General features: G+C 39.2%; 3 protein-coding genes across 8 annotated transcripts; all 3 read left to right on the forward strand.

The window, feature by feature from the left end:
• Positions 1 to 11179: 11179 nt before the first annotated feature.
• phb (prohibitin) lies at positions 11180 to 16934 on the forward strand. Its single transcript, XM_027139187.2, has 7 exons — positions 11180 to 11328; positions 13972 to 14076; positions 14248 to 14409; positions 14699 to 14841; positions 14938 to 15054; positions 15138 to 15233; positions 16164 to 16934. Exons 2-7 carry the CDS (start codon positions 13992 to 13994, stop codon positions 16374 to 16376), a joined length of 816 nt encoding a protein of 271 aa, XP_026994988.1. The 5' UTR covers positions 11180 to 11328; positions 13972 to 13991; the 3' UTR covers positions 16377 to 16934.
• Positions 16935 to 21830: 4896 nt separating this feature from the next.
• Positions 21831 to 41410, forward strand: znf652 (zinc finger protein 652). Of its 4 annotated transcripts, XM_027139108.2 has the most exons (7): positions 21831 to 22138; positions 22256 to 22285; positions 33440 to 34811; positions 35731 to 35878; positions 36711 to 36826; positions 38257 to 38401; positions 40451 to 41410. In XM_027139108.2, the coding sequence occupies exons 3-7, from the start codon at positions 33846 to 33848 to the stop codon at positions 41005 to 41007; spliced, it is 1932 nt and encodes a 643-aa protein (XP_026994909.2). In that variant the 5' UTR covers positions 21831 to 22138; positions 22256 to 22285; positions 33440 to 33845; the 3' UTR covers positions 41008 to 41410. The 4 variants fall into 4 exon arrangements, with proteins under 4 accessions (XP_026994909.2, XP_026994908.2, XP_026994906.2 ...); XM_027139107.2 differs by lacking the exon at positions 22256 to 22285; XM_027139105.2 differs by lacking the exon at positions 21831 to 22138 and having other exon boundaries at positions 22145 to 22285.
• Positions 41411 to 50051: 8641 nt separating this feature from the next.
• On the forward strand, positions 50052 to 52902 carry phospho1 (phosphoethanolamine/phosphocholine phosphatase 1). Of its 3 annotated transcripts, none has more exons than XM_027138957.2 (3): positions 50052 to 50207; positions 50863 to 50903; positions 51598 to 52902. In XM_027138957.2, the coding sequence occupies exon 3, from the start codon at positions 51629 to 51631 to the stop codon at positions 52478 to 52480; it is 852 nt and encodes a 283-aa protein (XP_026994758.2). In that variant the 5' UTR covers positions 50052 to 50207; positions 50863 to 50903; positions 51598 to 51628; the 3' UTR covers positions 52481 to 52902. The 3 variants fall into 3 exon arrangements, with proteins under 3 accessions (XP_026994758.2, XP_026994760.2, XP_026994759.2); XM_027138958.2 differs by having other exon boundaries at positions 50070 to 50239; XM_027138959.2 differs by lacking the exon at positions 50863 to 50903 and having other exon boundaries at positions 50062 to 50207.
• The last annotated feature ends 1313 nt before the right edge of the window (positions 52903 to 54215 follow it).

The raw sequence follows: 54215 nt of genomic DNA on the forward strand, positions 1-54215 counted from the left end.
AAGAAAGGGCAAAGCTTGGTAAAAGGTGAATTTGGGAAGCCCTAGTTTTTAGATTATCTATGTACAACTATACACAGCACAATACAGTGCAGTACAGGATGTCAGGATATATATATATATATATATATATATATATATATATATATATATATATATATATATATATATATATGGGATCAATTATATAGACCTCCTGACTGCCTATTGATGCGTCTACACTGATAAACAATGATTCCGTTAGCAATATACATGTACAATGTACAATAACAAATGACTTTAACACCCTCAGTGGCTGTAGATTGTTCTTGAAGAATTTATCAGTCACTTTCTTCATGTCGCTAATCTGCTTGTTTTGGGTTAGGTTGGCGATATGCCATCTGGCGATTGTGATTCATGTGGCACTACATGGGTCTTAGTCACTATGTCAACAGAATCTGCTTCAGGTTGAGTCTGACCTCCTGCTGTGTATTTTTTCAGCGAACCAGGATTGGAGGATGGCTTGTTTGGAACAGTGTACATATCGGTTTAAAAAGAAGCACAGATTGAATTACTGTTGTTCTTTTCTGATGTTTTGTATAAATGATTTGCCTCAAGCTTGTTTAGTTTGTTACCGAATTTGTGGTTCTTTTTTGGTATTTCTTAAATTCAATTTGTTTTGTTTGATATTGAAAGTTTATACAAATGGAGAACTTTTTGAATGTGTACAAATGTGTCCATAGTTAAAAACATTAAAGCTCCAAGCATAAAAGAGGATTTCCCTCCACAGCTTCTTCAAACAACAAACATCTTTAAGTTGGATTGAGTGCAGAGTGACTCTTCCATCAAAGCTTGTGTGGTGTTTTTTTTTACAGTCTGTTCTGTTAACATTTTTTTAGTAAGTATTAACCCCCTGTGATTGTTCCACATTTTGTATACTTAAAACCCAAATTGAAATGAACATAATTCGTAGTGTTAGAACTAGGATCAGACAATATGTCTAACATAAGATTCATCATGTGTCACAATCAATTTTTCTTGCTGTTGTTTTGTTTTGTTTAGTTTTTTTATGAGAAAGGACAAAACGTTTGGAGATATTGAGTTGAGATTTGAGAGACATGCAAAATGTATTTATTAAAGATCCAAAAGATTCAAATATTCGTCTTTTTTCTTAAAAAAAAAAGTGACCGATGATTATTATCTCAAATAAAATGAAGCTTAATAGTATTAATAAAAGAACTGCACTTTGAAAACAATTTAGCAAACTCCACAGAAGCAGAGAACGGTGGATGAAAGAGAACTTGGGTGCTATTTTGAGGGGCATCTTCAGCCACTAGCACATTGTCTTAATGAGCAACAAGGTGTCAAAACAGCTCAGACTCTCCTGTGTGTTTTCTCATTGTTTATCTCACAGAACTTTAAGCACTGACACAACCAACCCATCTCTTGTTCACTTACCGGAGCCGATGAGCCGTGTAGGTTTAAAGTCACGCCGGGCTGTTTTTGTGATGGAACACTTTGTTAATTACTTTAACGTTTCTCCTTTACCCTGCTCAGTTTAAATCAGAGAAGAGTGTGCTGTTAACCTCGCTGACTGATGAGAAACAAAGCATACAGAGGCTAGAGGTACATTTGTAAACAGAGCCTCCAAGCTGTACATGTGCAAATGCAGGCAAGGAGAAAATGTCTGTTTAATTAATGCATTTAATTTTTCTTCTCTATTTATTTACAATTAGACTTTTTTTTTTAGAACGGTTTCACTGCTTCAACACAATTAGCAATTTATTAGATGTGTGCCTGGCTAATTGTACAAAATCCTTAGCTTTTTACTTACTTTACTTTATCCGTCAAAATAGAATAACAGAATAAGAATAATCCTGCACTAATACAGGAATTAACACTTAGTTATACAATATATAACTAATGATGAGTTAAGGTATGTACTTATCACAAACTGAGAAGTCTCATGAAGTTCATGCAGGATACTTGTTTGGTAGTTTATGTATTATATAATACATTGTGCGTACACTTAAACACTCTCGATAAGAAAGAATATGAATTAAAAATACATTATTTCAGATTGTTCATAGAATTTGCTTTCCTAAACATCATTGCATTTCACTGGATTACTTCCATAGAACTTCTTCTTTCAGCTTTTCCTGTTAGGGGACAACACAGCGAATCATTTGTTTCCACCTAAGTCTATCCTCAACATCCTCTACATCCTCTATCTCCTCTTTGGCCTTCCTCTTGACCTCTTACCTGCAGCTCCATCTCCAACATCCTTCTACCAATATAACCATCTCCCTCGTCTGTATATGTCCAAACCATCTCAATCTAGCTTCTCTGTCCTTGTCCCCAAATCAGCCAACCTGAGCTGTCCCACTGAAGTGCTCGTTCTTAATCCTGTCCATCCTTGTCACTCCTAAAGACAACCTAAACATCCTCATCTCTGCTACCTCCATCTCCGCCTCATGTCATTTCCTCACTGCTACAGTCACTAACCCATACAGCAGAGCTGCTCTCACTGCTGTCTTGTACACCTTTCCTCTCCTGACACTTTTCTCAGTACACTAGTTTTAAATCTTAATACATTTCCAATATGGGAATAACTGTTCTTATATATATTTTTTTATATTTTTTCATAAATTTTCATTCCTTTCCCACCTGTAAGAAATTCTATTTTATTCTCATTTTATTGAAATGATATCCTTCGTATATATTCCCTCTAATCGAGTCTATATTTTTGATGTGAACAGTCAATAAAGCATTTCGCTACATGTCATTCTCTGCATAGTTGTTATTTGACAAATAAAACTGAACTTTGTGGTACTCCATTGTGGCCATTCTGAGATGCTTCTGAAAGATTCTCAAGCGTGACTTTACTATAACAAATCAATAATATCAGTATGGCTTCCTTTTATATTTGTGAGCTTCCATAAGAAGAATTCAGGTGTTTTAACATGTTGTTTGTTGTCTTTCTCTGTGCTTTACTGACTCAATAATACAAACTGGTGAAAAACTTGCCTAGACTGCTCAAAAAACCTCAACCCCTACATTTTGTGTGTTAGGGCTGATATTCTTCCTAGTTTTCCTTTTGCACCAAGCATTATTTTATTGGTCAAATACAGACTAGGTTTATATTCCATATTCCATTTTGTTATTCTGCCAAGAAAACGGACGACAAGAAGAATGAGACAAACAACTGTGAAAATGACAAGAGGGTCGAATGGGAGTGAGTATGACGCAGCCACGGTGGGAAAATTAGCACTGCACGATAAAACTGAAAATGCAAAGTAACGAACATCAACAGCGGCTTCATCCTACCCTTTGTTTAGTGTTTTATCAAATCTCAGTAATCAGTCCTATTTCCTGGATAAGTTCTCAATCTCAATACACATCACAATGCACCCTAAATCAAGCATACAATCAACTCACACTAGCCCCAACGCATCATGGTTAGCCTCACCGTTATGACATGAGAACATGTATATATTTTACATTTTAAATAACAAACAAAAATTACCTTATATTCACATTTTGGGGGTGGGGTGTGTGGGGTGTCTACTGGTGTTGTGATCATCTTATTTCTCTTATGTTGCTACTGGAACATTGAATTTCCTCCAGGATTAATAAAGTGTTTATCTATCTATCTATCTGTCTATCTATCTATCTATCTATCTATCTATCTATCTATCTATCTATCTATCTATCTATCTATCTATCTATCTATCTATCTATCTATCTATCTGCTCTTTGTGGTTATTCTGAATTCTGAATTCGCTGAATTCTTTAAAACAGAAATTTTCCTCTGTATTTTAAGGATATTAATTCACACCAATGTAAACATCATTAAACTGACTTACGGTGATATATTAATATTGTTGATGTTCTGTTTACGAGAAATAATTAAATGATACTGGCAGATTGTCCAGAATTCTCTCCGCCCATAAAGAACAGACTATATAACATTTAATAGTGAATGAATAAGTCAGAGGGAAAGAGTTCAGGAAGAGCTACGGGAAATTTTTGTGCGGTGCAGTTGACATATTTTTGTTACCAATGATAATTCAGAACATGTTGTACTGCAGGATGCTATGCTATATAATAATCCCCGCTTTGTTTTTTTGTTTTTTCACAATTACAATGTTGTCTTTCACTACAGTATGTAGCTGTGGTTTGATGAACACTGGATAACCTGTAATGAGCATCACCACACATAGTGACCTGCTTGTATACCATTGGCAAGGATGATAATGTCTTCCACAAGCAGGGGTGACAGAAAAGTCTAGCGTTCTCAATGACTCTAGTTTCACTTCGATGAACTGTGTGGTGTGTCACAGTACTAAGCAGTCCAAGTTCTTCATCACATCTAGTGCCATAATGTGATCGAGGACGCTGGACGTGTCTCAGGTGACCTTCATAGTGCTCATGCTGTAGCATCCAGTCCTCAGAGGTGACAGAGATGCTTGCATTCATCTAAAATAAAATGCCCATAGTGCTTGTGAGTCTTGTAAGTTTAGAGACTGGAATGCACTTCCTTAGAAGGAAAACCCGTTCTCTGACATGATGGGATCATATGTGCATATACGCATTGCACAGCTCCTCTGACCTGAGCCATTTTTGTAGCTGTTGGACATGAAATAATAGCATTTGATAGCCAAGCTCTAAACTTTCATACTTACCATTCCATCATTATCACAATCCTATTTTTTTGTTATTTTATTTGTACGCATCCTGCAAATCATGAAGCTGCATTTAGAGATTATTCAGTAACCCTTAGCTTGAGGTTGGTGCTTTAACAGCCCTCCATAAAGACTGCTTTTGCACATAACACATTTCTAACACCTTTATAAGCACTTAATAATGTGTATGTAGGTTTATGTGAGGTTCATGCTCTTATACAGGCCACTTTAAGAGGAGTATTATGCATGACGTCTAGAGTTAAAGCTCAAATTCATACACAGAGGAATAAAGACTCATGTGGGCGAGAAATCTCTTGTAAAACCTACGAGGAATAAAAAAAAAGGTTCCAACAAGCAAAGATGTTAGAAATGTGGAGTGGCTTTAAAATTGCTTTATGCCATAATACAATAAATTAAAGATCAAGATAGATGGTGATTGTTTTTTATTATAAGCAGTAAAGCTTCACAGAAATCTTTATAGCTCAGAGCCTAAAGAACCGTTTGCTTAATTGTCCTTCGGGTTTATTGAGCTGACCCGAGCAATTGATCAGTAACATGAGGTTTGGAAAAAGATTGATTTCATTAAATATAAAATGTCAATGTGAGATATGTGAGGGATACGATTAGTATGTACAGGGAACCTAGTATGTACAGTGAACCTAGTATGTACAGGGTTTTATTTTTCAGATTTCCATGAATGAATTGATTTGAAATCATCAGTGAAGTGTAATTACATTCTTTGATGCATTAAAATGTAGTCAGACCGTTCTTGTTAGCATTTAATCTTCTAGCAGATGTAGCCCTGAGGGTCCGTGGTATAATAAGCTGTCCAAAATGATTAGGTTAAACTGGGGAATTTTATTTATTTATTTTTTTCTTTTTTTTTTTTTTTTCTTTTTTTTTTTTAATCTCTAATCCTTAACCATTTGTTCATTTTATTGGGATTGATTTCCAATATGGATTTTCAAGCAATCTAGTCCTTATTGAAGAACATATAGATGAGAAAATATTTTTTAAAAATAAATAAATAAACTACTACAATTTCAGATAAGAGTTTTTTCAAATGCTTAGGGTCCCAAAGAGCTGAGAATGAGGCTACTGTGTATGTGTTTTTTTACTGAACTACCTCAAGCTTGTGGTTAAGACTAAAGCATGACTAATCTGTCCAGTGCCTTGGACTCACTGTGTTGGCTGCACAAGAGACCACATCGTGGGAAGAACCAAGGCTGGTTTTTATTGCCCTCTGAAATAGCCAACAGCATATGGATTTGAGATTAATAACTCTTTCCCATGTAAGGTTGCCAATCCAGTTCACATAGCAAATCTGCTAAAAATAAATAAATGTAATATTGTCCTAGGGTACATGTTTTTAAAAAAACCTGCTGCCTTGTAACCGAAGTCATTTAGTAGGACATAATAGGATAAGTGCTTGTGTTTCCTCCTTGCATTATTCTCCATTCCCAATTGAGTTACATTTCTTCTAACGGGCTTTATTCACATCTCTGTGTGAATAAAGTGCACACGTGACAGGCGAAAGAATAAAAGGAACAATAAAAGAAAAGAATAAAAGCGGTACAAAAAAAACAAAAGATTGAAGATACTGAAGAAAGTCGATTCTTCTATTTTTCTTAAACCTACAATCAAGCTGACATTGCAATATTTGAATTTATTAAACACAGGCATTGAAGTTAAGAACTACAAAATCTTAAATTGCACAGCTCCAAATACAAAGTACTGAACAGGAAATGGTAGAACTTGGCAATTTCCTCCAGCCTGTTCATGCTGTCGGACAGGAAGGAAACCATGCAGATAACATGGGGTGAAACTCTTCATATTAAAACTCTTCAATATTATCCTGTGATCAGGGTCGAAGCAGGGATCCTAAAGCTGTGAGTCAGCTACCCACTACACTTTTTCACATTTATTAGTAAGCACTGAAAGTAGTTCAATACCAATATATGAATACATTTACAGCATTTGGGGGGCACGGTTTGCCTCACACCTCCAGGACTGGGGGTTCGATTCCTGCCTCCGCCTTGTGTGTGAAGGTTGCATGTTCTCCCCGTGCCTCGGGGGTTTCCTCCGGGTACTCCGGTTTCCTTCCCCCGGTCCAAAGACATGCATGGTAGGTTGATTGCCATCTCTGGAAAATTGACTGTAGTGTGTGATTGGGTGAGTGAATGAGAGTGTGTGTGTGCCCTGTGATGGGTTGGCACTCCGTCCAGGGTGTATTCTGCCTTGATGCCCAAAGACGCTTGAGATAGGCACAGGCTCCCCGTGACCCGAGAAGTTCGGATATGCGGTAGAAAATGAATGAAGGAATGGAAATGAATTTACAGCTTATCCATAGCAACCAATTGAGGGTTAAGGGCCTTGCTCCTGGGATCAAACTCACAACCTCCCGATTCGTAGCCCAACACCTTAACCACTTGGCTACCATATGCCCACATGCGTAGACATGTCATAATGAACAGTGCAAGTGGGATATAGGAATTCTGGTATAGTGACTTCATAAGGAATATAAATATATGCATAGTAGTATATGTACTGTACATATGTAGAATCATGGGAAATGCAATACCAAGAATGTGCACAAAGAGGAATCATCACAATGAATGGTTTATTCTGGTTCTGCAGTGCCATCTATTGCCATCAGTCTGAAACGAACATATACATGCTGACGGACACGACACACTAAAACTAAATTGCATATTGACCCAGATCCCTTGCTATCAGACAATCAGACCAAAACCTCAACATTACGGTTCAGATCTCGCCGTACACATGGTAGGAGAGGGAGAACCTCAGAAATGAAGCATGAGTACATAAAAAGCACAGGAAGATCTTGAACTTTGAATTACATCTGCTTTAAAAATAAAATGTAAGTGTATATTGTTCCTTTTCTGTTATACTCGATGTTCACTTTGTTTAGAGTGCTGAGATAATTATGTTGTATATGTTGTTGTCCAGGGGCACGGTGGCTTAGTGGTTTGCCTCACACCTCCAGGGTCGGGGTTCGATTCCTGCCTCCGCCTTGTGTGTGTGGAGTTTGCATGTTCTCCCCGTGCCTCGGGGGTTTCCTCCGGGTACAAAGACATGCATGGTAGGTTCATTGGCATCTCTGGAAAATTGTCTGTAGTGTGTGATTGCATGTGTGAATGAGAGTGTGTGTGTGCCCTGCGATGGGTTGGCACTCCGTCCAGGGTGTATCCTGCCTTGATGCCCAATGACGCCTGAGATAGGCACAGGCTCCCCGTGACCCGAGTAGTTCGGATAAGCGGTAGAAAATGAATGAATGAATGAATGAATGAATGAATGTTGTTGTCCATGCTACCATTGGGTAGGGTGACCAAAAGTAAGGAGAAAGGGGATTTTGTAAACGGGAGGAAAAAAAATAATCAGGGACCATCAACATTCAACTAATCAGGACAGGGAAGTGTCTCTATTTAACCGTTAGTTTAACATTCTTTTACATTAATTCTAGGCCATTGGAACACCTGTAATTTATTTCATCTCATGTCTAATTCAAAGCAAAAAAATAATATTTGGTGTTTGGTTTCACACTAAAACAAACCTAAATGCAAAGGAAATCCCTGGCTAAGGGATTGTTCAAGTTTGTTCCTTTGGGAGAAAGATTTACTGAAGACTCCAAAGCCTTCAGAGCAAAAAAAAAAAAACCCCCGTTCAGCCAATCTTTATAAGATCAAGTTCAAATCCTGATGATGCCACAGTGATCCAAGAATTGGTTGTGGATACCAGGTGGGAGGGACAGCATTCTCTTACTCCCCTGTCAATCACAGTGACACTGGCCAATCCGGGGCATTTGTGAGCCCATGTCTGCAGATTTAAGGGCAGGGTAGGGTGGAGAACAATGAAAGAACTGCACTGCTGCCATCTTGTGACACTAAATGCAAAAGGTTGCTTTAAATAAAGATTATACATTACAGCAAAGTTTGTCCCTGGTGGTCTAGCTGCAGGATCCCATGCTCTTACTGCCATGGCCCTGATTCAATTCCCATGTAGGGAACCAACCCAGACACTGAGAGGTTAACTCACAGTCTCGGTCCCAAGCCTGGATAAAACGGGAGAGTTGCTTCAGGAAGGACATCCACCATAAAATCTGTGCCAAAATCAGATAAGAGGATTGGATGGTCCGTTTGTATCGACCCAAAACATTGGCTGAAGGACAGCAACAACATTACAGCAAAGTGAAAATGTTCTGCAGAGGGTGAGCCATGTTACAGCACTCCTGGAGCAGAAAGTGTTATGAGTCTTTTCTCAAGGACTCAACAGTGGCAGCACTAAAGCTTAAACCATCTTGAACTTTCTGATTAGTAACCCAGAACTTTAACAGTTAAGGCACTACGACCCCAGCAATAAGTAGTGCATTATGTAAATGTCTAAAAAGTGTAATATGATTCAACACACTGGGCAGAAATGCCAGAAATATCAGAAATACACTCTGGGCACCATACACACATTTACACCTGGGGCAATTTATCATAGCTAATCTGGGTGGAATATACTGGTCCAAAAAGAACAAAAAAAAATATTTATTTAAAAAAGTAAATGAATATAATAAACACATGAATTATTTTCAGTATGGTCTGTATATGGATTCCATGAATTGTATCATGTAGGTTTTTTTAAATACACATATTATATAAGTATATTCTGTATGAAAAAATAAACATAAAGAACAAAAGCTAGAAACTCGGCTCCAGATTTCTCCGATACTGCCAAACTTTCTGACACATCCTCCAGGATATTTCTCTACAAGGATAAATGGTGTGGCTTAACAGGATTGCAAAAGATAAGCTTTACTTTTGAGATATGTCCCTACAAGATATCTGGCTCTGCAAGAGTACAGAGGGTTTTTCTTTTTTTAACGTAAAATGGAAAACAAAACCTGCCATCGATTATTCATCGATTAGAGGTGAAGTGTTGTCTGTTTTTTAATCGGATTACCGTCTGTCTTGAGAGCTAGGACTTTTCTTCCAGGATAGAATTCATTCTCAGCCTGTCACTTTGTGCTTTAAATCTATACAATTAACAGTTTTATACAGAATCCCAGTGCAGATTTTTGATCAACAACCTTAAGGCATAATGTGTCTGAACATGTTTTTGGTATCATAAAGCACTTCTGTATAATCGTCTACAAAAGAATATTGAGGCATCTTAAAAATCTGTGTTAAAATTTGTATTTGTCTTAAAACCTACAGCATTTTCCCGTTCCCTTTTTGTTCCCTTGATCTTACTTGAAATCGTTCCATAAGCGAAGAAGAAAGAAAATTAATTAGAATTGTTCTTTTTTTTTTTTTTGCCTAATACAGGAATAGATATGAAATTTTAATGTTACCCTCAAAACTTTCTGAGGACATAAAACACATTTTGACCAAAGACAACCAAAAGCATATAGCAGTTTTTGATAGAACTAATTCTATATTTCTTATTCCGGGGGAGGAAACCGGTGTACCCGGAGGAAACCCCCGAGGCACGGGGAGAACGTGCAAACTCCACACACACAAGGCGGAGGTGGGAATCGAACCCCCAACCCTGGAGGTGTGAGGCAAACGTGCTAACCCCTAAGCCACCGTGCCCCACTAATGATTATTTTTTATTTATTTATTTTATTTTATTGTTTAGGCAAAAGTAGGTCACAATGTAAAACTCCCTGAGATGACATCAGGAAGAAAACTTGAGAGGAACAGGATTTAAGAGGGAACTCATCCTCTTTTAAGTGACATCAGATACTTGACAGATCAGAGTGTAGTGATCATCTCAAAACCACTTCCTAGTAACCCATAGGTAAGTCGGTTCCTCATTCTTCATGGGGCTTAATTGTCTGAATACCTGAAGATATTCTTTTAGGGAGGGGGGGGCTGTGATCTATTAAACTCAGATCCATTGATCCAGTAGTGATCCGATTTTATTTATATCTGTATTTTACAGTTTTTCTTTGGATATATTTTCTTCTTTATGGTTAGCATAACAAAGTGCTAAAAATCTGATCTTTTGTATGTCATAGTCGTGTCAACCCTTGACCCTGACCTTGATAATTCCATGGCTTTAGCTGGTCAGGTTGATCGAAATGAAGATGAAGATGAAGATGAAGATCTCCTGGAGATGATGCACTCCTTGTGATGCAATGCTCACACAGCCTACCATTATTGCTTTACAACAATTAGCAGAAATTAAGAAACATCCTGTCCATCATGTGCATCAAACATCATGTATCTGTGTGTTCCTGGATGAAGAATTCAACAATAGGCCCCCTGACATCTTAGATTTCTACCTGCACTGCCCATTTTGACCAGCAGATGCCACTAGCGTGCACTGTGCTGAATAGTCTCAAGAAACGTCGTTACTCCACTTTTTCCTCTTTATCAGCTGAAAACAAAGCTTCGTTACTTCAAAAACCATATTATTATATTATTAAAACCATAAAATCAATCCTATTACTTCGATTTCAAAGAGTATTTACGCATCGAGTTCAGAATAACCGACAGCGTTCAGGCGAACCAATACCTTCTTTCCGTACTCATAGGTCGAGCTGCGCTGTATCCAATCAGAATGCTTGTTATTTCTCAGTCTTGCGCATGCTCACAAAGCACACGCGTTCATGTGTTCGCTACAGTGGAGGTCACAGTGAGCCGTCAGAAGCTTGGTAAGTTATCACGTTGTGTCAGAATAGAAAGCTTTCCGTCCGGATTTAACCGGTTTTATTATTATTATTATTAATTCCATGTGGGATAGAATAATAACAATAAGCTCTGCTGACGTGAATAAAAAGGTTTAGAGATGTTTTGTTATGCTAGTGGTGTAATGTTAGCTAACACTAAGTTCGGCTAGTTACATGGCAGGCAGGTTAGCTTCAGATGGCGCATTAGAGAAATTAGCTTCTTGTTTGTTTGTTTGTTTGTTTGTTTTATTATTATTATTATTATTTATCTTTAGTTTGTTTGGCTGAACATGTGCTTTGTCTTCAGTAGAATAAGCCTCTTAATAGTGCTCACGTTCTTCTCCACAAACCTACATTTCGTTTTCATTTACATCAGTCACGACTCTAAATGCACTTGTCTAGTCCTCCCAGTGAATCAGAAGCTTTATTGCCAGGTATGTTTTCACATGCGAGGGATTTTTTTTATAGTGACAGAAGCTCCACAGTGTAACAGAATGACATACAATATAGACAAATTGTATGTACAAGTGTAAAATGTGCAATTGAAATATACATTTATGTTTTAATAGTGTGTGTGAGAATAGAGTTGAGTGTTCCGTGTATGTTAAGTGTTCATCAGATGGATTGTCTGAGGGAAGAAACTGTTCCTATGTCTGGTCGTTCTGGAGCTCAGAGCTCTGTAACGTCGACCAGATGGCAACAGTTCAAAGAGGGAGTGTGGGGATGTGAGGGGTCCAGGGTGATTGTCTTTGCCCTTTTGCTCACTTTGGAGAAGTACAGGTCTTGGAGAGTGTGGAGAGTTGTGCCAATGGTTTGCTCAGCAGTCCGGACTACTCTGTGTAGTCTTCTGAGGTCAGATTTGGAAGCTGAGCTGAACCCAACAGTAATTGAGGTGCAGATCCTGTGGCAGGTTGAACTTCCTCAGCTGGCGAAGGAAGTGCAACCTCTGCTGGGCCTTTTTCACAGTGGAGTCTATGTGAATGTCCCACGTCAGGTCCTGGGAGATTGTGGTTCCCAGGAATCTTAATGACTGCACTGCTGTCACAATGCTGTCCATGAGGGTGAGTGGGGGGAGAGCAGGGGGGGTTTCTCCTGAAGTCCACGATCATCTACACTGTCTTGAACGTGTTCAGCTCCAGGTTGTTAAGACTGCACCAGACAGCCAGTCGTTTAACCTCCAGTCTGTAAGCAGACTCGTCACTGTCCTGGATGAGGCCGATCAGTGTGGTGTCGTCTGCAAACTTCAGTAGCTTGACAGAGGGGTCCATAGAGGTGCAGTCGTTTGTGTACAGGGAGAAGAGCAGTGGGGAGAGGACAAAACCCTGAGGGGCGCCAGTGCTGATGGTGCGGGTGCTGGATTTGAGTTTTGCCAGTCGCACTAGCTGCTGCCTGTCTGTCAGAAAGCTGCTGATCCACTGACAGACAGAGGAGGGCACGGAGAGCTGGGTTAATTTGGGCTGTAGGAGTGATGGGTTGATGGTGTTAAAGCAGAGCTGAAGTCCACAAACAGGATCCTCCAGATGCACAACTTTGTTGTGTGTCCAGATGCTGCAGAACATACTGCAGTCCCATATTGACTGCATCATTCACAGACCTGTTTGCTCAGTAGGCAAACCGCAGAGGGTCCAATGATGTCCTTCAGATAAGCCAAAACCAGTCTTTCAGATGATTTCATGACCACAGACATTAGAGCCACAGGTCTGTAGTCATTAAGTCTGGTAATTTTGGATTTCTTTGGGACGGGGATGATAGTGGAGCTTTTGAAGCATGAGAGGACTTCACTCAGCTCCAGTGATCTGTTGAAGATCCATGTGAAGATGGGGGCCAGTTGATCAGCACAGGATTTCAGACAGGTTGGTGAAATGCTGTCTGGGCCTGGTGCCTTTCTTCTCTTGATCTTCTTGAAGACCTGGCACACGTCATCTTCACTGAACTGAATTCTAGGTGTGGCGGTGTCGGGGTTTCAGGAGGTTTGTATTGGGCTTTTTCAAACCTGCAATAGAACTCGTTCAGGTCGTCTGCCAGTTGTTGATTCATCACAGTGCAGGTGGATGGTGTCATGTAGTCAAGTAGGACCTTTCCACACTGAAGCTGAGTCAATAGATGAAAACTGAATCCATAGCTTTATGTGTCACAATAATCACAAACCGGTAAAAGATCTTGTGGTGTGTACTGCCAAATGTTCAGCAGTTCATCCCTGGTGAAACTGATCAAATTTTCCTGACACAGAACAGGAAAAACTAACAAAAACAGAGGAAACACTGAGGAGCTAAGACTGAGCCTGCAATCCTGAAATATATATCTGCATAGATGGATGGATACACAGACAGATGGTTGGATAGACAGACAGACGGACGGATGGCTGGATGGACGGATGGATAGATAGATGGATAGATAGACAGGCGGATGGATAGATAGGCTTTGAGTAGAGTGATTATCTTGTAGGTCAATACATACAATGCATAATATTTGTAAATATTTATGTACTTAAACCTTATATAATTTTATTTTTTAGTTTATTTTTTTCCTCCTGGGTCTGCACTAGGACTTTGAGAAACTCAATTTCAAACCTCTGTGTATCCTGTAATAGAAGAATTGACACTAAAGCTGATCCTGACTTCTTTACAGGACCTTGATTCTCTGTTGCCATGGCAAAGCTTTTTGAGTCCATTGGGAAGTTGGGATTGGCCTTGGCCATCGGAGGAGGTGTGGTTAACTCTGCCCTCTACAATGGTAAGGACATTGCGAGGTCTAAATAGTTCTCGATTGTATATAATTTTATCAATTTATTTGTTATTATCTGAAGCTTAGTATTGGATATAAGTGTATATATCCAAAATATCTTCATTCTTTTTAGAGGAGTGTTGTTTAAAACCATATCTGTGCTCGTTGTCTGTCCTGCAGTTGATGCCGGCCACAGGGCGGTCATCTTTGATCGCTTTAGGGGAGTTCAGGACACCGTGGTTGGAGAAGGAACACACTTCCTGATTCCTTGGGTACAGAAACCCATCATCTATGACTGCAGGGCCAGACCACGCAATGTTCCTGTTGTCACTGGGAGCAAAGGTAAGTGCTGTCAGGAAGAGGAACTGATTCTTATGATCCTGATTGGAAAGAATTTGGTTATGGTCATAATTTTCTTACAGAGGAGTAAATTGCATATTGTCTGTAAGTTGAGAATGTGAGGATGTTTAAAACACAATGAACTCTGTAATTATAAATGTTCATGAATACAACGGTTACTCTGACAATGGCCTGTGTGTGAAGGTAAATTAAGAAGGTTGTTACAGTAATGATGTTTACCATGCCAGTCATCAAACACTCATTCTATCATATCTCTCATTCTCTTTGTCAGATCTGCAGAATGTGAACATCACTCTAAGAATATTGTTTAGGCCTGTAGCAGCTCAGCTCCCAAAGATCTTCACCAGCATTGGTGAGGACTATGATGAAAGAGTGCTTCCTTCCATCACTACTGAAGTGCTGAAGGCTGTTGTGGTGGGTAGCATGACGAGTATAGGTGAATCGATATGTATATAATGTTCAGGTGTAGGCTTCACTGATTGGAGTGTGTGTGTGTGTGTGTGTGTTTAGGCCAGGTTTGATGCAGGAGAACTGATCACTCAAAGAGAGCATGTGTCCAGGCAAGTCAATGAAGATCTGACCGAGAGAGCATCCACTTTTGGCCTCATCCTCGATGATGTCTCACTGGTAACTTGCCCCTATAATTACTTGTCTTGTTTTTCTTCTTCTTCTCTGTACTTCCATGTATAACTCTTCTACCATGTTTGCAGACTCATCTGACGTTCGGCAAAGAGTTCACAGAGGCTGTGGAAATGAAGCAGGTGGCCCAACAGGATGCTGAAAGAGCAAGATTTGTTGTAGAGAAAGTAAGTGACTGACTTAAAGAAGTGTTCTTTAATTTAACACCAACTTGAGAAGTGTTTAAGCTGTTGGCAGTTTAAGTGAAGGAAATTGTAAGGAAGGAACTTGGTTGAGTTCAAGTGGTGTTAATTAATAGTAGAATTTATTCAAACTCACATGTACGTGATAAGTCCGATTTTCCAGTAGGGCACACTGTTAGCTTGAGGCCATCCTTAAAAATGTTTTGGTTTGCAGTAACAAAAAAAGGGTTAGTAGGAAGGTCTTTTTTTTTCTTTTTTCTTTTCCAAGTTTCAGTATTAAAAAAAAGTACAATTTATGTGATGGTGCTTACGTAGGTATGACTTTAAACAAATTAGCATATCGTGACGTCACTGTCTGGGTCCTCAACCCGTGCCTTCGGGCGCATCATTGCAAACCTTATTTTGATGCTGGGCAAGGTTTTTCCAGAACTTCATGCCAAGTTAAAGTGGTGTCGAGTGTTTTTAATAAACTTTTTAGATGTATTATGGTGCCCGAGCCCGTTAATATTATTTTATTGCTTTTCTATTAGTTGTTTGAAGAGTAAAAAAAAAAAATTTGGTCGGTCTCAACGCAAATTTACAACCAGCAAGTCGGTCGGACTTAAAGCAAAAATAAATAATTGAGTCGGTCCTAAATTGACAGGGTCGGTTGGGTTATAGCAAACAAGAATATTTATAAGGATGGCCTGAGTATGCATTCATTCTTTTTGTATTAGTAATCAGGTGCCAGAGCTAAACATCATGAACTATCAAGAGATATTATGCTGGTATTTAGAATATCTTGTGAAAAAAGTTTTGAGAAATGTTTGTAAGAACCTGGAAAATGAATTTAACTAGTTTGTGGTAATAAGTTCAGGCCCTACTAGAAGAAGATATGAGGCTATAATCTGTGTATAATTTACTGTGTGTGTGTAGGCAGAGCAGCAGAAGCAGGCAACCATCATCTCAGCAGAAGGTGATTCTCAGGCTGCGCTGCTCATCGCCAACTCTCTGGCTGTGGCAGGAGACGGTCTGGTGGAGCTGAGGAAGCTGGAGGCAGCGGAGGACATCGCCTTCCAACTCAGCCGCTCACGCAATGTCACCTACCTGCCCCCGGGTCAGGGCACACTGCTGCAACTGCCCCAGTGAGGCGCGTACACACACTAACAAACATGATCCCACACACTTCAGTGCACTTCCCCTTCCAGGATACAACGAAGGAGCCATGGGAGAAATAGCACCAGCTGAAGGTCTATCTACCCACAACAAAAGTTGCCAATTCTCCCATCCGTTTTATTAGTCTCCACCCTGTGGCTGAAGTAACGGACTGGAGGTTTTCCACTAGTGTAATGGCATCAGAGGGTGGATTGGAAAAACAGCAGCTATGCAGTGTGTGTGTTTATGTTTGTACAATATAGTGTAACATTAATTGTGTGTTAACAGTAATATTGAGATGGAAACCCCCCCAGAACTGGAATTCAAGAATAAGGAATTAGACAAAATCCAGTAAATAACTGATAAAATCAGTTCATGTGTTGGTTTCACTCTCTGTCCCTTTTAGCCTGTTTTCCTTTTTCTGTTCTCTGTATTGTTTTTCTAATTGTGTGGCAGTTCCATAAGTCACAGATTGTTGAATTAAAATCATTTCTACTGAAATGTAATGAAGCTTAAGTGTGAATCTAAATAAATTACAAACAACTTCTGGTTCCCAGACTCAGTAATGATTAACAGTCATCAATTATAATGCAGACATCCTTTAATTTAATTACATATCAGATAAATGTTTGTTCAGTCTTTATTTTCAGAAGCAAATTGTGGATTATGTACGTGTTTGGAAGAAAATTACAGGTTTATTGTTCTCAAGTCAGAGTGAAAGATTAAGCAGGTGAGCCTTGAAGCAGGACAGTAAATATCTGCCCCATTCTTTTCCTAAATGAGTGTTAGGAGCTATGATATGAAGGAAAATGTTGAGAAATTATGAAATTATGCTGATTTAAAAAAAAAAAAAAAAAGCAAGTTTTTAATTTAATTTATTTATATAGCACTTTTAAAAAATTTCCCATTGTCTCAAAATAGCTTTACAGAAGTATGGAAACAAGAGAGAGAAAATGAAATCCATATATAATAATGAGAAGAAGAAAAATAAGTGAATATATATATATACAATTGAGGTTTTAAATTTAATTTTAAAAAAAAAAGGATTAACTTTATATATCTATCCCTATCCCTAATGAGTGAGCTGGAGGCGATGGCGGCAAGGAAAAACTCCCTGAGATGATATGAGGAAGAAACCTTGAGAGGAACCAGGCACAGAAGGGAACCCATCCTCATTTGGGTGACACTGTACAGGAATATTGTAAATGTAAATAATGTCCTTCCTACAACAGTTTACAATCGTGCAACAGAGAGCTCCTGAGGAACTAATGGGTCATTGTAAATTCCAAGCATAGCACAGACCTGATTGCTGATCAATTCAATTCAAGTTTATTTGTATAGCGCTTTTTACAATGGACATTGTCTCAAAGCAGCTTTACAGAACATAAACATAGAACAAAAGGTTATTGTAAAGAATAATATAAAGATTAGTATCATACAAAATTCAAGATTAATATTAGATCTATTTAAATGTGTTTGTATTTATCCTCAATGAGCAAGTCTGAGGTGACTCAGGTGACTGGCGAGGAAAAACTCCCTTAGATGGTGAAGGAAGAAACCTTGAGAGGAACCAGACTCAATGGGGAACCTCATCCTCATATGGGTGACATTGGATATGTGTCAAACTTAAGGCCTGAGAGAGCTGAAAAGGTCCGATTATCTTATAATAAATAAGTCATAAGGGTGCGTTGAATATAAACTACATTTCCCATAATGCATGCCGAACATGTGACCCGTGAAATGACGGCATCCCACCACTAGGTTGCAGTGTTTCCACATAAGTGACATTTTCCGCATTAAGAAATACAAACAATGATCACAAAATGTCCAGAAAGAGAAAAAATGATTCAGATGGAAGGTGAATATATGTTTGTGCTTCAACCGATATGTCTTTGGTGTTATGAGGCAGTGGTGGTTGTCAAAGTATAAAATCTACGCCGGCATTTAAAGCAAAGTTACTGTCATAACTTCTTATTTATCTTTATTCACTTGGATAGTTTGATAGTTGATTGATGGAGTAATGTATGTTTCCTAAGCTGACAAATTAAAAGGATTTATGTTATAATAGAGCAACAAGCAAACATTTCTTTTTTACATTTATGCAAATATATGTTATATTTGTAAGTTGAATAATAAAAATCCAGAGTTATTTAACATTAAGGAGTAGTTGCATTTATTTTACATTACATGTAGTACATTTATACTGCCTCAAAGTTACATCTGGCCCTTTGATGGCAACCATTATGCTGATGTGGCCCTCGGTGAAAATGAGTTTGACACCCCTGCACTGGAGGGTGTGATTATAAATATACAGTCTAAAAAATGTTGTATTGATGAGGAGGTTGTTGTCCTCAAAGACCACATGGAGTTCACATCTCCTCTTTAGTATCGCAGAGTCCAACTGGAGCTGGTAGATCTCTAGATGTCTCAGGATTCTCAGAGTCGGCCTCATCTCAGTGGAGGTCCAAAATCTTCATCGCACGGAAGACGATCTGAGCTGGTACAATTTCTGGATGCCTCGGGATGGTAGAAAGAGAGAAGCAGTGGACAGGGATTAACATATCTGCTGTTCGTAATATTGGCAAGTCTGATGTAATAGTGCGCAATATTATGGGATGTATTATTTGTACGCCTGACTAAAGAGATGAGTTTTTAATCTACATTTATACTGGTGTGTCTGAGCACCGAACACTATCAGGATAATTTAGACCTTAACATGTATCTGCCTGACACAAAACTTAGGAGGTAAATATTAATTTAAACTAAGTGGTTGAATGATATGTCCAAAAGATTTACAATACAGGAAAAAAATTTGTATGCAAATTTTATTCTGGTAATATTTTTTCCCAACAAAGGTGACTCTATTATTTAACACCTGTGACAAAATGCCTTTGACTGAATCTGGAGCCTGTCATGGAGACATGAGAATAGGTCACCAGTTGATTGTATGGTCTCAAATACATTGTGGATTTGAAGGTGGCAGGAAACCCAGAGGAAACTCACATGGAAATAGGGATTAACCGAAGTTCAACACTGAACCAGAGAAGCTGAAGCTGAGGTGGCATCCCATGTTCTGCCCACCTAAATCACTAGGGTAGTTTTACCTTATTTTAAATCAAGAATTCTAACGATATACTGTATTTAACAGTAGAATTCCCACACACTTTAACTCATTTTCACCCTTAAATTAAGTCTTTGAGCTCATGTTCACTATTTCAGTGGCCACATATTTATGGTCCTTACTGTATTTACAAGCAATGGTTATTTAGCTACATGGTTTGGTGGTGATAGATTCAGAGCAATTCCTGTCAACAGTGTGTAGTCTGTATTTTCATCACTTGAAGGCTAACAAATAGATAAATAGATCTTTTAACTCCTGCATTCTACTGCCTAAAGCATATCAGCCTTAAATATTTACTCCTACCTAAAATTTTAAGTCTTTATGCTTAAATCACCCCCTTAGCCTAACTTAAATTGTTAACTTTGGTATTTTTATTGAACATTTCCCTCTACATCCACTAGATGGTCTGAGTATCCATCTTAGATTTTGGTGAAACCAATTAATTTACCACAGATACCAATCTTGAATAGTTTGTTAATCGTTTTTCTTATTTTTTATTATTAGAAGCAGAGTTCTGGTTGCTATCTCAGTTGCACTATTGTTTACATATTATTACACATTATTTACATTTACATTATTTACTGTAGAGTGTCACCCAAATGAGGATGGGTTCCCTTCTGAGCCTCGTTCCTCTCGAGGTTTCTTCCTCTCATCATCTCAGGGAGTTTTTTCTCACCTTCGGCTTGCTCATTAGGGACAGGGATAGATATACTGTGTAGTATCATTATTTTTTAATCAATTTTAAACTTTAATTATATATATTCATTTATTTATATTTATCCTTATTTTTCCTTCTTCTTATTATTATTTATTTTCTCTCTCTCTTCTGTTTCCATACTTCTGTAAAGCGTCTTTGAGACAATGGGAATTGTTAAATGTGCTATACACATAAATCGTATTGAATTGAACTGAATTAAATTCTGTCTTGTTTTTATACAGAACATTCAGAATATTGTTACAGCGAGAAGCAAATTAAACCCAGTGTCCTGACATTTCAAGCCTCAGTGGTCTTGGTTCAAAACTTGACACCTGCTTGCCAACTCAGTTCACCATTCCATCCACAGATGTCTGACCTGTTTCTTCAGACAGTTGTCTCTTTGTCTTTGCATAAGTAGCTATTTAACTCAAAATTTGTCCTTGTCTTCTTAGTTACTAACAAGGCCAGCACATGGAGAAACCAGCACTACAGATTTATGGGGGAAAAGGTTATTGAACCTGCCTTATTTCACAATATTATTTTCATTTTGTAATTTTACAACCCATTTACCTTGTGTTAATTAACAGATAATGCTAGAAAAGTGTCCAACTTTCATTGTTTATATAGATCTAAAAGTCGTTCTCATTGACAATGTGTTTCATGTTATTTTTTTTTTTATTTTATTTAGCTTGAGAATATAAATTGTTTTATACATAACTTCATAAAAATATATTTTTAGATTATTATTTTTAATTCTTTTTAATTTTGAAATGCATGCATGAATAAGCAAATGCTCTGAATTTCTGGAAATTATTATTTTATTCAAATTTGGTTTTTATTCGGTTTTCACACGGTAGATGATATGACATGATAAACTGACAATCATTGTTCATCAGTGGTTTCACATAAATTCAATTCCACATACATAAACAGGACAAGGAACACACACACACACACACACACACACACACACACACACACACACACACACACAAACATACATATATACATGTGTGTGTGTTTTAATGTATCCAATGAAAGAGATCTAAGCACTTATGTACGTGGCTCTGGATAAGGGCGTCTGCCAAATGATGTAAATGTAAATGTGTACATCTTGCACACAAAAAAGGGTTCATAAGGCTTCTGTTTTTATGCAACAACATTCCAGAACTGAATATCAACTTTTAGATGCAAGACATATTTTTAACATGTCAAGTTTAATATATCACAGAAAACAATTAATACAAATTCATTAATAGACTTAATTACAAAAAAAATTAACTAGTGCAAATTATATTATTTTAAAAGAACTGCACTTTACACAGATTAGCTCTTTTGATTGTTTTGTTGCATATTTTAACACATTATTTTCAGTTGTTTTAATTCAGCAAATGCAGGCTTACATCCTGCACACAGAATAGTTCATAAGGCCTCTGTTTTTATGCAACAACGTTCCAGGACCGAATAGCAATTTTTCAGCCAAAATGTGTTTTTAAAATGCTTTAGGGGGGTTTGTGTGTAATTAACTTTGCACTTCATCGCATCGCCTGTTGGATGTGTAAAGCACCTTGAGCTGCTGCACCATATGCAAGGTAGCAGAAGTCCTTTATTGGCCACAGAAAGGTCATGGCACTCGGATGCATGTATGGATGGTAGCTAGGTTTGGCACTCAAGACGAGCGCGAGACTAACGCCAGGCAGCCACGTAGCGAGTGTTCTGCAGAGAAACTACAGCTTTTGCACGGTAAACGGTGGAGGGCGTTAACAAAACATGCAAATAAACAAGTGCAAAAGATCCGCAAGTCTGCACAACGTCGAGATCATTTCTTTTTCGATTTATAAACCTTACTGATTTCTCGGATTGTTCTTTCACGCCTGTGGAGCTCGCGCTCTGCAACTCCGAGTGCACGCGATGACTGAGAGGGCGCTCGTGCTTCGGGTGAGTAATCCAGAGGAGACCGGAGCTCGCGACAACTTCTTTTTTTTCTCCCCCCCTTTCATTTGCAATTATTTCTAAAATAAACAAAGAATAATAATGACACTCGTTCTCCTACAGCGAAAAGTCCTCGCACGAGGATCTGCAAAGGTATGACGCTGTCACAAACAATAGTGCTCGTTTTGGAGAGTTTAGTTTTTTTTTTTCTATCACTGTGTGTGGTTTTTTTTTTGTTTTTTTTGTTCGAGCTTTACGAAAATGTTTTTCTTCTCACGTGAAATGTTTGTTTGCAAACAAAAAAAAAATCATGCAAAACAACGTTGCATCGTGTGGTGCAGTTTTGTGTTTTGCGCGCGTGCAGCTGAGCATGAAAGGTGTCATTTTTTGGGGGAAAAAAACCCAAAAAAAAATCTCAGGAGCAACGTGTTATAAATCTGGGCGGTTTTGGTGTTTTTTTTAAAAAAAAAAAGTCAAAGTCGTAAGCGTAACAAACATACAGAGATAAGCTTGTTGTCATTCGAGTAAAGGAATTTTACTGTGAAAACGAGGATAAATAAAATAAAGTATAAGGAGCCGCAGACTGTGCAAAAGCTCTGGTGTTGTTGTTTTTTTTTTAGCTAGCTAGCTAGTTAGCCAGATGCTAACTACATACATACAGTCCCATTGCACGCAGCTGTGTTGTTGCTAACTGACTAGCGCTACTTGGTTAGCCTTAAAAACGGCCTGCAGCTTGTCTCGTTTTGACCAACCAAGGTTTCCTTCAGCTTAACCCTTTCTTTGCGCTCTTTTTCCTGAAAGTTGTGCATCGTCTACCAGGCAGACCTCAGCTTTTGTTCGGGATTTTTATTGGTGTTTTAAGCTTGAGGTGATCCGACAATGGCCTTTAAAACTGAGCTGTTTTAGGTGCAGGACGCGCGGCCTTTCTGAAACTCGAGTTGTTTTTATTATTGTTTTTGGTTAAACAGCAGAGCTAAAGCTAAACCTAACGTGGTTAGTTAATTAAATACATTTAAAAAAGCAATAAACTATGACATGAATTATTAACTTGTTAAGTAAACAGACAGGTCGTGTTGAGTTGTGACGATGTAAAAAAACAACACAATACCACAACATAAGTTAAATAAACCAAATAGAAAGTCTAAAACATTATTATTATTATTATTATTATTATTATTATAATATACATCTGGAAAATGCACACTGTATTATAAACACACGTGTTTTACAAGCAGTTAAGAGTTAAATAAAGCAATCATTTTTGTTATACATTTGAAAATTCTGAAGAATAAAATGTCTGACAGGTTTCACTGCATGGTTAAAACATGACCGTTGTGCTGTTTAATACGTTTACAGCATTTGGTACAGATGCTCTTATACAGAGTGACTTACATTTAGCTCATTTATACATCTGAGCAATTTAAGGTTAAGGGCCTTGATCAGGGGCCCAGCAGTGGCAGCCTGGTGGCTCTGGGACCAAACTCACAACCTTCTGATCAGTAATCCAACACCATAACCACTAGGCTACCACATCCCCTAATAAAATACGCACCCGGAAGAGTTTTATTAGTCCTACAACACAGGAATTTGCTAACAAGTGGCAATTAAAATGTATTAATAAATGACACAACATAAGTTTATTAGCTTACACTTTTATTTAATGTGCAACATCTGTGAAACAAGTTATAGCTTAATGAGAAGATTAATTCTAAGTTATGAAACATTCATTTTTTTTAACGTTTATTTTTTTTCTCACTTTTGGTGTTGGAACAGAAAAATTCATTCATATCTTACAGGAAAACGGTCAGAAAATGTAGTTATTTTTTATTATTTTATTTATTAGCAGTTCTTTTGTTAAATAATCTTTTTTTAAAATCCATTTATTAGTCAACGAGTTACTACAGAAATTATGACCTATTACAACAAGCACGTCAATATAAAAAAAAAAAATTGTTGTTTTGAGGCAGTGGTGAGAAAATGGGTGTAAAAAAAGTGTAGCGTCAGTTGAACAGCATCTTCTTGTGAAAGTAGAAGGTTCTTTCCCACGATTAGTGGTAAAATATAACAGACACTACCAAAAGCTAGAAGCCTGCTAGTGATACTTGTACAGAAGATGCACAATAGAGATGAAGACGGGGAGTGACTTTATGAGTCAGAACTATGATCATCGCTGTCAGAAATCACTGATAGTCTGTTGATCAACAACCGCAATCTACAGTACAGAATTTAATCACTGCAACTATTCGACTCAGGGAGTTCAGCAGCATTGGATATATGAATGAATATTATATTAAAAGGGTTTGTTTCAGACAAAACACATAGATGTAACTCAAGAGTTTCTATATAGCAACAATAACGTTACCAGATTTTCACTTAATGTTTGATAAAGCTGCACACCAGCTCTAGTGTTTTAACTCAAATTTATGTTGAGTGAATTGGCTCGATAGATTTGTAGATCAGCTTAGAGACATGTTTTAAAGTCTCCCTCATGCCATTAAAAGAAGTCAGAGTCAAAATCCTGTTAGAGAGAGTGCCACAAGATCTTATGAAAACATAGTATCTCAGATGAAGTTGTGGGTAAAGCAAGAGTCAGTGATGATGTAAATGAGAATTTTAAATATTCAAGCATTCACTTCTTGCAACTGCACAATGTTCTAAAACACAATATAAGAAAGTCACAGAAAGACAAAAGCTGTCACAGTCTGTTCTGAGACTCTTCAGCGAATATTAGATTAGTAGATTAGGCCATCCTTAAAAATATTCTTGTTTGCCGTAACTCGACCGACCCTGTCAATTTAGGAGCGACTCAGATTTTTTAAATTTTTTTTTTTTTGTTTCAAGTCCGACCGACTTGCCGGTTGTAAATTTGCATTAAGACCAATTATTATTATATATTTTTTTTACTCTTCAAACAACTAATACAAAAGCAATAAAATAATAATAATTATATTTTAGTAATTATTGTAAATATATAAATTGCCTAGGCTTACATACAGGAAAAACTGTGCCCAGCATCAAAATAAGGTTTTCAATGATGCGCCCGAAGGCACGGGTTAAAGACCCAGTCAGTGACGTCACTGCTAATGCTAATTTGTTTAAAGTCATACCTACGTAATCATCATCACCAAAATTGTACTTTTTTTTTTTTTACATTGAAACTTGGAAAGAAAGAAAAACTACCTACTGACCCTTTTTTTTCTTTTTCATTCTTTTTTTTTTCTTTTTTCTTTTTTTACTGTTACTGCAAACCAAAATATTTTTAAGCATGGCCTTAGGTACAAAAATCTGCTACTGAATTCATAAAGATTGTCCTGTGCTTATTCCAGCATATGCCGGATGAGTAAAGAAATAAAATCCAATTCTCCAGATGGGTTCCTTCTTTTGAGGTTCCTCTCAATTTTATTTTTCATGTCTTCTCAGGGAGTCTCTTCTTTCGGTTGTCACTTCGAACATCAACTCCAGCATATGTATGCAATTAGTCAGTTAGCTAATCATGCAGCAGTCAAGCAGCACACAATCATACAGCCATCATCAAACATCTGAATATGATAAATCTGATCTTAGTGGCTGTGCTTGTGGCAGTGGGGCTGGTGTGAGTAATTCAGAAATTGCTCATCTAGTATTTTCATGTGGAACCTGCACAAAATTGTGGTCAAAACAAACAGCAGTAGATCTGCAGAGGTGAAAGGGAAATACCAGACTGGACTGAGCTGAAAGGGAGGCTACAGCATCTCAAATATTCACTCTATACAGTAAAACATCTCAGAATGCATCTCAAACCTTGGGCTACAACAGTGGACGATCACAGCAGGTTCCACTCCTGACAACCAAGAGCATAAATCCAGGGCTTTGGTGTATAGAGGTAGATTAAAACTGGATTAGTGAAGATGCTTGGTTTGATGAATCTCGATATCTGCAGATGGTCAGTCAGAATTTGGTTTCAGCAGTGTGAATCTGCCATGTGGCAACAGTTCAGGCGGTAGTGATGGTGGTGTAATGGTGTGAGTGTTTTCTTGTCACATCTTGGGCCCTTTAATACCACTTGAGGAATAATACAGCATATCTAACATTGGTTCCCAACTTCTAATGGCTACTTCCAGCATGGTGTCAGTCATCTCAGTTTGGTTCCTTATTGAATGACAATAAGTTCACTATACTTTAAGAAATCTCAATCCAATCTCAGTCTGTGCGGCTGACGCTGACATCTGCAGATCGACATGTTTCAACCATCTCAAAGGTATCTTTCCAGTATCACATGGCGTTCGTACCACAAAGAACCAAGGCGGTTTTGAGAGCAAAGCAAGATCCTACCAAGTATTTGTGATGTGTTCAAGGAAATTATTCTGAGAGTGAATAAACTTCTGCATATTGTTGCACATATCAAAATAAAATCAATATTACTGCATACTACAGTGCAGCTCGATTCCCACGTAACACAAATCAACACCCAGATCTGGCCGTTTGTGCACCCATTGTGTGGTCTCCGAGTGCATATGCAGATTCTCAGAAAGCTGCAGGAAGAAAGGTAGCAGAGTGTGTCTGTACATAGGTGTGTGTGTGGGAGTGTGTACAGTATTTTTGTTTTTTTCACAACATCCATCGGTTTTTTTTTTCTTTTTGCTTATTTACCAGGTATTTTGATGCTTTTTCTATTTGGATTCGTCTATATTTTTTGCCCATGCATTACCACTGAAGCATGCTTTGCTTTACATGCATTTGCAGGTGGGTATGCAACACACACACACATTCTAAGATGAGACAGTGACTCAGGAAGTTAAGAATGAGACCGTTAAAGGTAGAGCGTGGTTAAACCGAGTTGTTTTTCTTCCTTGCGATGTTGATCAGCAATTGTTGTTTATCTGCTTTCGGCATCCACACGCTGGTCTACTCCCTTGATTTCCGTTGGTCAGTTAGATCGTTCTAAAGTCATGTGCACCTTAAGAAGTGTTTCCTTGACGACTCCGACGACATCAGGTCGACACTATAGTTTCTCACTAATTCATTCCTTGAAAACATACATTGTGGACCGCTACACACACGGTTCCACAGAACTCACTCATATTGAAAGCTGTGGTTTGAGTATATTTCTCAATCTCATAACTGCCAACTGAAGTGCTGCTATACGTTCTGACTATATACATTAGTCAATATTAGTTTCGATTTCCAGAGGATGCACATTTCACATGGCCTAGCAGCGATCGACAACTGTAAAATGTGAAGGTGCCATTAAATGCCAGTGTAGCATCAAATTTAGGCATTAATTAAGTTAATTCCTCTCTAAGTTCCTGCTATTGAGGAACACTGTAAATCTGATTAGAAATCGAATGAAAATACCAGTGATGTTTTTATGTCAAAGGTATGATATTAGTTGGATATTAAAGGAAACCCTGAGCCTTGAAAATGTCCATATCCAAATTTTCTGTGATGTGATTAAGGTTCAGGTGTTAATTTGTTGAGTTATTAGAAATAAGAGCGATCAGAATCAGGTTTATTGGCCATGTGTCGACACGCACAAGGAATTTGGTTCCAGCTGTTTGTGACTCTCAAAAGTGCAGACATAAATAACACTATACTATACATTTAGCTTGGACTATACAAGATTTGAAAAATGTGTTAGTTAAGGCGGGGGGGCGGGGCTTCTTTGTGTGAGAGACCACAGACTGTACTACGTTTAACAATGATTAAAAACAGGCATGTGCAACCTAGCTGGCAGGTGAAGAACTCAAACAACAAAATCACCAGCTAACTTACTTTAAATTTGCAAGAACTATAGACTAATACAATAACAGGCTTAAATAAACCCAAAACATAAGTCCACTTACAGTTCTCACGGACATACGTTTTATCAACGGGCTAGTTATCCTCCAGACAGTAACGGACCACGTCTTTCTCTCATTTCGGCCATGTGGCGCTTGCCCGCTCGCGGTGTGAAGCGCGTCCACACTATTCTCCGAGATGCACTTGATGGCCTTTTGTGCAGCGGAATTTTTTATTTTTTTGGGACGGCCTAGTTAAGGCGGTAGGGTTTCCCAGCTTAGGCGGGCCGCCCGAACTGAAAAGTGCTGCGGGAAACCCTGCTATACAAGAAAATGCAGACGATGTGAGACAATATAGACAGTACGAGTATTAAATATGAATACAGAATATATGACAGATCAAGTTATGTACATAAAGTGTGAGACGTGCATGAAAGTGCAAATAACAATATTGTGCAATATTATGCTTCTAGTACAATATACAGCAGCAGTAGTGTGTGTAACATAAACTGTACGGATGATGTGATGACTGACAGTTCTCATAATGCTGTACTTATAGATATGAAGCAGGAAATATAATTATGGTGAGTTGTTAATGAGGGTGATAAGAGTTTTGGTAAGCAAGGTTCTGTAGCACCTGCCAGAAGGGTGGAGCTGAAAGAGGTTGTGTCCAGGGTGTGAAGGGTCAGTGGTGATTTTTCCTGCCTGGTTTCTGGTTCTTGTATCTTAAAAGTTCTGGGGAGTGGGCAGGGGGGCACCAATTATTTTTTTCTGTCTTTACTGTGTGTTGCAGTCTGTTTCTGTCATGTTTTCTTGCTGCTCCAAACCAGATGGTGATGGATGTGAACAGGACAGATTCAATGACTGCAGTGTAGAACTGCATGAACAGCTCCTGTGGCAGACCAAACTTCCTTAATTGACGTAGAAATACCGTTTAACCAACTTTGCACCAGCACTAGCTCTGAACCAGCACCTGGTTCTTTCTGGTGGAAAGGGGGCAAAAGATACTCCAATCAGTGCAGTCAAAGCAGTTTTGTAGCTCCTGCTTTGCCTCACTGGTGCATCTCTTCACTGTTTTGACTACAGGCTTAGTAGATTTTAGTTTTTGCCTCAATGTTGGAATAAGATGGACCAAGCAGTGATGGGAGTTCACCAAGGCTGCCCTGGGTACAGAGCGATATGCGTCCTTAAGAATTGTGTAGCAATAATCCAGTGTATTTTTTTTTCTCTTTTGGGACAATTAATATACTGTCTGTATTTTGGAAGTACAAGTGTTAGTTTTGCTCTGTTAAAGCCTCTGTTTCTATCAGGTATTGCTGATAGAAACAAACAAGCAAGAGCTTCTTTTCTCATTTACCATTTTCAGCGACATTCAACATAAGTGGCGGCAAACGTTTGGACTCAATGCAGTGCAGTAATGGTGTGAACCTAAAATTAAATATGATATGGAGGCGATGAACATTGGCTAAAAAAAAGATCTTGGGTTTAAAGATTTAAACATTCAACCCTATAAAAGTGAATAGTAAAAAGTAAATATGCACATCATAATTAAAAACCTGTGAATGAACCATTCAGGCGCTGGGCAGCATAAAATGGAACTAGAGAAAACCTTAGCTCACTGGTCAAGCTTTTACTGCTGTGGGTCTTAACGGGGCACATGCCGAAGCACAGATCTTTTTATTTCACCTGCTGCTGTTCACTAATTGTGCCGTCAGAGACACGGTGCGCTCTGTTGACATGAAGGTGTTTTTAAAGGTCGTTTTCAACACCACCCAGTCGTACGTCTAGGCTATTCATGGAGTATGACTTACTTTTAGCTCATTTATATAAGATGAGCAGTTGAGGGTTAAGGTAGCAGCAGCTCGGGGGAGCTGGGATTTGAACTCACAACCTTCCAATCATTTCTCTAACACCTTAACCCCTGAGCTGCCACTTCTCCTTTTAATGCATTTAATATGAGCAACCAACATAATTCAACAAAACCCTGCACTATAACGTAATGCTGCCACCACCATGCTTCACCACAAGTATGGGTATTCTTGCTTTTGCTCCAAACATATCTACTTCTTCTTTCGGCTTTTCCCTCCAGGGCTCGCCACAGCGAATCATCTCTCTCCACCTATCCCTATCTTCTGCATCCTCAACACTTGCACCCACTAGCTTCAAATCCTCAATAATTACTGTACATCCATATACCTCCTCTTTGGCCTTCCTCTTTGCCTCCTGCCCTGCAGCTCCATGTCCAACATTCTCCTACCAATATACTCACTCTCCCTCCTCTGCACATGTCCAAACCATCTTAATCTGGCCTCCCTAACTTTGTCCCCCAAACATCCAACATGGGCTGTCCCTCTGATGTACTTGTTCCAAATCCGGTCCAATCTCGTCACTCCCAAAGAGAACCACAACGTCTTGTAGAATTATCCTGAAAATGTTCTACCTTGATCTCATCAGGCCATAACACATTTTTCAAATGGGCCAGCAAAATGGTTTATTTATTTATTTAATTGATTTATTTTGTGTATTCTGATCTTCTCTCTCTTTCTTTTTTTTTTAATTTTATTTATTTATTTATTTATTTATTTATTTTATTGGGTGAAAAAGAGCTTCAGGATAAAAATGCAAGAGATTGTCACATACATAGACTGACGAGGACTTGTCAGCTATTCCCAATGATCCTTTAATATTCCTGTCCTTTCGTCATTTTGAAGGAACATACAGTTTTTTTCTCATTACGTCATGAAAATGTCATTAGCCGATGTCATGAAAATCCCACAGCAACGTCTGATGTTGATGTTTATGGCAGGCGTACAATAATTAATTTGAAATGAAATGAATACTTTATTCTAAACTTGAGATGGATTTTGATTAGTTAATTCTGAGCCCAGACAGAGGCATTATTATTAAAAAGGCATGAAACCGGTTTATCCTAAGTATCTCTTCTGTCTGGGGAATTTGAAGACCAAATCAAACCATTGAATCTCTTTGTCAGTTTTATCAAGCCGTTCCTGAACAATTTTTTTGCTGTGTCAGGTCGCGGCATATGTCCATGTCACATTAGGGTCGCTTTCTATCCCCACACAGATTAGTGAGTCTTCTATGACCATGATCCTGTCCACTTTTGGTAGGTACTAACTACTGCATATCAGAAACACCCCACAGGACCTGTTGTATGGAGATGGCTTCTCAAAGCTACTCAGATCCTTACAAAGGCCCGTTTCTCTTGCTCTCCAAGACTCTTGCCCCTTTTCCACCGAGGCAGTTCGAGTGCTGGTTCGGAGCCAGAGCCTAATTTAGAACCAGTTCTTTCTGTTTCGACCGCCAAAGCACCGGCTCCGAACCAGGAAAAGTGGTTCTTAAGTAGCACCAAAACGTTGCTGGTCTAGACTTAAGAACCGCTTGCGTCAGGGGCTGTGGGCGGGGCTAGTGTTAGTGCATTTGATAATGTACCTTAAGTATACTAATGTTTAATACATTTTTACTTTACCGCGATATGATGCATTATCAGCACACATGATAGTAGGTAGCTACATGCTAAGGCTAACTTTTTTTCTGTGTTAACGATAAAATAACGTTATGTACTTTATCGATTACAACCTCCGTTTATACAGATTACATGGCGCTGCACGTACACGTTTTATTCGCCACGTTTGGATGCCAATGTAGGTTCGCAAAGCCATGAGCATTAACAGTAAAGCAACATCCGCCATTGTTGTTGTTTGTGTTTGCTGCTGCTGCGCTAACGTTGCCGGGACACGTGACACGTATACAGTGACAACACACTCGGCGCTGTGATGGCTCTCTAGCCGGTTGAAAGGCAAACCGGTTCTTAGAAGGTTCGCCAGTGGAACCAACTTTGAACCAGCACTAGTGCTAGCTCTGAACCAGCACCCGGTTCTTTCCGCTGGAAAAGAGGCATCTGCAAACTGACTGTTCAACGCTGTTCACGTCACCTGTCAGTGGTTTTAATGTCATGGCTGATCGGCGTTTATCTTAGGTTTCTATTTTCAATTCATTCAAGCATTCAGTATTATAAAACTACAGTGGTTAAAAGTGTGTGTTTGTATGATCCATTCAGGTTCTTAGCAGCATATAATGAAACAAATGCTGTGCATGAGAGCGTAACAAAATGAACCGGGGCCAAGCTTTCGGTGGTGCAGCTCTCAAGGGAGCATGCAGTGAAGCTTTTTATACCTCATTATGCTCTTCGCTAATGCATGCTGTCAGAAACACATTGCCCTCTGTAATCCTGGAAGTCCTGTGTATTCCACTACACTGGATATTTCTTTTCCGTAGTCAACACGATCGCCGTGAAGATATATTTATAGCGCGTCACTGAATCAGACGGGAAATAGTGTGTGAATGCAGGAGAGAGGATATAGCTGTGCTGACTGACACAGTAATGTTTCGGTCTTGTTTCATAAAGTGTTCCAAAAAAAAAAACAACTAAAGCCCCTAAAGGTTTGAGGGGAAACTTCGACTTGCTTCTGACCATATGATGCATTGGCGCATTGTGGCGCAAATCCTCCCAAAGTTATCCAGGCTCGAAATGAGCTGGGAGTTTAGACTCGTATCGTTCCAGTTACAGAGGTATCAGATTGAGAACCTCATACTGAATAATAATACAGTAATATAAAGGTATAAAGTTGCATTGCTCTCAGTAGGAAGAAATAAAGCAAGGACTAAAGGCCACCGGTGTGGGCAGGTCTTCAAACACCTTTGTGGGTAACTCGGGGAGTTATCTTCTAAAGTGAAACTAGACCGACGTGATGATTAAAATTTGAAAGAAAAAAAAATATTTCAAAATGCTATTAAAAAAAAAGAAAGATTGAGTTTTTTTAAGCATGAAGGAATTATTTGGCCCCGAGCCGATACAGTTTATTTGCTAAATATTCCAACAGTAACTAAACGTAAAACTTGTCAGTTGCTCTGTAATCGCACATTAAATATTCGGTTGTTTGTGCACAAGTGAAAGAAGGTGTGTGTTTTGGTGTTTGTGTGTTTAAGGGTTTTAGTTTTCTCTACTCAGCTCCTTTGTGGTTTTAATTTAAGCTTCTCACACATGCTCCCACACAGAACTGAAACGGTTGCGGTCAGGTGTGTGTGTGTGCATGTGCGCGTGTGTGTGTGCATGCCCATGTGTGTCGATAGTAGTGTGATTTCTAGATCTCTGCACCTTAACCAGACAACAGTTTCGTTTCTCTCTCCCACACTCGGGTAGTGGATTCCGAAATGTCGGATTGCCTTATGTAGACGGATATATGCTATAATTGCTTGCGTTCTCAGCACCAAGACCTCAATTTGGGTAGAAAAATCACAGGTAATGTTACTTTTTATACACGATGCATAATAGCCCGCTCTTTGCGAGAATGTCTGTGTTTCATATCCTGTTTCGTTTTCTTCTGCTCCATCTCCTTCGCTGCAGTTTGTAATATAAATGTCTAATACGTCTCTGTTTTTTTTTTTAGATGTCATGTTTATAGTATTGAGCAAAATTAGAGTTTCTGTCCCCCCCACCCCCAACCAGCCTTTCTGTTCATTCTACTTTCAGGCAACCTGTGACACAACGCTTCTGCAGCAGATTTGGCTGGTTGCTACGACTACAAGAGGTTAATATCAGTGTGCAATTAGTCTCATATCTTCTGATTCAGCAGATATTATCAGAGGAAGACAAAGTATTCTTTCCGTCACCTAGAGGCATAAAGGACGCTTTGATCCAAAAAAAGCCAGCTGATTTGCTCCGACAGCGAGTGAAACCTGCTACAACTTCCACTAAGTCTCTACCTCCTTTTGATGTGGAGGTCATGGAGGCTAGGTTCGGGTTGGGCTGAGGCATCTTCCTTTCTTCTCCCCTCGTGGGAGGGGTAGGAGATTGGTTCCTGCCTGGTTTATAGGACACCGCCACATTGCTCGTGAAGCAGATTGTACAGTCGACGCAAAGGCTTATCTTTACGCAGATGAAGTCGTGCCAGACGCCGAAAGAAGAGACGATAAAGGAAGCCATGTCACAGGAGGAGGGGCCGAGGACTCATTCCACACAGACCTACTACCATCCTACCTCTCTAGCAGACAGTAACCTGTCACAAAAGCTCTACAAGCAGGAGGGAGTGTCCAAGCCCTATTCGGTGCTGGTCGAAAACAAGATGCCCGCCAAAGCACTGGCTCGTGACCTCGAACCTAGTCCTGCCCCTCTTCAGCATTACTACAAAGAGGCTTCTGGACCAGCCGGAACCGAGGGAGCGATGAAGTCCAAAAACGACAGGACGTCCGATGACACGGAGGATGAAGAAGAAGAAGAAGAAGAGGAGGAGGAGGAGGAGTTCAAGCGAGCACAGATCATCGTTGAGGTGAACCTGAACAATCAGACTCTGCACGTCTCCAAAGGCGAAAAGAGCATCACTGCGGGAGATGTGAAAAGTGACAGCGAAGACGAGGAGGAGGAGGAAGAAGAAGAAGAGGACGAGGAGGATGAAGAAGACGATGAAGACGACAGTATGGAAGAAGAAGAGAGTCCCGAGGACGACCCCGATGATGATGAGGAGGAAGAGGAAACCGAGACCCGGAGGACGAGATCCAAGCGGGCACGCACAAAGAGTCACCTCGTCACTGTAGCTCCAGGGTCCATCGGCGTAACCACGAGGGGACGGAGAAAGAGCGCCGAAGCCCCGCCTCAGAAGCGCAGGTCAGCGCGGGACGGAAGGCGCTCCGGTCCGTCTGCTTCAGTGGGAGGGAGGGACGGTGAGGAGCGTGGGACACTGGCATGTGAGAAATGCCCACGCGTCTTCAATACACGCTGGTACTTGGAGAAGCACATGAACGTCACACACAGACGCATGCAGATCTGCGACAAGTGTGGCAAGAAGTTTGTCCTGGAGAGCGAGCTGGCTCTGCACCAACAGACTGACTGCGAGAAGAACATCCAGGTGAGGGGCATGGAACACAGAGCTTTTAATCAAGTTAGAAAACATTCGAATTTTTCATTTGGCACATGTCCTTATCTACAAGGCACACTAATATCCAGCTAAAGGAACACTCCACCCTGGATAATGGTGCTAATGATTTATCTTATCATTATCATTAAATCCTGAGTTCAGCATGTTGGTTCTTTTTCCTTTGGTCTACAATTTATCCTTAATGGCATTCGAATACCCGGTAGTGGTGACAGCTGGAATTAGCACCTGCTTCATTTCTGATCCAATTAGATGGATGCAGCAGAGCTTTAGTCCTTAAGGCAGCCCAGTTTGTCCGCCGCCTCATCTGTACACTTAAAAGATCAGCTTCTAAAGCTTCACCCTTTGTGTTAATCCTGCCAGCCTCATGCTAGTCATCATGCTAGTCATTCTCTCCTGAAACACCATTTTTAATTGCGCTACTAATTTCAACCTGTGACATTAATTTTTAGAGGAATAAAGAATCCAACAATAACCAACAAACTAATAAGCAACACAATCACTGAGCACCTCCTAGATATTTCTCTATAAACACGATTAATTAACATGATTCACGGTGGACTTTTACTTTAAGGGAGCTGACCAATAGGCCAGAGGATAGAGAGATGCAACTAAACTCTTAGTACTCAGTAGTGCAAACTATAAATAATTGTGTTCTTTTATTATATTCATCTTAATGTATGACATCTTGATCTTGAAAGTTCACTTTAAAAAGTTTCAGTTTTTTATCTTGCCAGCAGAGGGAGACAGAGAATCAGAGACCGACAGACAATTGTGGAGACAACAGCATTCAAGATACAACAGATTTGTCATCTAAACTGTGAATGAAAGATTTCTTAACTTTTGCTGGAAATCTCTAATTTGCTTTGTGTGTGTGTGTTTTGCTCCTCAGTGTGTGTCATGTAATAAATCTTTCAAAAAGCTCTGGTCACTTCACGAGCACATTAAGATCGTCCATGGCTATGCCGAGAAGAAATTTGCCTGCGAGATATGTGAGAAGAAGTTCTACACCATGGCTCATGTCCGCAAGCACATGGTTGGTGAGTACGAAAAATATTTCTTTCACAGTGGACACTCCTTGAGTAGGTCATATGTCCTCCGAAAAAGTGATGTCAGACACTATGGTCTAATTTATTTATTGACCTTTTTATTCTTTTATTTTTTCAAATTTTACACATTTTATGATTCAGCCGAATCGATTACTTTAGAAAATATATAAATTCTCTAATCCTGCAGCACGAAAGGATCCTTTAAAAGTCATGTTGTTTAAAGAGCCAGTTTAATAAACGCTGTACAAAAATCAGTCGGTCAGCCCCACCTCAAGACGCTTGAAGGCTTTGATCAAATCATCTAATCAGTTCAGTCTGTAAACAGATACCAGCTGTCAAAATATCCACAATGCTCCTGAGGTCCGTCTAAACGCAATTCTCTTCTACTTTGTAGCTACAAGCACCAACTCCTCCTAACACACATCAGCTTTGCACCCAGGAGCACATTTAGGCCAGTGTATAGAAGACCAATTGTATAGAAATCACAGTAATGGGAGAAATTGACGCTTGGTACAAATTCAAAGTCATTTCTATCCCTACTCCTGAGGCGTAATTTGTCATCTTATTAGGCAGTGAGTGTTTCAGACTCTCACCATTTCTTACTAATTACACATTTATTACTAAGGATGTGGTAGCTCAGTGTTTAAGGTGTTGGACTACTGATCGGAAGGTCATGGGCTCGAATCCCAGGGCTGCCACTGCTGGGCCTCTGAGCAAGGCCCTTAACCCTTAATTGTGTAAATTGAAATAAAAACATAATTCTATCAACTGGTGGTCCTGCAAGCTGCAGCTGTAAATCACTCACTCATCTCTTTGCCTACAGCTCACACTAAGGACATGCCGTTTACATGTGAGACCTGTGGAAAGTCCTTTAAGCGCAGCATGTCTTTAAAGGTGCACTCGCTTCAGCATTCGGGAGAGAAGCCCTTCCGTTGTGAGGTATACACACACACACACACACACACACACACTAATGCATGTGCATACACGCCTCTGTGGGAAATCTGAACTATGTGTGTGTCGGGAAAGTGGAGTTTACCTGAGAATGTAGTGCATTGTGTACACTACCTCACGTACGCGCACACACCCATACACACACACACACATATATGCAAATGACTACATTTTTTAGTTCTCTCACGTGGAGGTAAAGCAAACACACAAGCAGCCACCAATGCATATATTACGTGTGCGCGTCTGTGTGAGTGTCTGTGTGTTCAGACGACATCTGCCAAGCTTTGCTGACTCGAAATAAGGCTTTAATTATTTTCTCTACACTATATTTGACTAAAAGTATAATGAGGTCTGTGTTTGTGCTGGTTATACACGTTTACCCAACAGCAGCAGGCTGTTTTACATCTAAACACAAATGGATGTTTGTCAGACCTGTTGGCTGAGCATTAACATCACCCAGGGTTTGGTTACTGCTAATGTACAGTACACCCAACTCTAGAAATATTGGCACTCTGAATTCTAAAGCTTTTACTTAATGTGTTCCTTGAAAGCTAAGCTTATCTATTCCTCATTATCCTACAACACACTGGTTTTAAACTGTTCAGCACCCCGTATAAGTTAGCATTGGTCTGTATTTGGCTACTATACTGTTACCTTTAGATTTATTGGCACCCAGTGATGAAATTTAATTTGAAGTTATTTTGTATTTCGTCGGTTGTCTCATGCTTAGTTAAAGAAAGTCTAATAGGGTGTTCATAAAGAAGTGATTAAGCATTTTTTAAATCGCGTTTTGTAGTAAGTATTTATGATGATGATGATGACTATGATGAAGATTTTACTATTTCTTTTTAAAGGCTGCCAATAAGTCCACTATATATTCCACTGTGTATTGAGTCCTGTGTGTCCCTTGAGTCTGAATTGCTGTAGATAATTAGATTTGATGAACTGTGCAATTGAACAATGTTCACTGTACCGATCTATACCAGGAGAGACCAGTTTGGCTGTTTTGTCACTTCCTTCATTTTTCTCCTCTGTTTTTTTTAAATAGCTTCTCTGTTGGTTGACCATTTACATTTCTAGTATCAGGTCTGTGACCGCTGTACGCTGAAGTGTTATGTCCAGATTCCACTGATGCTTTGAGTGGAGGATAGAAGCCTTTCATATCTATGTGGCAGTTTTTAAACCCACAGGGTGGTCTGGGTGGAGCTGTGCATGTGTGTTTATGTGAAACAGGGCGTGTGTGTGTGTGTGTCACAGACAGGGTTGGGCTAGTACGTGTATAAATAACTCTGGTAATAACAGGCTTATAAGCTGTAATGACAGGTTGTGTCTCTTCCATTACAAAGCTCCCTTCCTGTGATCCAGCTACAGCTACTGCTTTCACCCACACTGTATTTCCGTGTGTGTGTGCGCAGAATTGTGACGAGCGTTTCCAGTATAAGTATCAGTTGCGGTCTCACATGAGCATCCACATCGGACACAAGCAGTTCATGTGCCAGTGGTGTGGCAAAGACTTCAACATGAAGCAGTATTTCGATGAGCACATGAAGACGCACACAGGTGAGACACACAGACAGGCCCGAACACATAACCGCATATAAAGTGTACATCTACGTGCCATAATCACGTGCGTACATGTATAAAGTAACTATACACACTGCCATTAAAAACACTGACCGGTGAATATCTCATTCAAATGGAACCTGTCACGGGGCAGGATATTTCAGGCAGCATGCAAACAGTTTTCAAAGCAGGAAAAATGGCCAAGCATAAGGGTCAAGTCAAGTCAAATAGCTTTTATTGTCATTTCAAACATCTTCACATCGAGACGGCTTGACGAGGTGTAATAGCATCTTTCCAAAGCGGCAGGTTTTGTAAGGAGTTTCCTGTGTGCCGTAGTTAGTATCTACCAAAAGTGGACTAAGGAAGGACCGATTATCCAGCAACAGGCTCATGTGCATTGCTGAGCATGAAGAGCAAAGGAAACCAAAGGCTACCTCTTCTGGTTCGATCCCACAGAAGAGCTATCGAAGCAGGAACTACTGAAATAGTGAATACTGGCTATGATAGGATGGTGTCTGAGAACACAATGCATTATAGCCTACTGTATATGTGGCTGCAGAATGGTGACAGTACCCATGCTGACCGTCCACCATCAATATCACCTACACACTGGGCAGGTGAGCATCAGAAGTGGGCCATAGAGAAATGGAACAAGAATCAAACCAAACAGTCATGTAGACCTGGGAAGAGGATGCACCAGGATGCTGATAACCTCAATGTTGGATGTCTATGGCCCACTTCTGATGCTCAGCTGCCCAGTGTGTAGGTGATATTGATGGTGGACGGTCAGCATGGGTACTGTCACCATTTTGCAGCCACATATACAGCAGGCTATAATGCATTGTGTTCTCAGACATTTCATTTAATTATATTAAGTGTTCTGTAGGAATCTGCGAAGATTTTATTTATTCATTATTTCATTCTCTGGCTTCAAACGATTTCAGAACAGCTTAAGGTTCTCCATGTGACACTTTTGTCTCAGTTCTTTTTTTCAATGAATTTAAATGAGAGACCTAAATGCTTGTGGTGGAACACACCCAGAGTTCCCCATACACACCCTTTTTAATATCACATGCCTCCATGTTGCACACCCAAAAACAAACTCTACTTTGCAATACAGCTATTCTGTCTTTTGTTGTTGTTGTTGTTTTTTGTTTTTTACCCAGAATTATAAAATTAACCGGCGAAATCCTCTTGGGGATAAATTCTCACATAACCCAAACTGAAGTAGTAGGACTGTTGAAGTTGTAAGCACACTTATGTATGAATAGTTTATTCATTCATTCATCTTCTACTGCTTAACCGAACTACCTCGGGTCACGGGGAGCCTGTGCCAGGCGTCAATGGGCATCGAGGCAGGATACACCCTGGACGGAGTGCCAACCCATCACAGGGCACACACAGACTCTCATTCACTCACACAAACACACACACACTACGGACAATTTTCCAGAGATTCCAATCAACCTTCCATGCATGTCTTTGGACCGGTGTAGGAAACCGGAGTACCTTGAGGAAACCCCCGAGGCACGGGGAGAACATGCAAACTCCACACACACAAGGTGGAGGTGGGAATCAAACCCCCAACCCTGGAGGTGTGAGGCGAACGTGCTAACCACTAAGCCATCATGACCCCCCATGAATAGTTTATTCATTGTATACAGTAATAGTTTGCTTGATCCTTTACCTTTGATTATATAGGATACTTGACTTCAGATGTGAGTTTGGCTACGTTCTCTCGATGAACAACATCAGGCAAATTAAAGCTAAAGTTAAAAAAGCTCAATGATTATTTTATATTTGTTTGTTTTTGTTTTTATGTATGTTTTTCTTTGATAGGGAAACACTTTAGGGTTTTATTTACTTTGAGAAAAGTCTGCTTGGAAAACTAGGGTCCATAATCCAAAGAACCCAGAAGTACGAGTGTAGTGTTGGGAGAACGTCACTGAATGCCTACAGAATGTTCTGAATGCACATTAGAACTACAGGCAGTCATTTAGCTGTTTACATTTTTATAACTCAAGCTTACATACTTTGTTGCTGCAGGTGAGAAACCATTCATCTGTGAGATCTGCGGGAAGAGTTTCACCAGCCGGCCCAACATGAAGCGTCACCGGCGCACACACACCGGAGAGAAGCCTTACCCGTGTGAAGTGTGCGGTCAACGCTTTCGCTTCTCCAACATGCTCAAGGCGCACAGAGAGAAGTGCTTCCGGGTCACTAGCCCCATGACCCAACAGTCTGCCAACATGCCCATCTCTGTTCATCTCACTGGCCACACCCCTTCCTCCTCTGGCCACACCTCCAGCCCACCTCTGGCTTCTCAAGGCACATCCACTGCAGCAGCCGTGGGCCCAGGAATGATCGCTTCTGGAATCGGACACGGCTTTTCCCATTTGCACATGCAGGCCACGCCCACGCAGCACCACCAAACCCATGTGCATCACCCTGGCCACACCCCTATGACAAGCCACGCCACTCCTCACCAGTCTGTGCCGTCCTCTCTCTTGCCGTCTCCTCCTGCGCTTTTTAAAAGTGAGCCAATCAACCAATGCGCGCATGAGGATGTGTACCTGAGGCCAGGCTCCACACAGCAGCACTAAAAATAACCACACCGGGGTGTGTGTGTGTGTGTGTGTGTGTGTGAGTGTGTGTTCGTTATAGAGAGGCTTATATGTAAGGGCTGACTGTGCATATCCTTGCTGGGAAGCGATCACGTGATCAGACAAGTTGTTAAAGGCCGGTAACCTCAGTGAACTTTCTCTTAAATAATATTAGCATTACTTTACACCTCATAAACTGGTAAGGAAAAATTCCACCTGCCTCATAATGATGAAAACATGCCACTGTGTGTGAGCCAGCACACTTTCTGACTCTGTATGCCTGTGTTCTCCCTCATCTCTCTCTCCCTCATCCCTCTTTCCCTCATCTCTGTCTCTCTCATCTCTCCCTCATCTCTGTCTCTCTCATCTCTCCCTCATCTCTGTCTCTCTCTCTCATCTCTCCCTCATCTCTCTTTCCCTCATCTCTGTCTCTCTCTCTCATCTCTCCCTCATCTCTCTTTCCCTCATCTCTCTCTCTCTCTCCCTCCCTCATCTCTGCCTCATCTCTCTCTCTCTCTCCCTCCCTCATCTCTGTCTCTCCCCCTCATCTCTCTATCCCCCTCATCTCTGTCTCTCCCCCTCATCTCTCCCTCATCTCTCTCTCACACTCTTTCTCTTTATGTCTCATAACGTATCCAGCTGCTGCTGCCAGGGTTCTACGGGTTCAACACAATTACTTGTAAAAGCTCTAAATTCACTTTTGAATAATGCAGTTTAGCCTTCTCTATACGGAAGTACACATTTGACATAAACGTGTGTGTGTGTGTGTGTGTGTACAAAGTTACACATGCAGACTTTTGGGCACTTAAACTCGTAAATGATATAACGCACTCAAGTATGCTTGTTTTTAATGTTGTCAGATTATTGTGCGCTGTTGACATTTTTTTTCCCCCGGCGACGGTTTTGGGACTGTATGTTCTGTAAGAGGACTCATGGATGTAATCAAGCAAAACCTTTTAGGGGAAAAACAGACTTTTGAGAAATGATGGAAGTCGTAAGAGACTTGAAGCAAACCCCATACTTCGTTAATGATGTTCTGTATGATCTAACCCACTTAACACATATTCTTATTTGTAAACATTGTTTTTAAGAGGAATTTTTACATGTGTATGTGTTATTGGGCTTAAGAAGAGGTTTATTTGTATTTGTTTATTCGGACGAATGTGCAGTTAGGGCACTGTAGTGTGCAGCAGCGAGTGTGTGACTGTGTACTTGATGTGACTTTCGTTTCACCTCGGGAGGTGCTGGCATTGAAAGCTGCTTCTCTGTCTTTTAAATGACTATCCAGTGTGTGTGTGTGTGTGTGTGCGCGTGTGTGTGTGGTTAAAGTCTATTTTGTTTATCTGTTCTCTGCACTTTACTGCTGCATTACAGATTTGAACTGAAAAGGAAAAGATTTTATTAATTATGTCGAGTGAGTGTGTGCGCGAGTGTGTGTGTACGTATGCTCGTGTACTAGTGAGTGAGAGGGTCAGCTTTTGGAAAAGGAGGAGAATCACATCTAAAGATGGACCTTGATTTTAACTATAAAGAGCTTCATTTTCATATTTTAAACTTTAATTGATTTCTTCTTCTCCCTGCAGTCTGATAGGTGGTGACGTTTGACGTTTTGGTTGATAGGATGCACTTTCTACATATATATATATATAAAAAAAAAAAAACGTTCTAGTGATGAAATAAGCAGACCATGTTTAATACTCTAGACTGATTTTAAAAGCTGCGGATTTAACCCTTCTCCGTTCCTACCACTCGACTGTAGCAGCACGATTGCATCACTGTTTGGTATTCAGATGTGCGGCTTTGCCAACTTCAAACTGCTTTTTCTTTCGATTGTGTATGAAAAAGTACGTGACACATGTATTACTCACAGGCCTTTTTTTTTTTTTTTTTTTTTTTATAATGCTCATTTAACATACTTTCTGATAACTCTAGGAAGTAAAAAAAAAAAAAAAAGTAGTCACGTTTAAAACTTTGTTAGTCATCATTTATACTTTTGTTTTTAATGAAATGTGAAGTTTTGCCTTATGTTCAGGGTGTGTGTGTGTGTGTGTGTGTGTGTGTGTGTGTGTGTGTGTGTGTGTGTGTAATTATCAGCTCCTGTTTGTCTCACTTTTGACCCTTTTACTCATTTCTGTCTAGTCCACAGAAGCACAGCTGTTCCACATGATTGTTGTGAGGTTAAAAGCGTGATTAGATTACTGAAGTGTTCTCAAAATAAGGTTACGTCCTTCAGGCACTGTTCACTTTGACTTATCTTTGTTCTGAGAATGCCCAATCCCTGATACTCTGAATGATCAATGGCCAATGAACTCGTCAATCAGGTAAGTTAAGAACAGTATAATACTAAACTATCTGTGCTTGCTGACAAGGTTAAACCATAGGCGATGTTTTCACTTTCCGCTCTCAGAAATCTAGATGAGCGTCAAACTGGGATCCTACAGAAAAATGAGTTATTAGGGTTTTTTTTTTTTTACATTTTGGAGGAACTAGAACCAATAATTGCACAAGCATGATTACAGTATAATATCGCACACAGCTATTGTTCAGACTCGGTATGAACTGGAGCGATGTACACACCCTACTGACACTGCCAACTTTTACACCTTTGAGATTTATTACCCTGGTGTTTTCAGGACTGAGGGGTGGGTACAGGATTTAATTTAAGAGGTCGAATATCATTATGGACAAAATGTGTTTTTCCCCCTCAGTGGCCTTACCTGCCATTTTCTATACATCAGCCAGCTCTCCTTTATCATATGATGGCTAGCTACCAGGATGTTGAAGGCTAACGTGCTTCCTTTTAGACACAATCAGTTTTTTTGTTTGTTTGTGTTTTTTTTTTTATTATTTTTATTTTTTTTTTGCACAGAGCAGTTAGAAGAAAGTGCTATCTGCCCTCTTGTGCATACAGTAAACGAGCTGCAGACAGTCACGATTGGCTAGCTTTGCTGTGAGTGACACAAAGTATGGAGGATGTGGTAGCTCAGTGGCTATGGTGTTCGATGACTGAAATGAAGGTCGTGAGTTCATATCCCAGGGCCACCAAACCGTCACCGCTGGGCCACTGAGCATGGCCTTCAATCCCCTGTTGCTTAGTTACATTTCCAGCATTTGGCAGACACTCTCTTCCAGAGCAACTTACTTTTATATCGTTTATACAACTACAAAAGAGCATCTCAAGTCAAGTCAAGCTTTTATTGTCATTTCAGCCAATATATAGCTGTTGCATTACACAGTGAAATGAGACGTTTCTCCAGGATCAAGGTGCTACTTAAAACAAAGACCGGGCTAAGGACATGTAAGTAGTCTTAGCCAGAAAAAGTGCAACTGTGCAACCTGGTGCAAACAGTGCAGGACAAGACAGTGCAGACAAAAAGTTGCAAGACGATACAAAAAAATACAATACACAAAAGACAATAAACAGTAAACAGCACCGACCAGTTTAAATACTGTGCGTGAATACTGAATGTTTAAACAATATTTTGTGCAGTAATACTAGAATGAACAGTTTCTTAGCAGCAGGTCCTTGAAATAATGTATAGCAGTGTGTAACAGCAAATGACTGAAATATTGTATAGTATGTGCAAAATGACATAAGTATGGCCAGTTTTGGTCACTTTGCTCACATGGATTTGTCAGGATTTTAATTCATAATCTCTCAAATATGCCAAATGCTTGCATGTTTGGAGCAAAAAACATTGTTTCCCAGGATCTAATCCCTTGCTTAATTTTGAGGTTAGAATTTAAAAAGGTTAAAATGCTGTCACTTCCAACTGGTTAATCAAGCCTGGAAATACTGCTGTCTAATGAAAGTGTCTCTGTTTGTGGCCCAGACTGAGAAGTGAAATTTAAGATTCAGCTTGTTTTCAGCAGAATTACAAAACCATTAATGATGACTGTGGGTCAAAGGACAGAGCACCGGTTCCATCTGAGTGCTTTTTTCCTAGTTTGAATAATCTTTGCACAGATGTGGAAGCTCAGATATATTGACACATTGCTCTTTCCTTAAACATGCACATCACACAAGAAGACGCAATGCTGTATTCACCTTTCATTTCTTCACCAAAGGAGTCCATGCTTTACCTTTAGTGCAGTGATATAACATCACTTATACACCTGACTTCTGCAGTCCTTTGATGAATGAATCTGAAGACATTTTTGGTGCTCAGATGGATCAAAACCCTGCACATATGGTGTTACAAAAAAAAAGGGTATGGTTGATTGAGGGTAAACTTTCTTTACCATAAACACATTTATACAGTATTCTATTCTGAAAACTGCAGATTTCCAACAAAAGAATGTTCTTGCATTTTAAAATCTGCCCCACATACAGGCATGTGGAAATAATTAGGACACCCCATGATTGGCTGTGGATTTTTTTTTTAAACCTGGTTCATTATTGACAGTTTCAAGTAATTAAACTTCAATAAAACCAAAGAAATGTCTTTTAAATGATCTATAAAATGTAATTTAAAAAAAAAATCCAGTTTCTTTTTAGGAAAAAATGAAGGACACCCCCCACATTTATTTGTGCTTAAATCGGATAAAATGACCTACAGGTGTATCACATCAGGTGTAAGTTATTAGAACATTGTTACAGAGCATTTGTCTTATTTTAACCTCAGATATTTAGTTTGGTTTGCTCTTAATTGTTGAAGTGCGCGGTATCATTATGGTGGGATCCAAAAAGCTCTCTGAGGCCTTCAGGAAGAAGATCGTTGATGTTTGAGTCTGATAAGGGATATAAAAAGATCTCAAAAGAATTTGCATTTTTTTGAGAATCATTTATAAGTGGGGAACACTTAAGACAAGTGCGAACATGGCCAGGTCAGAACATCCAAGCAAATTCACCCCAAGAGCAAACTGCAAGGTGCTTAAAGATGTCTCAAAAAACTTGGGGCAAGACTGGAGTTTGAGAAAGGACAAAGGCCAAGACTTTGAGTAATGAGCTTTGGACAGATGAGTCTAAAATTTAATTATTTGGAGACAAGAACAGAGGGCATATTTTGTGTAAACCAAATACATTTTGGTAAAAGAACCTCATAGCAACTGTGAAACATGGGGGTGGAAGTGTTATGGTTTGGGGATGCTTTGCTGCAGCAGGACCTGGCCAGCTCACCATCATAGAGTCTATTATGAATTCTACATTGTATCAGAAGGTGCTTGAGAAACATGTGAGACCATCTGTCAAAAAAATTAAGCTAAAGCTGAACTGCACCATTTCAACATGACAATGACCTAAAACATCAGCAAACGTATCTTGACGACTTCAATTCACAATAGACTGGCGAAAAAGTAAAAAAAAAAACAGTGAATGTCCAAGTCAAAGCCCAGATCTATATCCTATTGAGATCCTGTGTGATGATATGAAACAGACTGTGCATGCAAGAAACCCCTCAAACATTACACATCTGAAAGAATTCTGCATTGAAGCGGGTGAAACTTTCTTCCAGTCAACGTCAGAAACTGGTAGATGGTTACAAGAAACGTCTCTCAGGTTGTTTCAGCCAAAGGGGGAAACACTAGCATAATGTGTCTTAACAGTTGAAATACTCACTCACTCACTCATTTTCTACCGCTTTATCCGAACTTCTCCGGTCACGGGGAGCCTGTGCCTATCTCAGGTGTCATCGGGCATCAAGGCAGGATACACCCTGGACGGAGTGCCAACCCATCTCAGGGCACACACACACTCTCATTCACTCACACACTCACACACTACGGACAATTTTCCAGAGATGCCAATTAACCTACCATGGATGTCTTTGGACTGAGGGAGGAAACCGGAGTACCCGGAGGAAACCCCCGAGGCACGGGGAGAACATGCAAACTCCACACACACAAGGCGGAGGCGGGAATCGAACCCCGACCCTGGAGGTGTGAGGCCACCGTGCCCCCCTAGTTGAAATACTCATTTTGTTTATTTGTTTTGTTTAATATGTGGAAAGTAATTTTTGTTTTGTTTTTGTTGTTTGTTTGTTTGTTTTTTACAAGCATCTACATCACTTTCATCTACAGGTACCAATTTAAACAAGATCACTAATTGACGTTGACATTTCTTAATAAGGAACTGAATATTTAATGGGGTGTCCTAATTTTTTCACATGACTGAATATAAATTATATGGTAATATTGATGTGGACATTTGACCACATTTATTTCCACCTCCTCTTTTCTGGGAAGTAATTTACTATTACAAGTTTAACTAACTCTTTAATTGTTGATTAAAGAGTTCATGCCAATCATAAAAAAAAAATCTTATTAAAGCATCTGTTTTAGTTTACATCATGAGGTAAAAACAGTTTTCTGTTTTCTTAAAAATATCTTCTAGCAGTTTAAACTTTTGGATTGCACTTCTTGCAATGCTCTCTAATTTTGCAGTTCTTGTAATCCCATGGAAAATGTGAGTTGTAGGTTTGAGTGTGTTGGTAATGATACTGTAACTGATTTAAGAACACTATGTGCTCTAGTGCCAATGCCTAAAATAGTAAGTCAAAATTGCCTGTTATTAGAGAGGGCTGCTGTGGACAAGAAGCAGAGGAGAGAGGAACAGCTGAACATACCAAGTAATATATATATACCTTCTGTTAACATCACATTTTGGTCAAAGACATCTAGTACATTTCCACACTCGATACTTGTGAGCCATACGGAATCAGAATCAGAATCAGCTTTATTGCCAGGCATGTTTTCACATGCGAGGAATTTGTTTTAGTGACATAATCTCCACAGTGTAACAGAATGACATATGTAGTATAGATTAAATTGTATGTACACATATACAGGTGTGAAATCTGCAGTTAAAATAAACATAAAATATACATATGCAAATAAGTATACAATATATACAATTTGTATGTACACATGTGCGATTGTGAAGTGTGCAGTTGAAGTAAACTTAAACATTCAGACAATATGTATGCATATATGTACAGAGTGGAAGTATGAAATGTGCAAATTGAGGTATACATAGTGCAAATATTATGTGTTGTGTGTTCCATGGTGTTAATTGTTTATCAGATCGATTGCTTGAGGGAAGAAACTGTTCCTACGTCTGGTCGTTCTGGAGCTCAGGGCTCTGTAGCGCCGACCAGATGGCAACAGTTCAAAGAGGGAGTGTGAGGATGTGAGGGGTCCAGAGTGATTTTTTTGGTGAACACCAAATTCCCCAACAGTGACACATGGTCAATCTTTACATTTTAGAATAATCAATGTATCTACTTCATCGATATCCATACCTTGATCAACAAAAATCTTTTACCCCAAAACATTGTATTTACTGGATCTGTATAAGGCCAAGCCAAGTTCAATGAAACATCTGAAATGAAAGATGATGTCAATGACCCAAACAAATGAGTATTCAATTCAATTCAAGTATATTTGTATAGCGTTTTTTATGATCGACATCGTCTCAAAGCAGCTTTACAGAACATAAACACAGAACAAAAGGATATAAAGAATGATATAAAGATTAATAGAATACAAAATTCAAGATTAAAATTGGATATCTATTTGAATGTGTTCGTATATGGAAAATCCCAGGGCATATAATATAAATAAATACATGGAAAATCCAAGGGCAATATAAATAAATAAATACTACAAATCAAGGCCATCCTACTTACAATGACTGAATGTCTAGATAAACTCAATTTTATTTATTTATTTGCTCAAAATGCTTTTTTTTTTAAAAGAGGAGTGCTCCACTCTATCCATCACATCATTTACATCCCAGAAGAAATGGTGATAGTTTCCTTTAAAAGGCTAAACAAAAGAAATGCAACTGGCCCAGATCACCTCTATCACCTTATCACTGCACTGATGTGCTGGCCTCAGTTTTCACAAAGATGCTCAACACCTTTTAAGAGGTCTATTATCATTTCTATACCTAAATCACTGAAAAAAAGACATCAGAACTTAATGACTTCAGGCTTGATAAACATACAGTGAAAATGGAAATGCTTGAGTTTCTAAATTTTGCCTTACTGAAGTCCGGACGACATTTTTACATATAGATATTCATCATTTAATTGTTCTTAGAATTAAAATATAAGTGGAGATATGCAAAATAAAGGAATATAACAAATTACAGTTCAATGATGCACTGATGAATTTGACCAGTATTGAATTATGTTTTTAAGAAACCTCTTAAGAAGCTGAAGAATAAGGTAGCCTGGGAAAAAGTTCTCCTTAAGCTTGTTATTAAGGAGTTTCTTGTTTACTCTGTTATATTCTTATAAACCTGTTACAAATAAATAATGTTTTGAATATGTAATTAAATATGAAGGTAATTAAAAGACAATGTGAATTCAGCCTATATGATAGCTTGGGGAACTGCATATTAAATGTACATGTATTCTCATTATTTTAAAATTATATGGGCAAAAGTTTGCAGAACTCTGAACACCATGTATGCAAATTGTTTGCACAAAGTGAGCTCCATGGCTCACACATGGTTTGCGAAGTTTAAGAAGAAGAACTTGAGTGACAGAACCCTGACCTCAACCCCAATGAACATCTTTGGGATGAACTAAAATGCAGACTTCACCTCAGCCAAATCCCCAAAGCCACGCTCCAAAATCTATGGGAAAGCCTTTCTGAGAGTCGTGAAGTTTGTTAAATCTTCTAAAAGTTTGTTTCTTAAAAAGCAGGATTAAATCTGGAATGGGATATTCAACAAGCATGAATTAGTGTTATGGTTAAGAGCCCACAAACACCAAGACAGAGACCAAATGCTTGGATCCTGGTGATGTTTTGGGTTCCAGGCTGTAGTATCTTCCATACCAAAGCAGACATCAAGTTAGTAAAATGCATTAAAAAAAACTAGATATTGTTTTCTGTCTTGTACAGCTTTCTGAGACCAAATGCATTATTTTAATCATCTGAATCTAAATTATTTTGAGCTCATTAATTATAGCGGCATGAAAATGATGTTATTGTCTCTAGGGGATGTGGGCAAAACATTTGCAATCCTTGTAGACCGAGATAAAAACCAGTCTAAAAAAATCTTCAGTCTTCACATTATTACAGTATGTAAATGTGCACGAGCGCTAAGGGGGCGTCGCTTTTACTCTGATCTCATAAAGCGCGCGCTGCCGCGCCAGGATGTCGGAGCACTCACAGGCGCGCGCGAGGCACCGGCAACTACACAGAATATAGGCAACAAAACATAGGGTTTCTTTTGGATTTACACTCAACAGGTAAAAGAAAGGGGTTAAGACGTTTGGATAAGGTATTGTTTTTAAACTGCTGTAAACTGTCAGATTAATAGCGCACACATCACCATGTAGACTGTTCAGGAGCATCTGATGCTATATATGCTATGTTTTTGTTTGTTTGTTCTTGTTTGTTTGTTGTTCTTTGTTTGTTTTTTGCTTGGTTGTTTTTTTGTCAGGATATATGTCAATGTATATTATTATTATTATTATGATAATATTAAAAATAAGACAGAGAGAAGCTGAGTATATGCTGTTGATGGAAAATAATCAAATTCTACACATCAAAACAACCCTTTTTAATCTATGTTACTTTTATTCTTTAAATAATGGACTCTCTTGTCCATTGGGTTGGAAAAAGGGTTTCTGTAAGGATGCTGTCGAGGACGTTTGAATGTTTTCAGCCTTGTAAATTTGGTCTGTAGACATACTGTATCAGGTGCCAAAAAGAATTTTTAGTTAGTTTGTTAGTTAGTTAGTTAGTTAGTTAGTTTGTTTGTTTGTTTGTTTGTTTGTTTGTTTGTTTTTTTGAAGACTAAATTGTGGAAAGTAGCTCTGATATATCAGAAGAAAATTAACTTTTGGTTCCAAAAATCAAATGTGGTTTCATTTTATAATGTCATTTTGATTTCTGTTACAGCTTTGAGCCCCAGGGCGGTGACATCAAGGATTAGTCTGAAGGTGAAATTTGAACCTGTCTGTCTTTAATGCACATTAACAAGAAGAGTTAACATTTGCAAAAAGGGCTCACGTCAAGCGTGACAAAATCACATTACAGGTTGAATTCACACATGCATACTTCAGGGATTGTTATTTTTATTATTTATTTTTTTTAAGATGTGTGTTTGTGATCTGGATTCTGGATTGTGTAATATGTAATGTTCTTAATTCCTGATGTGGCAATTTCACATTCTTTTTTGTTTTGTTTTTTGTTTGTTTTTGTATTTTTAGTACATTTTGTTGATGTTATGAATTGCCAGTATTATTCAAAACTTATAATAATCATTTTGCAGCTCATTTCCATAGTAAAATTGTGATGAATGCAGGATATTTACATAAATCAACAGAGTCAGATGTTTGTTTGTTTTTTACTAGAAATAATAAAATCCAGAAAGAATCTGAGTACACATTCATTAGCATTTGTTTTAGACATTATAATTATGTTTTTAACATTTTATGTTTGTGTAAAACTGATACAAAATAAATGGAGATGAAATATTTAGAAATGAGGAAATTAGAAGAAAATGTCTACTATTTCACTACGTCATGCCATGTCAGCACCCCAGATTAATTCTACATGTCAATTGCTGTTGTTCCTGTAATTAATCTTTGATTTTCTGCTAAATACCAAAATACTTTTTGTGTTTCTCCTCAGAATTAAAAAGAGAGTTGTTGCTACAGTAGCGATGCGGGACTCTGTCTTCAACTGCTGTTTTAACCCACCGCATCCTCCAGGTGTAGTGGAAGAGACCCACTTGCACGGCAACAGAGCACAGGCTTTGCCCCCACATGACCGGCGCTTTCTTATATTTTTTGATTTTGATGAGACGCTCGTGGACGAGTGCAGCGATGATGCCATGGTTACAGTGGCCCCCGGTGGTTCTCTGCCCTCCTGGCTCAAAGACACATACCGTCCAGGCAGGTACAATGAGTACATGCATCGAGTCTTGACCTACATCGCTGAGCAGGGGGTTACTCCATCAACTATCCGTAACACTATAGAGCGTCTTCCACCATGCCCAGGCATCCCTGCCCTGCTGCGTTTCCTGAAGTCATGCCCACCAAAGGACTTTGAGGTAATTTGTGTGTCAGATGCCAACACGGTTTTCATCGAAACATGGCTGCAGAACCATGGCTTTCGCTCGCTCTTCATGCGAATCTTCACTAACCCAGCCCATTTTGATGAAAATGGACAACTTCAGCTCCGCCCCTTCCACTCCCATGACTGCCTGAGGTGTCCAGAGAACATGTGCAAGGCGGAAATTGTTCGCCGATACACGGCTCGGAGGGTGCACGAAAGAGGAGGCAGGAAATATCAAAGGGTGCTGTACGTCGGTGACGGTGCAAATGACTTCTGCCCGTCGCTGACACTGGCACCTGGTGATGTGGCATTTCCTCGACGTGACTTCCCCATGCACAAGCTGATCCAGGAGAAGCACGAGGCCAACCCTGGAGAGTTCAAAGCCACCGTAGTGCCTTGGAGCACTGGAGAAGATATCATTGACAAGCTCAGGAAAGTCATAGATGAAAGGGTTTAAAACATGACTGAAACACATAAACAGGAATCTAAACAAATACTTATTCTCGATTACTTTTAATAATCATGATACACAAAGACACACCAACAACAAGATGAAGCATTAGTGGAAGCTGCTGTTACACTTTCCCAAAGCCAAGTTTGTTTTTTTCAATTTCAGTGGCCAAAAAGAATCATACTCTGAAATAGTTTTTTTTTTACTCTTGCAGAAGTTTCTTCAGGGTTTGTTTTTAAATAGCTGAGTTCTGTTGTACACTCTGTTGTATAGTTCTACATAGAACTATTATATTCTTGATTTGATCTTTTCTTCCTATTATATATTTGTATCAATAATACAAATTATTTACTTAAAATCAGAACTGAAACACGTGTGTCTGAGTCTCCATTAAACTGGTTTGCACCACTGGCATTTCATCGTTAAAAGATTTGCTTAGGTTTACTATGGTGATGCAGGGGGCAGTGTTATGTGTCACAGAGCCAGGGTCTTCACAGTCCTGAGCTTGTTTAGGAGGAGTTTTCCATTGTCTCCCTATGAATGTGTGAGCTGCCTCCAGATTCTGTTTTTCTCTACCTTTTTAAAAAATGCTGGTAGGTAAATACTCTAAACGTGTGTGGGTGTGTGTGGGTGTGTCTGGTGTCTCATCCAGTTTTTCAGGAAGCAGCAGTTGATAAAAATAAATTAATGATGGGGTGATTTAAATGTTAGCCACACCATATATTATATTATTTAAATCATCAGTATTTGATACATCATAATATTACCATTAAATAAAAAAGCAATATGAGAAGCTCTGATGTGCACAGGTTTACATAACAAATACAGTACAAATATAGCAATACAGAATTAATGTCTAGTTAGTCTCATATAATTATCTTCCAGCTCAGGGAAAGAATATTAAGATTTGTAAAACTACAAAATGAAGCAAATCTGTATTTACTCTTTTAAATGAATCTCTATCCACCACATTTAGAGCATATGTGTGATTACTACAGAAAAGAATGTCTGCTGTTTCAATTGTTACTCTGTAATAAAGCAAAACAGAAGGCCTGATGAAGTTTAAAGATTACAGGCTTACAGGCTCTGATGTTTTCTCAGTACAATAAAACTTTTTAATTTTAATTTGTTGTAGGCTACAATCGTGTGGGGTGGCACAACTGTGTAATGTGTAGTGCTGCTTCTTCACAGCTCCAGGGTCCACTGATAAATCCTGGTCAAGGGAGGGTTCTTCCTGTGTTTGTCTGGCTTTCTTCCAGGTTCTTCAGGTTTCTCCAACCTCGCCAAAACATGGTGGATGTCACTACTCCAAATTGATGGACTGGTGTTTGATCCAGGGTGTATTGCTGCCTCATCACATGTTTCCAGGATGGCTACATTGATCAGGATAAAGCAGCGGTTATGATGAACACCTGAATACACCTGTACCTGAATAGTACAGTCACCTTCCTAATGGACATATTACTGTTATACTAAAATATTCAGCTTTCTGTTTAGTTTATATAGAGTGGCCACAACTTTCCAGATCAAAACTTTTCCCATATCACAACAAAAGCTAAAAGACTGCAATCGTGGCCCTATATGATTGCAGTCTTTTAGAACAACTACACAAGGAGTTAATTGATTTTTCATCATCATTATTATTATTATTATTATTATTAGTAGTAGTAGTAGTAGTAGTAGTAGTAGTAGTAGTAGTAGTAGTAGTAGTATAATAAACATGTCTTTATTTTGAGGGACA

This window comes from Tachysurus fulvidraco, chromosome 15, assembly GCF_022655615.1.
Source record: "Tachysurus fulvidraco isolate hzauxx_2018 chromosome 15, HZAU_PFXX_2.0, whole genome shotgun sequence".
NCBI classification, from domain to species: domain Eukaryota; kingdom Metazoa; phylum Chordata; class Actinopteri; order Siluriformes; family Bagridae; genus Tachysurus; species Tachysurus fulvidraco.

What these genes read in the sequence shown, in the direction of transcription:
- phb (XM_027139187.2), top strand. Translation starts at nt 13,992, where the DNA reads ATGGCAAAGCTTTTTGAGTCCATTGGGAAGTTGGGATTGGCCTTGGCC. An exon ending in TAACTCTGCCCTCTACAATG is followed by an intron (nt 14,077 to 14,247) that starts GTAAGGACATTG and finishes TCTGTCCTGCAG; the next exon opens with TTGATGCCGGCCACAGGGCG. An exon ending in CAAGATTTGTTGTAGAGAAA is followed by an intron (nt 15,234 to 16,163) that starts GTAAGTGACTGA and finishes GTGTGTGTGTAG; the next exon opens with GCAGAGCAGCAGAAGCAGGC.
- znf652 (XM_027139108.2), top strand. Translation starts at nt 33,846, where the DNA reads ATGAAGTCGTGCCAGACGCCGAAAGAAGAGACGATAAAGGAAGCCATG. An exon ending in TGTCCGCAAGCACATGGTTG is followed by an intron (nt 35,879 to 36,710) that starts GTGAGTACGAAA and finishes CTTTGCCTACAG; the next exon opens with CTCACACTAAGGACATGCCG. An exon ending in GCACATGAAGACGCACACAG is followed by an intron (nt 38,402 to 40,450) that starts GTGAGACACACA and finishes TTGTTGCTGCAG; the next exon opens with GTGAGAAACCATTCATCTGT.
- phospho1 (XM_027138957.2), top strand. Translation starts at nt 51,629, where the DNA reads ATGCGGGACTCTGTCTTCAACTGCTGTTTTAACCCACCGCATCCTCCA.